This window comes from Vigna unguiculata, chromosome 10, assembly GCF_037176805.1.
Source record: "Vigna unguiculata cultivar grain cowpea cultivar isolate G323 ecotype 2 chromosome 10, ASM3717680v1, whole genome shotgun sequence".
Lineage (NCBI taxonomy): Eukaryota > Viridiplantae > Streptophyta > Magnoliopsida > Fabales > Fabaceae > Vigna > Vigna unguiculata.
In genome coordinates, this window is record NC_140801.1 from 14,404,843 (window position 1) to 14,476,931 (window position 72,089).

The 72,089-nt window shown below is 37.7% G+C and overlaps 4 protein-coding genes, 1 long non-coding RNA gene and 1 pseudogene across 5 annotated transcripts; 5 read left to right on the forward strand and 1 right to left on the reverse strand.

Moving 5' to 3' along the window:
* The first annotated feature begins 13,185 nt into the window (after positions 1-13,185).
* On the forward strand, positions 13,186-14,444 carry LOC146882190 (uncharacterized). Its single transcript, XM_085667316.1, has 2 exons — positions 13,186-14,324; positions 14,423-14,444. The coding sequence occupies exons 1-2, from the start codon at positions 13,186-13,188 to the stop codon at positions 14,442-14,444; spliced, it is 1,161 nt and encodes a 386-aa protein (XP_085523442.1).
* Position 14,445: 1 nt separating this feature from the next.
* LOC146882191 (uncharacterized) lies at positions 14,446-42,042 on the forward strand (annotated as a pseudogene).
* On the reverse strand, positions 21,368-22,888 carry LOC146882192 (uncharacterized). The gene is made up of 2 exons (XR_014985018.1): positions 22,442-22,888; positions 21,368-22,225 (listed from the first exon to the last, which is right to left on the reverse strand). It is a non-coding gene; the product is annotated as an uncharacterized LOC146882192 (long non-coding RNA).
* Positions 25,036-27,173, forward strand: LOC146882193 (uncharacterized). The gene has a single exon (XM_085668105.1). The coding sequence runs from the start codon at positions 25,036-25,038 to the stop codon at positions 26,779-26,781; it is 1,746 nt and encodes a 581-aa protein (XP_085524231.1). The 3' UTR covers positions 26,782-27,173.
* Positions 27,245-28,326, forward strand: LOC146882194 (uncharacterized). The gene has a single exon (XM_085668106.1). The coding sequence runs from the start codon at positions 27,245-27,247 to the stop codon at positions 28,241-28,243; it is 999 nt and encodes a 332-aa protein (XP_085524232.1). The 3' UTR covers positions 28,244-28,326.
* On the forward strand, positions 28,436-29,530 carry LOC146882195 (uncharacterized; the record flags this gene model as incomplete). Its single annotated transcript, XM_085668107.1, has 1 exon — positions 28,436-29,530. A coding segment is annotated over exon 1 (1,095 nt), but the record flags the coding sequence as incomplete, so codon positions are not given.
* Positions 42,043-72,089: the final 30,047 nt, after the last annotated feature.

The window sequence follows — 72,089 nt, forward strand, 5'->3', positions numbered from 1 at the left end:
CATCTCCTTCCATCTCCAAAACAGAAACCCTAATTTCTCCTCAAACCCTAGCCGTCACCATGCCGGCAGCCACCATAGATCTGCCACCGTCAACCACCTGCATCCTTCTCGCTGGCAGCCTTGCACCTTACGGCTACCACCACCATCCTTTATGCATGAAACTCGCCGGAGAAAGCAAACAAATGCTGCCACGTCGCGAAGCTTCATCCCTGCAGCAGCGTCCACGAGAGCTTCCACCGTCCTACCAACTGCATCACACCTGAATCACCACCGCTCTAGAACCAGCGTTCCGCAACCACGAACCTACAACAGATGCACAAGCAACGAAAGAGCCACCGCAACACCATCGTACCTGCGAGCCTTATTCGAATCTACAGCCACTGAAACCTTCTGCACCACCGCGAGCTTCACGCATCAGCAGCTCAACCTTGCACCCCCTCCACGGCAACCATCCTCTTCACGCTGCCACCACCACCATTAACAACGCAGCTACAGCAACGCATACAACTTACAACTTAGAACTCTCTAGTTTTGGCAGATACCGTCTCCACCACATCTCTCATTCTTTCTTTTCTTTTATTTTCTTTCCTTCATCATATTACCATGTATTCCATCAAAGCCATGGAGGGCTAGGCTTTAAGGGTTGATTCCATTATAATTTCTTAACTGGATTCTGAGGTTAGATGAATTTATGTGTTTGTTATTTTGATTATTGTTGTGGTTTTTGTTTATCTATGTCCTTTGCTTCTTCATCGAATAGAAAATAATGATTTTAAATCTACATGCATGCTAATCATATGAGTTAAAAGGTTTTTAAATTAAATTGAGACTTTACTTTGATTTTATTTAGAAACTTTCATTTGATTAAATAAGTTTTTGCCAATAGTTGAGACTGTACTTTGATTAGAGGTAATTACTTTAACTAAAATTAGTCAAGACATAACTTTGATTAATTAAGTTTTCTATTTGGTGAAGAAACAAAGGAATAGACATGATTAGGCATAGTAAAATTTAATTGAGACTATACTTTGATTAAATTTACTATGGATAATCTAAAAATTCTCACTTTTAATTGAGACTGTACTTTAATTAAAAGTGAGAATGCCAACAAATGAATTGAGTCTTTACATTGATTGATTTGTAAATTAACAACAATAATTAATTTAACAATAATCTCTAGATAACCAATGAAGAATATTATTTAGAAAAAGTAGTGGAATTGACCTATTTATTATTACTGTGTTTACAATCTTTCGTGTCATTTTCTTTGCATATCAAAACCCCCTATTTTTATAGTTGTTAGTTTTAATTGCATTTTTATAAGAATCAAATATTTGAGATCAATTCTGTATTCGTTGTGAGACGACTCAGGGTTATCTTAACCCTAACTATTCTGTTCACTAATAATTTGGCAATACTGAAGTTGCTAAAGTTAAGTAGTGGTAATTTGATCGCTTAACGATAGCGATATCAAGCACACCAAGATGCTAAGACTAAACAAAATAAAAGAACTTGACAGTAGTTATTATGGTATTAAAGGACAAAAATAGTACATGGGTGTTCCTATCAGAAAGCCCAAAATAGTAGAATCTATCATAGGTGGGCTACACAACGGAACCATCACCTCCCTATTGACCATGGGTGTTCCTCGCATCTGCTCACATCAATAAATTGATAATCATCGCAAAAAGAGAAAACCACACATACCGAACATAAAACAAACAACAGAAGGGTAAGCTAGGGCCGAAAAATAGTTTATCATGTAGTTACATACAATTTCATAGTTCAAGATACATATGTTAACCCATCATGTTATGACTTGCAAACAATACACTAAGACTCAGACACGAATCATCTGGACACATAATTTAGTCAGATTCAGTGGATGCTTGCACTTGTGGTGGATTTCCCTGCTCTACCGAGCTGCTCACCCCCGAGCTGGCACTACCATGAACTCCCACTAAAAGGGGCCATGGAATTACGTCCCGACTAACTGAGGCACCACCATGAAGTCTCACCTAGAGGCTCATGGAATTATGTCCTAACCACATACGATTCATATTCCACCAACCAATTAATACTTGTCATGCATATAAGTCTCATGCCAACCTTTATAACCAACCCTCACTCATATTCCATGTCAAATCCATACCAGTTCATCATTCTCAAACCATGGAACCAGCCATACATGTAGCATATCCAAATTATGTTAAACCCATTCATCACAAACTATAGATTTTCTCATTCATACCAAATTCATGACCACATATGTAACCAACCATTCATGTATATTCCATACCAAGATCATGCTAAACTCATCATTCACAACCCATAAACTATCTTTGCTCATGCATATTCACTCATCTCATGCTTTAACATAGCAATCCAACTTAACATCACATTATGCAAATGATTTTGGGATTTTAGAAATAAAACGGCAGCTTGTGTAAAGCTCAGAAAAATTTGTATTTATATTCAAATTAAATATGATTGAATCAAGAACCAAATGAAATAAGAACCAACTTAATTGAATAACTATAAAGAATGTTGTACACCAAACAAGCATTAAAGGTCAATGTTGTCAACAACCAAACTATAGTGATCTTGCGATAAAAAATGCTCTCACTTCAAGATCGACCCGGTCAAAGTCAAACACTATGTGTTAAGAATCAGTTGTTAAAGTATTAGCTCGATCCAACGGTTAACGAAGTAGTAATGTTCATTTTAAGAAAGGTGTGCAGTGTTGTCAACAACCAAACTATAGTGACCTTGCGATAAAAACTGCTCTCACTACAGAGCTCCGATTAAAGATCCGACCAGTCAAAGTGAAGAATATTGTGTTAAGAATCAGCTGTTAACATTTCAGCTCGATCCAACGGTTAACACTATAGGAATCTTCATTTTATGAAAAGTGTGCAATGTAGAAAAAGAGTAGCGCCACATCAATCACCATACTCACACACCATACATTTTTATTCACCAACAACCTCATTCAAGCATCACAGCCATACAAACAAACCAAAAATCGGCAAAATAAATTTAAATACATAAACCCTAGCTTCCCTAACTTAGAAAAAAGCTAGCATAATATCCCGACACCCAAGCAAGTGAGTACTACCAACCACAGACGAGATTCACGATCTGTAAAACAGTGAAATAGATTCAAATTGGGTTACCATGGTGAACCCTAATTGAATCATAATGATAGAGCTAGGAATGAAAAAGGTACGGTGGAGAATCAACTTACATGGATTGAAGAATGGGGTTCAGTTAACACAAAGAAGGGTAAGACTCAAACCCTAGCACAGCTTCTGTGGAGAGAAAACGGAAGAGCGAGAACACTGATTTTGACAAGTAAGTGCAGAATGAGGGACCTTGGCTGCTTGAGGGGCCTTGGCACCCTATGGGCCAGCATTTAGGCCTAACTGATTAGGGGCAACCCAACATTAAAATTATCTGATTAGACAAATCGCATTGAAGATGATCATTTTTTTTTGTTATTACTTTAAATTTCTTAAAATCATCTTGTTTCTTTTTCTAATATCTTGGATGTGTTTTACTTTCTTTCTTTATTAAGGTTATCAAAATATTTTTGGTAGTAGGATTTAGTAGATAATAGAAATTTTTAATAGGATTCAAGATCGTCTTGTGTGTCATTGTAAGAGATCTTCTAAGATTTAAGATTTTTGTGAATGGGTGTGATCTTTCTTTCTTTTTTTTTTCTCTTGTATGAATCTTATAAAATAAATTGAATTAAAATAGATTTAAACAAGTATAGCTATTAGAAACAAGTATAGTACAACAAAAAAGTTTATACTTAACAGAGGTTATTTCCCAAGTTTTACAAACCTCTGTTAACTTCCAAAGGTTTAATAACTTTTCTTTTATTTTTTCCTCTCATTCTTTTAATTTTTTACATCCTTCTATTCTTATTTATTCATTCTAAACTATCGTCTTATTGTGATGAACCCTAACGATGTGTTCGTTTACGGGAATGATATTGTTTAATTATATTTGAAGAAATGGATCATCACATTAAATTGTGTTTACTTAAACATATTTGTGAAAAAAACACAGACGAATTTACAAAATAATGACAATTATATCTAGTCTTTGATAAAAAAATTTGCATGGATATAATGCTTTATTACAATTTTCTACTCATTGCAATCATATTAACATAGATTATATATATATATATATATATATATATATATATAATTATTATTGTTCCTGCAAAAGCAATACAAGGTTATTAGGGAGCCAAATAGTATCTTACTATAGTCCTGTGACTTTTTCTCGAATGGATTCCCAACTCGGGTTTCGTTTATTTTCTTAAGAGCTCGCCATCAGCTCTCTATGAGGGCCTCACAATGGGATTGTATATGCAAAAAGGAACTCCGATGATCAAGTTACCAATGTTCTCAAAAGTCAAATCTCTGATTAGGAAATTAATGAATTGTGTACCTTTATTTACCTAGGTCCAGTTATATTTATAAAATTTTAGTTGACTTTTTATTAATTTATTTACTTTTATGGGCTCAGGCTTTGGGCCTTTGGTTAAGTCTAATTGGACTTACGCTATAGGCCCAACTCTTTTTAAACACTTTGTAATTAATTCAATTTTGTCTAAGATAAGTTCTTAGGAGAGATTTGAACACATGTCTGCCTACTGTTATGTCCATCATATTCGCTTACTTGTCATATGCCAACGTTTTTTATATGTTCTAAGTGTGATATCCATGTGTCCACTTATATTTTAGTTGGCGGTTTGTGTCATGACGTGGACAGCCTTGTTTTACAAGAGATATGCCATGGGTTTCTTGTCTTTCTATTAGTCTGGAAAGTTCTGAATTTTCTTGGTTCTCCAAGTATATAAGTCCAAAGGTTTCTGTACCCAATTTTGTTATATTACCATGTATTCGGTGAATTTCATATTATGAAAGTTAAGTTCATGACCTATTTGACCCCTACAATACAATTATAAAAATAATAAATAATAATAATAAATTATAATATATATATATATATATACATATATATTTATTTATATGATTTAATAATATATACACTACAAGAAATTTGCTAATTTGCGAGGGAAATTAGCGAGGGAAATTTTTGCTCGCTAATTTGTCGCTAATTAGCGAAGGATTAGCGAGAAAGTAAAATTGTAGCTAAATTATAGCTAATTAGTTAGGGATTATACAAAACATAGTATGATAGCTAAGTTGTAGCTAATTAGTTAGGGATTAAGCACAACACAATATATGGTAGTTAAGTTGTAGTTAATTAGTTAGAGATTAGACACAACCTATTATGGTAGCTAAATTATAGCTAATTAGTTAAGGATTAAACACAACATAAATATTGTAGCTAAGTTGTAGCTAATTAGTTAGGAATTATACACAATATAATATGGTAGCTAAGTTGTAGCTAATTAGTTAGGGATTATACAAATCATAATATGGTAGCTAAGTTGTAGCTATTTAGTTAGGGATTAAGCACAACACAATATATGGTAGCTAAGTTGTAGTTAATTAGTTAGGTATTAGACACAACCTAATATGGTAGCTAAATTATAGCTAATTAGTTAGGGATTAAACACAACATAAATATTGGAGCTAAGTTGTAGCTAATTAGTTATGAATTATACACAATATAATAGGGTAGCTAAGTTGTAGCTAATTAGTTTGGAATTAAACACAACATAAATATTGTAGCTAAGTTGTAGCTAATTAGTTAGGAATTAAACACAACATAATATGGTAGCTAAGTTGTAACTAATTAATTATGATTAATGATTTTGTTACTAATTCAAAGTTAATAAATAGAATTTCTAATTAAAATAAATAATATGAAAAATGTTTTTTAAAAAATAAATTTGTTAAATAAATTTTTAAAAACTATCAATGTATTAACAAATTATAAAAATATATTTTATTATTATATAAATTAATCTTTTATTTGTTAATTATTATATATATATATATATATATATATATATATATATATATTAACATAATAACTAATACAATATATTTTGATAAATTATATATATATTCTTATTAATTATATTTAAAATGAAATGATTAATTATTATTTTGATAATTATTTACTATCTTTTACGCTTCTTTTCTTTATTTTATATGTTAATTTATTCAAATAAAAGGATTATTAATTAATTTATATCGTTATATATTATTATATTTATGGTATAATTGTTTTATATTTTTATTTTTTTAAACATTTTAAATTTGAAATAAATTATTTCTGATACATTATATATAAAAATAAATTGTATGTTTGTATTTTATTTATAAAATATGAATATTTAATTTAATTTAATTATACACTTGAAATTCATTTAAAATTTAAATATTTATATTAAAAGAATTAATTTTTTTAAAAATAATTATTAATATTAATATATACCGTAAATGAAAGAGAATGATATTAAATGTAATATAAAAATTAATAAATGAAAAACATAAAACGTAAAATTTAATCTTTTGAAACCTTAAAATAATCAAACTATTTAAAACATTACTGTTTTTCAAAAACTTTCTAAGCTCCAACAAAGTCATGTTACTGTTTTTCAAAAAAATTTTAAGTTCGAACAAAACCTTCCAAGATCACCTCAGTACTAAACCTTACAGACACTGAAGCTCATAAGACTCACAAGCACTGAAGCTCGCTCCGAAGATCACTTCACAGTACTAAAGCTCATAGGCACTGAAGCTCGCAACACTCACAAACATTGAAGCTCTACGGAGGTTGTCGGAGTTCGTACAGTGACGAAGTGTGACCATTAGGGTTTTGATCAGCGCGAAAACAGTACTGAGAAGCTCACAAGCACTGAAGCTCGCTCTACGAAGGTTGTCGGAGTGTGTACAGTGGCAAAGTGCGACCGTTAGGGTTTTGATCAGCGCAGAAACGGTACTAAGAAGCTCACAGGCACTGAAGCTCGCTCTACAAAGGTTGTCGGAGTGTGTATAGTGACGCAGTGCGACCGTTAGGGTTTTGATCAGCACGGAAACAGTACTGAGAAGCGGGGAAGGCAGCATCGTCGAGTTCGTCGATTCCTAAAACCAGGTTAATTAGCTTGACCTCTATCATTATTTCTTGTTCACCTTCTTTAAAGTTTGTTTGGAGAATAAGGTTTCCTAATGTATTAACTATTTTGAAGAGATCCATGTTTAGGAGGTTACAACAACGTCATCGAGCTCAAAACGATTATTTGGAGTGATAGATTGATCGATTGGTTCTCTACCAGCTTGCCATTTCTTCACCTCTTAGAGGTTAGAGCACTAACTGTTATTTGCTGCACTACAGACACAACAAAATACTACTTATTTTATCAAAATGCAAATATAGAATTAGCCTAAAATGTGACTTGGTCTTCTTATTTGCGTTTTTAATTTTTGATGTTGTCAAATTACTTTTTACCATACTTTGATTTATATATCACATTGAGAGTAAAATGATTGAAAAGTAGAGATTGGTTCCTATACTCACGTATTGAATGATATTGTTATACTTCTGCTAAGTATTGATTATAATTTGTTAATAAGACCATAGGGATTACTCACGTGTAAAAGAAGAGTTTCATCATGTTCTGACACATAGAATCCAATATTTTTTCTTCCACGAATGGTTTCAAGAACTAGAACTCCAAAGCTGAAAACATCAGATTTCACTAAAAAGAATCCTTGCATAGCGTACTCAGGAGCCATGTATCCATTGATGCAAGTCAATAAAGCTTTGTTAATTTCTCTTATTTCAAGTTTATAACAAGGAATTTCATCTTTTTTTCAATAATTAAACTCTGAAATAAGCATTCAAAAGTCCTACTTTTAAGTTATGTTTGGTATAAGTAGAACTCACTAGTGCCCATTATTCGCTTTGTATTTGCTTGGTTCTGTCCAATTTCAAATGCCTTTGCCAATCCAAAGTCTACTGCTGTTGTTGGTGTTGTCGTTGTTGCTGCTGTTGCAATGACAAACGGGACCTAAATTCAGATGTTGGCTCACAAGTTAAAAAGGTTGTGGAAGGTGTTTGATTGGAGTCATGAAAATTCTTAAGTGGGAGAGGCAGATATGAAGGTTTGGTTGTTGATATAGCAGATATGAAGGTGTGGTTTGAGATTTATAGGAAGTAACTGAACCCCAAAAGAAAAGATGGAAAAGAAAAAGGTTATATTTTCTGAAAATTCAATCTAGAGTAACCATGAATCATAATATTCAATCACTGATTTATCTGCCAAATCCTCGCTCTACTAGTCTACCCTCCTTAATTTGTTCCAGGACCGACTCTCACGTTGTCTCAATATAACACAGAGTTGTACTTGAATTGTAGTCATACATAGATGTTGTTTCTCTCTCCAAATAATGTTTTTGAGTTCTAAAAGTAGCTAAGAGACAGTTGTTGTAGAAACTGTCATCTTAGCTTTTTCGTTTGTTCTATTTCATTTCAAGCACTGGACCCCTCAACCTTTTTCTTCATTTTTATCTCTCTTATGAAATCAATTCCTATCATCACTGCTTACATGATGATGATTATAGTTTTCTTTTCCTACTGATATTAATTATATTGACTAAATAACTTTGAGAGAATCTCCTATGATACCTTTTTTCTATGATACCTTTGTGGGCCTATTAATTATTCTTAGCTATTTGAGTGGTGCTGTTCTTTATGATTTTACAAAATTCTTATGCTAAAAGGTTAAAGAAATGATGATGTATAAAACAAAAATTGCAAGCATTGAATTACACTTTGCTGCATATACGTTTAAAAGGCATAAGAAATAATTCGTATCACAGTCCTACAAATATATACGCTGAGTTATGGGAATCAAGTGTCCTAAAATGAAGACATAATGTCGTAGAACAAAGAATACACGACATTTGCCACAAGAATTGATCATTAAAATCTTGTTAAGGTTGCCGGTGAAGTCTCTTGTTCGATTCAAGTGTGTGTGTGTGTAAGTCATGGCTCTCCCTGATCTCTGATTCACACTTTTCTCTCACATTTTGAACAAATTGCCACACGCACAGAGAGACTTGTGTTCTTCGAGCCTTCAGCTCCCGAAGTCCGATCCATAGACTTCAATGCACCCCTTTACGATGACTCTGCTTCTGCTGTATTAAACCTCAACTTTTTGCCCCCAAAACCTTATGATGTTCCTGCAGGGGTTTCGTAATTTTAGAGTGTTGTCAAAGTCTCTGGTTGTGGAATCCATCCACTGGGGTCCACAAACAACTATCTTCCTCACCTATTATAGATAGATTCATCATGTGCTCTATAGAATTGCACAGTGCTTCACCATTTTGTGCTTCTAGCTTTATAATTCCCAACTTCCTTAACTTGGTTAGTTTTTGCAATGCATTTATTATGCTACCACCAGTTACATCTAAATATGATAGATTCTGCAGTGATTCTAGATTTTGAACTCCTTCACTTATCCTTAGTCCTTCTAAACAGTACAATTCTGAACTTTGATCACTGACATAGTAAGCTAGGAGATGGCGTAACTTGACAAGCTTATTGATCTTCACTTCATGCACTTTAGTTTGTTTTAGGTCTAGAGTTTGCAGATTCTCTAGGTTTCCAATGGACTTCGGAAGTGACTTTATGTTGGTGTTCCTTAGGCTCAAGTATTTCAAGTTGAATAGATTTCCAACTTGTTCAGGAAGAACATCAACAGATAGACATGCATCAGACAAGTCTAATCGAATCAAAAACTCAAAACTAGAGAAAAAATGGTTGTTCACCTGAAACTTCTTAGCATCATCGAAAACAAAACAAGACCTCACTTTTCCACACTTATGGTCTCTTTCCATGGTAGCAGAATCATTCTTCCTTATAACTGATAAACGCCTATGAATGAAATCCGTGTTGGAGTTCACTGGTGTGCTTGCATCTTCCATCACATGACAAAACATCTAATCTTCACAAATCCTAGCTATGGTCTCGTGCATGAGGTTATACACGTGACAACTTCTAGGTCTTCCATCAAAATCAAGTCTTGAACCATGAACCAAGCCTCTGCAGATTAGTTCAGCCAGGTATTCATCTCCAAATAATAGATTGAGTAATGGATTAGGGGCATTGCCTCCTCAGGTTTTGCATCATGGAGCTGGTTTAGGTAATGTAAAACCTGATGCCAATTCGCCATCTGAATTTCTATAGTTCATGCCATTTTTTAAATTTATATAATTGAAAGCAATTCAATCACATTACATGTCCTTTACAATTGTATCATATTAAGTAGGGGAACTAGTTGAGCATGTTTGACGTGCTTCTTCCTAAGATTTAAGAATACTGGTGGATTGGATCTTTTGCTTGCAAAGAAGATGTGAAGAGTAACTCTTTTTTACTACATGTAATTTGAATAGAAAAGTAATTGTTCTAAGTTTCATTGATTTAGTTAACTGTTTCAGCTGATGAATGTGTTTGTTATGGGAATGGATATCTGTGTTTGAATTGCACTAAAATGCTAATTTTTTGACAGTGCACTGGTTGCATTACGATCATATTTTGGGTGGGTGGGTGAGGGGTCTTTAGGGTCAATAAATCCTTCTAAGCTCCATGAAGGATTCTAGGATTTTTTTTTCTTCAGTAGCTGATTCTTGTTTTTCTTATTTTTGGTTAGATATTTGCATTCACTGATAAGTTTTGTGAGAATTATCATCATATTTGATCCTTCCTCATCAGAAGTGGCCTTAAATTTTAGGTTCTATTAAATTGTTGAATCGGTTTGGAATGGAGTGTTTATTTCTTATGTTTGTACTAGACTGTTTTCCATTATAAATTTGTTGAAACATTTTAGCCAGTTTTCTCATTATTTTACTAGAAGTTTACTATGTACTTCGATGCATAATGTTATATATTTATCGAATTGTTGAGTTAGTGGTTAAAGATTAGTTTTGCATCATTTCTTCTTGTTGATTATCGTCAATCTTAGATGTCTCTATTCTTTGTGTTTTGATTTGTCTAAGTTTAGTTGTTTATCTTTGTCTAACTATTGTGTCTGTCTCTTTTTGCATCTCTTATTTTTCGTAGTTATGAAATCTGTTTTGTTCCTCTATAATACTAGTAATCTAAAATTGTTGGGGCATGTTTCTTTATGTGATACTCTTACGTGTACATGTGTCTGTTTGAATATAATTGTGTATTTTTTGTGACAATTGCATTAATAGGCTTTATTCAACATCCATAAATTCAACACTTGTATATGTATTTATTTATAAAAGTTGTCACTATAACATAGAATTCGCATGTGCTTAACTATGAACCAAGTGGCTAAAGCGTTTTCGGTAATAAACAATAGAACGGAACATTTGTTGCCAGAAAAAATATGACGTTGATCATGCAAGAGATGAGATTGTATTTGTTGTTGAGTTTTATTGAATGTTTTGGGTAAATATTATTATATATTTGAAGTGTTACGTACACACTCAAAAAGAGATAGTTTAATTCGATGATAAATTTGAATGTTTTTAATTAAAATTTTATTAATTTTTAATTTATTGAGTATTCAAATTTTTTATATTTTTAATTAAGTTTTTATTATTTAATTTTTATATTGTCTCGTCTTGTTTACTTCTCTCTTTTCACGTAATAATTATGTATCGGTTAATATAAAAAAAAGATATTATGATGAATATAAAATTGACGAGTAGCTTTTATGATTATTCTTTAGATAATAATAGAAACAATCATATCACTTAATTAATGAAAACATTAAAATTTAATTGAAAATATGAAAATTTAGGTAGTTAATATATATATATATATATATATATATATATATATATATATATATATATATATATATATATATTAAAATATTTAAAATGAAAATATTGAAATTTTTGTGAGGTATTCTAACACAATGAGGCATGTCTTACCTGTGAGGTATTCTCTCAATTTTTGTGCAAGATCCTCCATTGTTGCATTCCTCAATGAAGTTGATCCAGGAGGATCTGCCAAAAGTATGTTTTCTTTAATTTGCATTATTGGGTACAAAGAATCAGCTTGAGTTTGAGGCATGGTTATCCATACACAAAAGTCGAAATCCTTCTTGTGTTTCTTCTTTTGTTGGTTCAATTTCGTTTGCTTGTTATTGTTGTTGGTATAATTGTGATTGTTAACCTTATAATTGTTTATAAGATGTTTTTTCTTTTTCTTTTTCTTTCTCATCACCTTTTTCTTTTTATTGTGTGATACAAATCATATTTAAATTTTATAGTTTCTTATTCTCGATTTCCTTATTATATTGTTGCAACAGAGGTTTCGAAACTTGCGGTGTCTATTGGTTGTTGATATGAGGCCACATATACTTGTTCATCTAGGGGAAGATGGAAGTACAAGGTTAGCAAATTTATTCTACTCATTGGTGATATAGGAATAATAAAATTATTAACAAAGTTGATTATGGTATACATGATAACAAATTTAAGTTATATATTTTGCTGTGATAAATAATTATTGTTTTTTTATTGATTATGCTTCACTTATTTTTTATGCTCTGTTTTATCTATGTTGTTTTGGTAATATATATATATATATATATATATATATATATATATATATATATATATATTATTTTCATTCTCTACAAACAATAATTTGAATTTATTGCCTGTAAATATTTTATATTGTTGACTAGTTATTCTGATAAAATATACCGTACTTATTTTAATTGTCTACAAACTCTAATTTTAAGATATCTCAAATGCTCTATTATAAATATATAAAATATTTCTATATAAAAAAAATAATAACGAGTTGTCTATTTTTCTTAAATTTAATATTTTTAAAATTTATATATTAATAACAAATTGATTTAATCAATAAACAACGAGAACATAATTATTGATATTTTTATAATTAAAATATACACAGCAGAATAAGATCTTTTTTTGTCACGGTTAACACATTTATAATCATATTTGTACATCATAGGAATTGTTAATCATAATAAGTTGTTTTTAGTACCAAAATCTGCATACTCTACATTTATATATTTCTGATTTGGTTGATGGTATTCCATCCATAGTTAGTTTCACTTCTTCTTTATCTTTTCTAGAATGTGGTACCATTTTGGTTAGGTATTCAATTTGTTTTAATTGCTAGCTTAATTGAAATAATTATTGTTTTAATGTATCACACCAGTGACAAGTCATGAGACCTAATAGAACATGGATGTTACAAAGAAAGGATCAATCTGGCATGATAAGTGGAGAATTTAGAGATGGAGTTGATGATTTCATTCGAATAGCTACTAGAGACCCAACAATTCCAGATGTAATAGGACGCATTCCTTGTCCTTGTACAAGGTGTAGAAATCGTTATTGGGAGACATCATTTAATGTGGAGAAACATTTGTATCATCATGGATTTGTTGATGGTTATGTAAATTGGACTCTTCATGGTGAGAAGAAATGGGAAGATAAGTCATCAACATTTGTCATCCAAGATTCTATTGATGAGAGCAAAAGGCCATATGTAGATATGATTATTGATGCTTCTTTGGGTAGAATCAATTCTGAAGTGGAAGAAGATCCAAATCCTTCAGCTAAAAAGTTTTACAACTTATTAAGGGATGTTGATGAACCTTTATGGGATGGTTGCAAAAAACATTCAAAATTGTCAGCTACAACACAACTCTTAAACTTGAAGTCAGAGTTTAGCATGAGTGTAAATTGTTATGATCGAATGATTTCCATAATTAAAAGCATGCTTCCAGAGTCAGAAAGGTTGCCTGAAAATTTGTATAGATCAAAGAAAATGGTTAGTGAGTTGGGATTAGGATATGAGAAGATAGATGCATGTCCTAATCATTGCATGTTGTATTACAAGGAAAATAGTGACAAGAAGGTTTGTTCGATTTGTAAAGAACCACGATTTAAGATGAAGACATTTACAAAAAAGAAGGATGTTCCTTGCTCGATATTGAGATATTTTCCCCTTGTTCCAAGACATCAACGCCTATACATGTCTAAGAATACTTCCAAATACATGCGTTGGCATGCAGATGGAGTACGTCAAGATGAATCAGTGATGACACATCCATCTGATGTAGAGGCTTGGAAGCAATTTAATCATACACATCCTACATTCTCACAAGATTCTCGGAATGTTAGGCTTGGGCTTTGCACAGATGGTTTTAATCCATTTAGCAATACAGGTACCCCATATTCATGTTGGCCTGTTTTTGTCACACCGTATAATCTTCCACCAAGTATGTGTATGAAAAAGGAATACATATTTCTTACACTTGTGATTCCTGGACCAAAGTCACCTGGTAAAAGTTTAGATGTGTATCTCCGACCTTTAGTTCATGAATTAAAGATGTTATGGGATATTGGGGTAAACACTTTTGATACATGGAAAAAACAAAATTTCATTATGAAAGCAGCATTGTTGTGGACAATAAGTGATTTTCCAGCATATGCAATGTTGTCCGGGTGGAGCACTCATGGGAGACTTGCTTGTCCATATTGTATGGAGAATAGTAAATCATTTGGTTTGAAATATGGTAGAAAGCCTTGTTGGTTTGATTGTCATCGTCAACATTTGCCTATTGATCATCCTTTTCGTCATGATCGATACTCTTTTAAGAAGTCTGTAGTAGAAAACTCTTTACCTCCAGAACACTTGAGTGGTATAGATATCTTAAATAGAGTGAATCAACTTCAAGAAATTAACTTTGGCTTGAAATCAACCAAGATAAAGCAGTCCGACTTTGGTAGAACTCATAACTGGGTAAAGAAAAGCATATTTTGGGAATTGCCTTATTGGTCCACCAATCTAATTCGACATAATTTGGATGTTATGCATGTTGAAAAGAATGTGTTTGACAATGTGTTCAACACTGTTATGGACATAAAGGACAAGACAAAAGACAATGCAAATGCAAGACAAGATTTGAAGTTGATATGTAAACGTCCTAAGTTAGAGTTAATAGTTGAGAATGAAAAGTGTAAAAAACCAAAGGCAACATATGCCTTGAATTTGGATCAAAGAAAGAAGGTGTGTGAATGGATAAAACAACTGAAGTTTCCGGATGGGTACTCATCTAACCTATCACGTTGCATTAATCTAGATGAAGGAAAAATATACTTAATGAAGAGTCACGATTGCCATGTTTTTATGCAAAGACTTATTCCTTTGGCATTTCGTGACATGTTGCCAAGGCCAATATGGAAAGTTTTAACTGAACTGATTTTGTTCTTCAAAGAGATTTGTGCAATTGGAATACGTGCACCAGTACAGAAAGAGGATTTGGCCTCGGTTAATTTTGCGTTTCTACCCCGGTTTTGGAACCGAAGCATATTAAGGTGAGGCAAAAAGGGTCGGCTTATGGTCTCGGATGTGGACCGAAGTCGTATAGTCGTTTTTCTGCCTCGGGTTGTGTAGTAACCGAGGTCATATGTAACCCAAAACCTCGTGAGTTCACTTCCGGTGTTCACTTCCTCGTCCATGCAAGAAAGATAATCAAATCTTCATACTTTGTTATGTTTTTGAGTTTTGGCATTAAAAAGGAAATGTTAAATATTTGTATCACTGCACATGGCAAGGCGTAGCATGGCAGTAGCCGTGGCTACTTGCTATTTGGTGACTTTCAAAAATTGGAACAGAGGGGAAACGAAGAACACATAACCACGTACACCCACATCTTCTTCCTTGGCGGGATCTGTTTCGGCGTTTTGCACGGTGAGTTTCGTGTGTGGTGGTCGATGGTGGAGCTACTGGTTCGTTGTTGGCTGCTGGTTGTTTAATTGCATTTCAAATCTGACGCAGGGGTTTGTGCAACTCTGATGATAGCTTACTAGGTGGAATGACGAAGTGTTGAACTCGCGATTTAGGGTTTGATCTGCGTTGTGGTTGTTTTTTTTTTTTCTGAATGTGCGTGGGTTGGTTTGTGGTGAACCAGTTCACTGTTGTGTTCCCCCTCTAAGACATCACTTCTTCTTCTTCTTCTTCTGTTCACCGGGACCAGGAGCCAACTCTGCTGCCTCTCGTCCAAGGGTCGCGACAACACCGCCCTCCTCCGTGTCGGAGTCCGCCGCGTTGATCTCCAACAGACCACTCACAGATCTCTATCGTTGAACCAGGCTGGACGGTGCAGCGTGGATGGAGGAAAAGAGAGAGACGCGAAGAGGTACTCAACATAGAAGAGAAAGAACTGTGCAATCGCGTTTTTGAAATCCCTAATTTGCCATATGGCCTCGGTTCAATAAGCACCCGAGGCCAAATTACATTCTCCATGTGGCATTATTGCTTCGGGCCTATAAAACTGAAGCCTATAAGGCCTTTTGGCACCGGGTTTTCATTAACTGAAGCAAAAACCCATATTCTGCTTCGGGTTTGGGGTGAACCGGGATAGAAAAGTTGACAATAATTACAAAGATACCATCACACCATTTTATGCTTCGGTTTTATAATAACCGAGGCATATAACGCGAGTTAAAATCCCAAAACTGCACTAGTGGTGTTTCTGTCATGGACAATGTCATACTTTCCATCATTGAAACAATTTGCAAGCTTGAGAAGATTTTTCCACCAGCATATTTTGACTCAATGGAACATTTGGTAATACATCTCCAATATGAAGTTAAGGTTGGAGGACCTGTGCAATATAGATGGATGTATCCATTTGAGAGATGTATGTTGTACTTGAAAAGGAAGGTTCGAAATAAGGCAAAAGTTGAAGGATCTATTTGTGAAGCATATATTTTGGAAAAAATTTCTAACTTTGCTTCTTTATATTTTGATCCAAGCATTCAAACAAGGTACACTAATGTTCCTCGTCATGATGATGGTGGTGAACAAAAACTGGATGATAAATTGTCTATTTTTAAACATCCATGTCGCCCTATTGGCAAAGGTCAACATAGATTCTTAACAGATGAAGAACTTCATATTGCTGAGACATATATCTTGGTGAATTGTAAAGAATCAGAATCTTATCTTCAGTAAGTTTTCTTTTTAATTTATAGGTTTATGCATTTTATAATTATATTAGTTATGTTATTAATTATCATATTGTTAGATAATTCGAGGATTCACTAAAGGAAAGAAATCCTAATATATCTGAGGATGAAATACTCATAGTTCGAGATAGAGATTTTAGTAGATGGTTGAAACAACAAGTAAGTAGTCTCTCCCATACTCTTTATAATGTACAATTTAATATTTATTAATTATAATAATAATAATATAATTATGTGTTTTCACTTTTCCAATAATTCATAGGTTAGTACAGGTCATGTCCAAGATCAAAAGATTCGAGAGATTAGTTATGGCCCATTGAAGGTTGTGACTTCTTATAATGGTTTGATTGTTAATGGATATAGATTCCATACAAAGGATTATGGACATAATAAGTCCACCATGAACAGTGGGATATGTGTTCGAGAAAACATATATGGTGAAAATGATTTGGACTTTATGGTATTGTTGAGGAGATACTAGAATTATCATATGTTGGATTTGAAAACAAAGTGGTTATTCTACATTGTCACTGGTTTGACCCTGTCAATGGTGTTAAAGTTGATAATGTCTATGGGTTGGTTGATATCAATCATAAATCAAAGCTTCAAACAAATGAGCCATTTGTATTAGCTGGACAAGCTCAACAAGTCTATTATACAAAATATCCTCAAAGTGGGACTAAAAATACTAGTGATTGGTGGGCAGCTTGCAAGGTTAGAGCAAAATTGTTTATAGTTGAGACACTGAATAATGAAGAAGATTTTTCAAATGATCACATTGCTATTGATTATTTTCAAGATGAAGAGTCCACGAGAATGAGTACTATTCTTATTGACAATGAGATCATACAACTATTTGACGCACATGCTCCAATGGAAGAAGTAAATATGGATAATATACAAAGTTCAATTGAAAATGTAAATCATGATGAGGTCAACAATGAACACAATGAGGATGATGGGTTCATGGATGAAGATGAGAAGTTAGATGATTTAAATGATTCAAATATGGAGTTAGATGAATCTGATGAAGAATGGTTATGATTGATTCTTTTCCATTTCATTACCTTAATATTCTTCCTAGTAATTTAGATTCTGGAACCTGCTCTATTTCTTTTATATTTTTCAAGCCTTGTAAGAAGATTATGGAATTATACTCTTTCATTAGTCATTGTTAATTTTGACAGTTATTTTGTTACGTTACACTTGACTTTGATTATTGATTGCTTTTATCCTCTCTTTTTTTCCATTCACAATTTTAACCCGAATTTGAAACATTTGTTAGTTACCTAAATTTAAAGCTTCATCTTGAGTAGTGAGAAAAGTGAAATAGATAAACTAAGACATGTTTGGGATAAACTAAGACATTTCGTACACCATTGGATTTTATCTCATTATCGACATCGTCTTGTGCTTCCTCCACCGTAACCAACTTGTTCACATCTCCGTGGTCTTCCTCTCAACATCGGGGAATCAAAGTATCTGGTTCTGATGTATGCGTCTTTTAAGTTTGACTATTTTATTGGACTTTTGGTCAAGTTTTTTATAGCTGCTTCTTCACTGTCTTTTGCGGTGCAGATTAGAGTGGGAAATATCATTGGAAAACAAGGTTCCTATGCTCTTGGGTTATTGAATTTTATTGTGGTTTCAATTCAACATGTATGCTTTCTAACAGATTCATTTTGCATTCTTATTGTGTTGGTCGTGCTTGCTTCCAGGGCGCATTTACGAGGTACATACTATTACTACTCAATCAATTTATTGCCAAATAGGATCCATTCAATCTTGTTATCCCACACTTTCTTTTGTGATGCAAACTTCATCAGGTTCTTAAAGTCGATCACTCTCATGAAGGAAGAGGAAAAGCCACAATCAAGGTTTGTCCTAAGATTTCCTTTTTTTTTGTCATACTGACCCTCCCTAAATGCACACTTGTTCCATAATTTTATAAGTGAGCATGCTTATCTTTATTTACTTTTGGACGAACTTTTACATAAGCTAAAATGCATAAGCTAATTTGTAGAAGCTCTTTCTAGCTTCTTTTAATTATTATTTTTGACTTGTACATGAGCTAATTTTAGCTTATGGAAAACTTAATTTCATTTTTTTTCTTCTTATTTTTCTCTCCTGGGAGGACATATGGTGAAACTTGTTCAAATAGATCCTTGGAATGGAATAGTGTACTATATTGAAAATGCATTAAATTAGGAAAAGAGTATTGGTGTAGTGAATGCCATCATGTAATTTGTCTTTTGACAGAATTACTATTATATATATTTCTAAAGTAACTAATTGTAAGTCGTTTGGCCATTGTGTCCAGGAAACATGCTTTGCTCATTTTCTGCACTCTGTTTAAGATTTTTCTTGACACTCTAAATCAACTCCTTGGTGCACAAAATAGTATGCCTTAATTTTATACTGCACATCCTATTTGGTAGAGGAAATTTTTCATCAGTAATTTTGATAGAATCTCTGAGTGAAAATATGGAAACTTGACAAATTTGTAGGATAAAATGCCTGAGCGAAACTAAGATATGAAATAGATTATGACAACAATTGGAACACACTTGAATCAATACATCAATGTAATTAACGACTTCAGAATCAGAAATCTAAACTAAAACAACAAACTGAAACCAGTAAACAAAGTTAGACAGCAAACTAAAATGAAACTAGTGAGTAGTGTATGTGACTGAAAAATAGACATTGTGAAGATTGATATGCAAAACTGACTTAAGATGCAATAAAATGGTTTGAATCATGAACACAACATGCAATTTATTCAAAAATCATACTAATTGAAAACTAAAACCGAGAATTGATACTAAGAACAAGTACAAAATTAGATTTCTAAAATGGGGAAAAGTAACTAAACTAATAAACCTAACTTTCTAAAATGGGGTAAAAATTGAAATATGCAATCAAAACTGAATTAAAGTCATGAACAAGATTCAAATGATGAAACTAAACTTAAACAATGCATAGAACTGTAAAATGAATTCAGAAATTGAAATCTAATATGCAGAACTAGTGATAAAATCTGAAAATAAAAGATCAACTATATTAACTACCATAACTATATTACCCACCATGATGAACAAATGAGAACTCTGAATTGAAATGTGAATTATGCAATGGAAACACAAATTAAATCATGAAAACAGATTAGGGACCAAGTTAACTGGTTCAGCATTTTACAAGTTGTTCTTCAATGATTGCTTTTATGTGTATGAATGTGTATATAGACTTAAGAAGGCAAGTTGGTAATGAACTCATGGTGATTTTATTTAATCATTTAGTTGACAATAAAAATTTATTTTATATATTCAATAAGAAGTAGATAAGTTTTCAGGCTAGGTGGATCAATTCTTTAGCTATAAATAATGTCACAATTATATTTCCATGACAGGAACTGAAATGACTATTCGAGGAAGAGGTAGAGGTCAAGGTAGTCACACTCTAAGTCAACTTAGGCCTATTCAATGTCATGTTGGTCCTTCAGAACTAGATCCTATTTTGCAATCACCAGGTATAATTGTTGAAAGCACTCTAAATTTTTGTATGTATTTAACAACATTTATCTTCATGAAAAACAAATGACAATTCATTTTGTTTAGATTAAGAGGAAAAAAGAAGAAAAAAGGCAATAAATTAGCTTTGTCAACAATTTATAGTTTCAATGTTTTTTTTAGGTGCTACTTCAATTGATGGTAATCAATCACCACCTACCACCTCAGTGTTTGATGGTGGTCAATCAAATGTCAATTCAACATCTAATGACGTACCTACTCAAGATCCTTCAAGTGTATATTCTCATAATGAAGTTGATAGGAGACTTGTCATATCTGTACAGAAAGTTAGCAGACCGTAAGTACATCCAATCAAATATTCAATTCAATGTTGCTAATTTTTGGTTTGTAAAATGATTATTTGAACATGCAGAAGAAGGTTTGTTCCTGATTCTATGACTCGAGATATCATATCTGAAGTATTGATGAGAATGCCTAATCCAGCTGAGAAATGGAAAAGTTATTCTCCTGTGTCGACACCCAATTTCGTCCGGGTAAGAAATAAAAAATTTTCTTTCAAATAATTAGGAGAAGGGAAAAATAGGAAAAAGTGAGCATTGATTTGTATATAGATATTTTCCTACTTTTACTTTCATCCCTTTTTTTAATTTTTATTTAATCTTGTTTTATTTTATTTTATCTTATTTTATCCTTTTTATTTTATTTAATTTTATCTTTAAACTTTTAATTTAAATTTTAATATTTTCGTTTACTTTTATTATTTTATTTTGTTTTATTCTTTTGAAAAAAATATAAAAAAAGGGGGGTGAAAATAATAAAAATGAGAAAAAACTAAAATGAAAGTCAATGGTGCGCTTTCTCTGCACTTTTGAGACTTGGCATGAGAAAGGAAATGGTGGGGAGGTGTATCACTGCATGCCAGCGCCGGTGGAATGGCAGAAGCCAACCCGCATTTCACTTTTGGCCCTTTTCTAAAACCAACACAAAATATGAGCGAAAGAGGAAACTGGCATGGTAAGAAGAACGGTCAAACCATTCTAAAAAGAAGAGAGGATACAATATCACAAAGAGCAAGAGAGCAACGGGGGAGAGGATACACAGTTTCGCATTTCATAACAGATAACAAAAAAGAAGAGAGCACCCTTGGATCATCTGAAAGGAAGAACGAGAACAGGGGAGCCTCCATTGATCACACCCTACCAACACAGGGAGACTACAAGAGGTAAGCACCGATTGAACGTGAACCTTGGAATGAATATGATCTTGTGTTATGTTGGTTGCTTGAATGAATATGATCTTGTATTCTGCTGGATTTGTTATGTTTTATTGGTTTGAGATGTTGTCGTCCTCGTTTCGTTACTATTTGCTCATCACTATTCATCCCAACCTGCACGAAATAACTGAAAAGATAGAACTATCTCACCACTCATCAGCACATAGCCAGCCATAGCCAACGAACAAGCTCCTCAACCCATCATCTAACCCCCAATTCATCCTTCTCTTCTCGCAACCAATCGAACCAAAACGGCAACCCAAACTCTATCCCCCTCACCCATCATCAATACACCAAAAAGCTCGTGCTTCATTCATCCACCTGCAGGAGGTCCAAACCAGAACCCCAAACACACTTCACAAACGATTTTGTAGAGCGCGTCTTCACCCGCTTACTCACTTGCCATCATCTTTGTCTCCCACCTGCACAAAAATCAGAACCACGCTCATTCTTCACCATCAATATACACCACCCATTACCTTTGTTACAACCCCATTTCTGCGACTCAACATCACACCAGACCGAAATCCGTAATAGCACCAAAGACCCCCGTTTTAATCTTCCCCGATCACAGACTTCCAATCGAAACGCCGCCGGCGAGTCGGAGCTTTAACGACAGCAGCTCTAGTTTCGCTCACCAACATTATCGCCGTGGGCCTCTGTTCGACCTCGCAGATTAGAGGAGAGGACGCACCCCCTGTTCGCATCAGCGGCGCCGACGTTTCCCTCGACGGTGGTGGCGAGGCGGTGCGACGCGAAGCGATCGCGACGGGCTGGCAGCGGATGAACGCGCGGAGCTTCGACCGGGAAGAAATCCTCGCGCAGAAGGGGAAATGGGCGCCGTAGGCGACACGCGTCGGTCGCGGCGGTGGCGGCGTTCACGGCGGGTTGCAGGCGCTGCGTCGGCGTTGATCTCTTGGAGTTGCATTCCGGTGCATGAGTGAAAGCAAGGTGGTTGAGCCGCCGAGAGGGAGGACGACCCTCCGGCGTCGATTAGCGTCGCCGGCAACCAGTCGCGGGGCGGCGTGGCGGAGCAGAGGTGAGGGCGGTATGGTGGTAGGCAGCGGCACTCGCGAGAGAGAGGGTTTGGCGTTTGGTTCGTGAGCTGCTAGGGTTTAGATTAATCACATTCAAGTCTCAGCCCACTTCACTCCTTGCACCCCCATTTTTGACATTTTCACCCTCCTGTGTATTAAAATTGGGTCTGCGTGGCTTTTCTCGCGCACCCCCCAATATTAAGTTCTTCACACCCACGACTTTGCTATGCCTTGGGACAGTTTCTTCATACACCTCCATTTCTGATAATCCCGCACCCCCGCCTCGTTTTTGCCTGCTGGGCTTTTGCTGCATTTTTACTTCCCCGCGCACCTCCACAATTACTAATCTCGCACCCCTGCACACACTTTCTATTCTTATTCTGAATTTGTTTTATATTTTACTAGCCGCACCACCATCTTTAATAAATACACTTCATTTACTTCATGTATATCCCATTAATCACTCATACACCCTCATATTTTGTTTTTCACTTTCGCCCTTCTTAAATAAATTATTTCCTTTTATTTATTTATTTGTTTATTTGTTTATTTACTTTTATTATTACTATTTATTTATTTTCGTTATTTATTTATCATTAATATTTTTTTTTTCTAGAAAAATCAAATATTTGAAAATTATTAAAAATTACAAAAAAATAAAAAATCCAAAAAATGAAAAAATGTTTTTTTTGCTTTATTGTGTCTGTCCGGTCGCTCGCACCGTGTGACACTCATTTTCAAAAATACCAAAAATAATTTTCTTTCCCTTTTAGTGTCTGTCCGATCGCTCGCATCGTATGACGCTTGTTTTCAAATAATTCAAAAACACCAAAAAATATATAAAATTTTAAAAATACAAAATATCGACATTTTCCAACATTTTTTAAGAATTACGTGATCCTTGATTCTCGACTGTGAGATACGTAGGAGCAAGGTCAGTCCTTGTCAGGTTCACCTCTAAAAATCAAATTATTTTCTCATTTGTTTCTCATATCTTTTAAAAGAACTACGTAACCCTGATTTCTCACTTTAAATGAGAATACGTAGGACCAAGGTCAATCCTTGTCGGGCCCAAAAAAATTAAAAAATATTTTGTTTCTTTTAGCATTTTCGTCTTATTATTTTTGGGGAAAATTAACATTTTGAAAATCACATCAACTTTGCATTTTTAATTAATGGTACCGCCCTTTGGCGGGCGCTGTAGGGTGCTAACACCTTCCCTATGCGTAACCGACTCCCGGATCCAAAATCTGGTTTTACGCAGACTTGTCTTATTTTTATGGTTTTCCATAGTTTTCCAGAATAACTATGGTGGCGACTCCCAAATCTCTTTTAAACCCGTTTTCTTTTTTTTTCGGTTCGCCTTCCCGTCGCGATTCCGGTTGCGACAGCTGGCGACTCCACTGGGGACGCTAGAGAGTCAAGCCATTTAATCAGATACGCAAACTTGATGTGATTCTCCTAATGTTTCTTTCCCCTTTCTTTTATTTGTGTATTTTTGTCTTCATATGTGGTTGTATATATTTGCTTCTTGGATTAGTTGTGTGTGAATTACTTTGTTTATGTTGATATATATTTTGGAATTGCTCTATATCTGCCTGGGAAGTTTTCTGGCTGTTTTGCAGGTGGGGATTTGGGTATGCATCATTCTCCCTTCACACACACACATTGGGCATTACATGAGTGAGGCCCTACACCCGGGTCTGTTTAGCTTAGAATTAGAGGGGATTGTGTAGCAATGCCACAGTGGATGAACTTTCCAAGTGGTCATTGTGAGAACCCCAGCTAGAGTTTGTTTGCTTTGTTGGTACTCCCGCATCTTGTTGTCTACCAACTGTTATGGGAAATGCCAGGAAGTGGGCCATAGCTCTAGTGACCTTGAGCTTTAGGTATTAAGAAACAATCCTGGTGAGGCATGTATTTTAGCTTAGAACCCTTAGGCGCCGGACCTCTATTAAGGCACAAAGGGAGGCATGTGCATTACCTTAATTCCCATCTCGCCTTTCTCTTTTTATTTCGATTTGCGATAAAGTCACGCATTTGTACATTCTTTTATGGCATCATTGTACATGCATTTTGATTATTTGTTCATGCATAACATGTACCCTGTCATAACATGTCATAACATTTTTTGTGATTCTAGGTCAGAGATTTTAAGGTCGTGATTGAATTTGTGAGAAACAAGAGAAATTAACATGGAATTTCGAGTCGAGGGAATTTTAGAGTCAGATGCCTTGAAGAAGAAGTTACCTATCAGAGTTATAGACAGTAATTTGAGTGGTCTAAGGGAAATAGTGCAACAAATGAAGACTATACAGAAGAATGTTTTCAAGAAGCGGCATGGGAACTTATTGAGGTTGCTGAATGTGGAAGTCCAAGCATCGGCCGTCACTGCTCTAGCTCAATATTATGATCCGCCACTCAGATGTTTCACCTTCCAAGATTTTCAATTGGCACCAACAATAGAAGAGTTCGAACAAATTTTGGGCTTGTCAGTGGAAGATAAAGTCCCTTACAGACATTCAGAGCAACATGCATCTATCTCCACATTAGCTGGAATCTTGAAGGTACACCCTGCCGAATTAGAGGGTAAGATGGCCTCCAAGGGCAACTCGAAGGGGATCCCTCAAGGATATTTAGAAGGGCATCTACGTCATTTGGCGGAGAAAGAAGTGGGGGAGACATTCATGGATGTGTTGGCTCTTACACTTTATGGAGTCATACTCTTCCCTAACATGGAAAATTTTGTTGATCAAACCGCCCTCGATGTGTTTGTTGCCTATAAGATCCATTCAGAAAGTCCAGTCACTGCGATTCTAGCTGATGTGTATGGGAGTTTGAACCTATGCCACACACTTAAGAGGAAGAAGATGCTATGTTGTGTACCTATGTTGTACGTGTGGTTTATATCTCGAATCCGTCTAGGTACATTGAACGCTGAATGTCTTATTGGAGAGTTACCACCTAGCGGCATCGAAATTCGGGGGGCGAAGGAATGGGCCCAGTTTTGTGCGAGTTTGAATGGGGGAAGAATTAGATGGTGTGTCCCGGGATTGCCGAAGTCACGTGTCATTTCTTGTGGGACCTTCCCTAACGTCCCCCTAATAGGCACTAGAAGTTGCGTGAATTATAACCCTGTCTTGGCTCAGCGACAATTTGGGTGTCCGATCAAGAGCTCCCCAACTCCAGAATCCTTGGTTGCCGTTTGGACTTATTATGAAGAAGGAATTTCCCTTGATCTAATTCGTCGAATCAGGAGTGCTTGGGGTGAGGTCCTGCGTGTAGAAAAAGACCTAAGGCCAGGGGTGATCAACGAGAAGATATCCTACCGACGATGGATTTTGGAAAGGGTTAACACGATCAAGTTACCTTTCAAATCAGACTCTCCTGCTCCTGAGCGATCAGAACCTGCTGAGTCCGAGGAGATGAGGGGGTTGAAAGAGGAGATGGAGAAGATGAAACTCAAAAATGCCAAATTAATTACTGAGCTTCAGAGTCTCCGACACGAGTATGTGGATCTGAGGCGTGATAAGGAGGAAGTGACAAAAGCGTATGAAGGAATTCTTAGGAAACAAAGAGAAGAACGAGATCATGCTTTCAGAGTTAAACAGGATTTGGCTGCAGCCAACACCGCGTTAAAATCAAGGGACCGAGAGAGAGATGCAGTAGCAACATCTAAGCGCCAAAGAGATCAAATGTGTGAAGAATTTAAGAGAGAGAAGACTGAAGCACTAAAACGGTTGCACAACGCTCAAGTTAGGATCAGTGAGGTCGAACGACAGATGAGGGAAATGGTGTCGACCTATGAGGGGAAGATGGATGAAGAACGTTGGCATAGAGCTGAATTGGAAAAGCAACATGAAGAGGTGATAAGTCGAATGAATGAATACTCGGTCGAGCAGGACATGGCCATGGAACATTGGAGGAGATGTTTCTCATAGCTGGCTTCCCTTGCAAATGGAGCAATCGAAGATATTCCGCGATTATTGGCCGAAGCAGAGGTTGCACTACCGATATTCAATCCGCCTAGTGAAATTGAGGCGTTCTTCAGTCATTGTAAGGAATTGATAAGGGAGATGAAGAACATGATAGCCAGGGCTAGAGAATAGTTTTTCTTTCTTTTCTCATGTAATGAATGTAAAAGACTCGTGGATGATCGGGTTGTTTTGACAATATGTGATGGACTAAGTTTCATGTTAATTTCTATGATATGTTACCTCAAGGTTCTCACGGCTTTAGAATTTCTGGCTAAGATAAATGTTAGCATTCATTTTCATTTTTTTTTTCTTTTTTTTTTTTCATTTTTCATAATTCATTTCATTTAATAAAAATAATAGAGCAAAAGCAAATACAACGGCAAAATTTCCACGACACCCTTACCGCACACGAGCTAACCATAGAATCATGGAAGATTGGGAAGAAGCTCATGAAGCTGTGAAGGCCGATATTAACCAGTTGAAAGATCAAGTGAGCCAGATCCTAGAGGCCTTAAAGTCGCTGAAGACTTCGGAAGAAGCCTCCTCTACAAGGATCGAGGAAAACATTCACCCTCAAGTTCCTCGATATGAAGTCCAGAATACTCAGGGCATGTCAATCCCGTTCCCAATGTACGGTCTGCCTCCGGGATACACTCCACCCATTGGGGAATATTCAGAGGCAGAGCAGACTTCCTTTTCTTTTCCTGTGACTAACAACACACTACCAATCAATACTCAAGGGCCGATATTAGCCTCGATGCCCACGACCGGAGTGGGAATGAAAGAGGCGATCACATTCGCAGAACCAAGGGTGACTGTGGCACAAAATACTCCAAACATAACTGTTGACGAAGATGCTTTGGCTAAGGTCATGCCGCACGCTACAACCAAAGTAGTGTCCACTGGTATTGATAGGGCTAAAAGTAAGCTTGAGATTCTGGAAGAGAGGGTTCGAGCCATTGAAGGTGGTGGAAGCTATGGGTTCGGTGATGTTGCAAGGTTAAGCTTGGTTCCTGGTGTGATGATACCACATAAGTTCAAGGTCCCAGAATTTGAAAAGTATCAGGGTACCACGTGCCCTAAGAGCCATCTGACAATGTATGGTAGAAAGATGGCTGCTTATGCCTATGATGACAAGTTGTTGATACATTGCTTCCAAGATAGTTTGGCTGGTGTTGCGCTGAATTGGTATACACACTTGGAGCCATCTCGAATTCATTCGTGGATGGATTTGGCAGACGCCTTTGTGAAGCAGTATAAGTACAACACGGATAGCGCGCCAGATAGATTGCAGTTGCAAAATATGGCCAAGAAGGATACTGAGTCCTTCAAGGAATACGCACAACGGTGGAGAGAGTTGGCTGCTCAGGTTGAGCCACCACTACTTGATAAAGAGATGGTGGCAACGTTTGTAAACACACTATAATCACCATTTTATGAGCACGTGTTGGGGAATGTGTCTTCCAATTTCGCTGATATCATTATTATTGGTGAAAGGATAGAAATCGGGTTAAAGAGTGGAAAAATTGCATATGGCCCATTCGCGGCTGCAACTTCTAAGAAACCCGGTTTCCATCCAGGAAAGAAGAAAGAAGTAGAAGCACACACAGCCTCAGTAATGCCAGTGTGGGAAAGTCGGGCCCCTACTCACAATTATCGACAACACCCGAACCAACCTCCTTATGTGGCTAATGCAGTGTCTGTTCATCAAACACCACCTCAGCAGCAAGGGTTTTATCAAGCGTCAAATCTTTATCAACCACAACATGCCCCAAATAATGCTTGGAAAACCGAACCTAACTCAGGTTTCAACCGAAATATAGGTCAAAACACCAATATGAGGAGGAATCAAGATAGGAACTTTGTTCAGTTCACTCCCATTCCCATGACGTATACGGAATTGTTGCCACATCTTCTTCAGAAGCTCTTGGTGGCAATTTGTCCGATGAAGCCTATGCAACCCCCGTTCCCAAAGAATTATGATCCAAATGCTAAATGTGATTATCACGGAGGGGGAGTTGGACACTCTACTGAGAAGTGTGTAGCCCTCAAACACAAAGTGGAAGCTTTAATCAACTCAGGGTGGGTAAAGTTTCACGAAGACAAACCTAGCGTTGAAGCGAATCCTCTTTCTGGACATGGGAATCCTTCGACAAATGCCGTGGAAGATAGGGAACACAAGCTAGTAAGGAATGTGAGTGAAATCCGGAGCTCCAAGCGGTTTATTTTTGAGACCTTGTTGCAATTGGGTCTATTGACAGGGGGGTATAATTTGAGTGAAAAATGCGGATTCCATCCGGGTGCTAAACATTCGATCGACGAGTGCACCAAGTTCGAGGACGTTTTACAAAGTTTGCTTGACAAAAATTTTGTACAAGTATGTCGTGAGGGCATGGAGGAGGAAGTATTTGCACAAGATGGAGGGAAACCCGATGTGGCTTTGCCAGAGCCATTGGTGATTCATTTCACCAGATCCACCCCTACACTAGCAATGCAAGAAAGACAACCTATTACTATCCAAGCACCCTCCTCCTTTCCTTACAAAAGTGAGAAAGTTGTCCCGTGGAAATATGGTGCATGTGTGTCGGGTGGGGAACAACGAATAGAAGGCCAGCCTACCAGTGGTGAGCCGGTGGTTGAAAACATTTCGGGCATCGGTGGAATGACTAGGAGTGGTCGAGTATTCACGCCTCCGATCTTGATGAAAGATGGAACAGGCAGTAGTGAAACCGATGATGAACAAAAGTGCTAATGAATTCTTGAAGGGGAAGATGATACAAACCGATGAAGGACTGAGAAAAGACGACAAGAAAGAAATATCTAATGAAGAGGCTAGTGAGTTTTTGAAGTTCATACAACAGAGTGAGTATAAAGTGGTCGAGCAGCTGAATCGCATGCCTGCTCGGATCTCTCTCTTGGATTTACTCATGCTTTCAACCTCACATAGAAAGCTACTAATGAAGATACTCAGTGGGGCGCATGTGGAGAAGAATATCTCTCTGGACAGTTTTGAAGGAATTGTTAGCAACATCACTGCTAACAATTACCTCACTTTCACTGACGAGGAGATACCTACTGAAGGGAGAGGACACAACAAGGCCCTCCATGTCTCTGTAAAATGCTTGGATCATGTCATAGCACGAGTATTAATCGACAATGGTTCTTCCTTGAATGTAATGCCAAAAGCAACATTGGGAAAGCTTCCGTGTGAGGGTATCCATATGAAACCAAGTGCAATGATCGTGAGGGCTTTTGATGGGAGCAAGAGAGAAGTGATGGGAGAGGTAGAATTGCCAATCCAAATTGGGCCGTGCATCTTTCAAGTAACTTTCCAAGTGATGGATATCCTCCCAGCATATAGCTGCTTGTTGGGCCGCCCTTGGATTCATTCAGCAGGTGTGGTGCCTTCAACCTTGCACCAAAAGTTGAAGTATGTCATGGGTGATAAACTAGTGATAGTTTCAGGAGAGGAAGATATTTTGGTGAGTGGACCTTCGTCTTCTCGATATATTGAAGTAGCAGAAGAAGCCCTTGAGACAGCCTTCCAGTCTTTGGAAATTGTGGGCAGTACCTATGTGGAGCCATATCTGATGAACCCACAATTGTCTCGCGCCTCCCTTATGACCGCCAAGATCATGCTGAAAGAGGGATACGAATACGGAAAAGGGCTAGGCAAGGACAAGCAAGGACTGATATTTCCCCTGGAGGTCACTGAGAAAAGGAATAGATACGGCCTGGGATACAAGCCTACTCGAGAAGACAAGAGGAGGCTAATGGAAGAAAGGAGAGAACGTAATCTGGCTCGCGTGCAGGGAAAAGAGCAGGAGTTAAAAAGGATCTGCATCTGCGATATCAAAGAGAGCTTCCACAGTGCCGGATGGATCAACGCTAGCCAAATAGCAGCTGTCAACGATGAAGATGAACGGGAAAACTCAACTTTTGTGCAGCCATGCACTTCATATGCACCACTCAACAATTGGGAGACTTTGGATCTACCTGTGATGTTTAATTTGGTTAAAATGTAATATTTTTAATTAATCCTACTGCTTTACCCGGAGCTCTAGGATTCATGACTTAACGGGCTGACACCTTTTTCTTTATGCTCAGCGTGATAATCAATTTGTGTTTGCTACCTTTGTTATTTTTGTTGCACTATTGTTTGTTTATCGTTTTTATAAACTCGAATAATGCAGATATGACAATGAATGTTTTGAAAATAACAATGTCGATATCCCCAATTTTGAGCATCCTGTCGATAATATGGAAGATGATTATGAAGATGATTCGGAACCCTCCCCTGAACTAATGAGATTAGTGGAACAAGAATCTAAGGAAATAAGACCCCATCAAGAGGATGTTGAAACACTTAACTTAGGAGAGGGGGATGAGAAAAAAGAAGTGAAGATCGGCAATAGTATGAAGAGAGAAGTGAAACAAGAATTATGCGCTTTACTAAAGGAGTTTAGGGATGTGTTTGCTTGGTCGTACAATGACATGCCTGGTTTAGATACTGATATAGTGCAACATAAACTTCCACTCAAGCCGGAATGTCCTCCAGTTAGACAAAAGCTAAGGAGAATGAAACCAGAAATGTCATTAAAGATCAAAGAAGAAGTGCAAAAGCAATTTGACGCTGGATTTTTAGCCGTGGCAAAATACCCTCAATGGGTGGCAAATATTGTACCAGTACCTAAGAAAGATGGCAAAGTTCAGATGTGCGTTGATTATCGAGATTTGAACCGTGCAAGTCCAAAAGACAATTTTCCATTACCTCACATCGACACGTTAGTGGATAATACAGCCAGATTCTCACTATTTTCATTTATGGATGGCTTCTCAGGATATAATCAGATCAAGATGGCACCTGAAGATATGGAAAAGACCACATTTATCACATTATGGGGGACATTTTGCTATAAGGTGATGTCTTTCGGACTCAAGAATGCTGGAGCAACCTATCAAAGGGCCATGGTGGCACTTTTTCATGATATGATGCACAAAGAAATTGAGGTCTATGTAGATGATATGATCGCCAAGTCCGAGTCAGAAGCAGAGCACATCCTCAACCTGAAGAAATTGTTCGAGAGATTGAGGAAGTTCAAGCTTAAACTAAACCCGACTAAATGCACATTCGGTGTGAAATCTGGAAAGTTGCTGGGTTTCATTGTCAGTCAAAAAGGGATTGAGGTTGATCCTGACAAGATGCGCGCGATAATCGAAATGCCTACTCCTAACACGGAGAAGGAGGTGCGAGGTTTCTTGGGCAGACTGAACTACATTGCTAGGTTCATCTCCCAGTTGACTTCCACCTGTGAACCAATATTCAAGCTATTGCGTAAAAATCAGGCTGTCAAGTGGAATGAAGACTGTCAGGCTGCTTTCGACAAAATTAAACAATATCTACAAGATCCTCCAGTCTTACGGCCACCTGAACCAGGGAGACCACTAATTCTGTATTTGACTGTACTGGACGAGTCAATGGGTTGCGTGTTAGGTCAGCAGGATGAAACTGGAAAAAGAGAGCACGCCATATACTACTTGAGCAAGAAGTTCACAGAATGCGAACGACGATACTCGTTTTTAGAGCGAACTTGTTGCGCATTGGCATGGGCCGCCCATCGTCTAAGACAATATATGTTGAGTCATTCTACGTGGTTGATATCCAAGATGGACCCCATCAAGTATATTTTTGAAAAACCCGCTTTGACTGGAAGGATAGCCCGGTGGCAGATGCTATTGTCAGAGTACGACATTATATATGTCACACAGAAATCTATCAAGGGTAGTGCTCTGGCTGAATATCTGGCTCAACAACCCATTAACGATTACCAGTCAATGCAGCCTGAGTTCCCCGATGAAGACATCATGGCCTTGTTTGAAGGTGATCAGGAAGAGCAAAATGGAAAGACATGGACGTTATTATTCGATGGAGCTTCTAACGCCATGGGACATGGAATAGGGGCAATACTGATATCTCCAGAGAATCAGTACATTCCAATGACTGCAAGGTTGTGTTTTAATTGCACGAACAATATCGCTGAATATGAAGCTTGCGCTATGGGCATCCAAGCCGCAATTGAATCGAAGGCAAAAATTTTGAATGTGTATGGGGATTCGGCATTGGTTATCCATCAATTAAAAGGGGAATGGGAGACTAGGGATCCGAAGTTGATTCCCTACAGAGCTTATATCATGGAGTTGGTGGAGTATTTTGATTCCATTGAATTTCAACACATTCCGCGAGAAGATAACCAGTTGGCAGATGCCTTAGCTACTTTGTCATCGATGTTCGAGGTTAATCAAGATTAGGTATTGCCAATGATCCAAATGAAGAGCCACGAGGAACCAGCATATTGTCACTTCATTGAAGAAGAATCAGATGGCAAGCCTTGGTATTTTGATATCAAGCGCTACTTAAAAAACAGGGAATACCCCGAAAAAGCATCTGAGAATGATAAAAGGACACTAAGAAGGTTGACTGCAAGTTTTATCTTAAGTGGGGATGTGTTGTACAAGAGAAATCATGACATGGTTCTCCTTCGATGTGTGGATGCAAAAGAGGCCGAGTCAATACTAGAGGAAGTACATGGAGGTACCTTCGGCACACACATGAATGGGCACTCAATGGCCAGGAAGATCTTGAGGGCTGGTTACTTTTGGTTGACCATGGAGAGTGATTGTTGCATGCACGTGAGGAAGTGCGAGAAATGTCAAAAGTATGCAGATAATATCAATATGGCGCCCACCACTTTAAATGTAATGTCTGCACCATGGCCGTTTTCAATGTGGGGGATAGATGTTATTGGAGCCATAGAGCCAAAAGCCTCAAACGGACATCGCTTCATACTGGTTGCAATTGATTACTTCAATAAATGGGTGGAAGCTGCTTCTTACGCCAATGTGACAAGAAAAGTTGTGACCAAATTCATAAAAAGAGAGCTGATTTGCAGATACGGATTGCCCAACAAGATAATCACTGATAACGCCACCAACTTGAACAATCAAATGATGACTGAATTGTGTGAAGAATTTAAAATCCAACATCATAATTCTTCTCCCTATCGTCCAAAGATGAATGGGGCAGTCGAGGCTGCTAATAAGAACATCAAGAAAATTGTACAGAAAATGGTGGTTACGTATAAAGATTGGCATGAGATGCTTCCTTTCGCTTTACATGGGTATCGCACTTCAGTACGTACATCGACTGGGGCAACGCCTTTCTCTCTGGTATACGGAATGGAGGCAGTGCTACCTTTCGAAGTAGAAATTCCATCTCTACGAGTGTTAATGGAGACCCAATTGGAAGAGGCTGAATGGATTCAAGCTCGGTTTGACCAGCTCAACCTCATTGAGGAAAAGAGGCTAACAGCAGTGTGTCACGGACAGTTATACCAAAGAAAAATGAAAAAAGCGTTCGACAAGAGGGTACGCCCTAGAGAGCTCCATGAAGGCGAGCTAGTCTTGAAGAAGATCTTACCTATACAGAAGGATCACAGGGGCAAGTGGACTCCAAATTATGAAGGCCCATATGTGGTGAAGAAAGCATTTTCTGGTGGGGCACTAATTCTCGCAAGGATGGACGGGGAGGAGTTACCGTTACCGGTCAATTCTGATGCAGTCAAGAAATTTTATGCATGATGATTCCTTGATAGGATACGCTACTAGGGGATACCGACATTGTATCCAAAGTTTGTTGTACTCTGCTTTGTCTTTCGTTCAATAAATACAATTTGGTTTTCTCCATAAATTTGAAACAATTGATGTCACGTTGAGCTCGTGAAGAGAATAAGTAACAGATAACCAAAAAAAAAAAGAAGGAAAACAAAACAAAACAAAAAGAGAGGATAAAAGACGAATAAAGCCATATACACACCAATGAGGCATCACAGGTACGATCTCTAAGAACAGGCTCGCTTCTAAAGGGTGTCGTGGAAGTAAAATAATAGAAAAAAAAAAGGAAAAAAGAGAAAAAATGAAATCAATTTTGGAATTTGTTGTTAATAAAGTTGTCAAGTGTATGGCATTTTCAAAAAAAATGAGGAGAAAAAGAGAATGAAAATACAAAAGTGGGGAGAAGGGAAAGTTTTTCATTGGTTTGTCACTTTAAGCATAACTTGTGTTCATCTGTTGTTGAAACATCTGCATTCATATTGCTCGAACCCCCAATTCGTTCACTTCCCTCTGAAGTAAAGGATTGCCCTAGGAAGTAAAGAGCGTACTGTGGCAGTTTTTAGTCGACCTTGCCTAACAGTAGGCCAAAGCCACAAGTTGGGAAAAACAAAAAGGATTGTTTGTTAGAACGAAAAACCTACAAAGGCAATATGGGAAAAGAAAAGAAGATGAGAATGGGTTAGATGCTGCCGAATTTTGGCTTAGAGCTAAGTTCATGTGTAAATAAGGCGAACAAACTTTGGAATGACGTGTGGCCTCCTTCCCCTACCAGAATGTAAAGGAAAATCATATATCCATTTGCACCCCCTTTGAGCCAAAAAAAAAAAAAAAAAAAAACTTCTTTCAGTGTCCCTGGACAAGAATCATCAGCATGTCAAGTTACCCGAAACACGTAAGAGGTGTTCAAACAAATCAATGAAAAAGAAATCTAGAAATGCATGTCAAAAAATCACAATGATAACAATGCAAAGGACATGAAGGATGTGAAAAAGGGAAAGAGAAATGAAAATAAAGATGATAGAACACCACAAAATTTCAAGTGAAGGGTTTACAGGGTGTCACGCAAATGATTCTTGTTCCAAAATTAATACCTGCAAACTCATACTTGGGCCTTATTAACCATTTCTTTCATAAACCCCTTAACCCCTAGCCACACTACAAGCCAAGAAAAGTCCACATCGATTGAAGAATGTTTGTCTGGATCTTCTCATGAGCTTAACTCATGGACAAAAGTAAGCAGTTGATGACAAAAAAAAAAAAAAAAAAAAAAGAAGGAAAAATTTCCCATCACCCTATGAGTTAAGGAAAAGATTCAAATGGGGGCAATCCTTTCCGTCTCATCAAACTACGCTCTTGCCCAACGCAACAAAACTGGGACATTTTTAAACCTTGCATGTTTCTTCTCGAGTATTAACCTGACCACCGGTAATGTTGCCCTTGAACAATTGTTCAGCCTCTTACAAAATTGGTTCCTATCCCTCATTCATTCGCGAGTTCGAGCTAGTATGTTTTGCATGACGCGAAAAAAAAAAAAAAAAAAAAAAAAAAAAGAAGAGGAAGAAATTAAACTCATAGTTTTGCAAAGTGCACCAGGATCTTTCACCGCTCCCCACCATTTTTGCTTGAACATAATATCAGGGACGTGACTTGAGCATGCCTTGGATTTGACGACAACGTTGACAACTAATTCCAAAACGAGAGCATCTTTGTTAAAAAAAAAAAAAAAAAAAAAAAAACTTCACATGAATTTTATACATGCATTCATGCATCGCATCATGTTACAAGAATGGACTCAAAAGTTCAGTCAGGACAAATGTTTTGCACAAGTCTCACCAATGTTAAGCATTCATGTGATGTTTGCCAATACATCAAAATCAAACCTATGTGTTCTCCTTTCGGACCACGACCCTCTCCTTAGGAATGGTCAGGTCCAGGTTCTCCTTTCGGACAACAACCCTCTCCTTAGGAATGGTCAAGTCTAGGTTCTCCCTTTCGGACCACGACCTTCTCCTTAGGAATGGTCAGGTCCAGGTTCTCCTTTCAGACAACAACCCTCTCCGTGGGATTGGTCAAGTCCATGTTCTCCTTTCAGACAACGACCCTCTCCTTGTTAATGGTCAAATCCATTTTGTCGTGTCGAGACCCTCTCCATGAGAATGGTCATCGATTCCTATGCCTTCTCCTTAGGATTGGCTAAATCGTTGGACAGATCAAGACCCTCTACTTTGTAATGGTCACCGAATCCTGCCAGATATAGACCCTCTCCTTTGGAATGGTCAAATCAACACTGCATCGAGACCCTCTCCATGGGATTGGTCATCGATTCCTTTACATCGAGGCCCTCTGCGAGGCAATGGTTATCGATTTTTTTACATAGAGACCCTCTCCCTAGGAATGGTCGAATCCACACGTAAAATCTTAAAAAATAATTCAAAACATGAAAGCACATAACAAAAAATCTGAAAATGAGGCAAAATAAAAAAAAAGAAGAAAAGAAGAAAAAAGAAAAAGAAAAAGGGGAATTCTTTAAAAAAAAAAAGAAAAAAAAAAAAAAGAAAACTAAACTAAAAAAATAATATATAGAAAACGAAAGATAAAATTTAAACGTTTATTTTAGCGTCACGACCCTCTCTGTTAGAATGGTTAGTGATTTCTTTCTTCATTTCTGGATGAGATCTGGTTGAATCCATCTTCATCTTCCGGATCTTGACCCTCTTCTTAGAATTGGTCATCACTTTTCTTTAAATCAGTTTTATTCACCTTTTTCCTTGTCAAAACTCGAACGAAATTAGTGTTTCTATCTTTACTTATCTTTTACTATGATATTATGAAAAGTTAATTTTCATATTATCGGTAAAATATAAGTAAAGAGGGGCAGCTGTCGACACCCAATTTCGTCCGGATAAGAAATAAAAAATTTTCTTTCAAATAATTAGGAGAAGGGAAAAATAGGAAAAAGTGAGCATTGATTTGTATATAGATATTTTCCTACTTTTACTTTCATCCCTTTTTTTAATTTTTATTTAATCTTGTTTTATTTTATTTTATCTTATTTTATCCTTTTTATTTTATTTAATTTTATCTTTAAACTTTTAATTTAAATTTTAATATTTTCGTTTACTTTTATTATTTTATTTTGTTTTATTCTTTTGAAAAAAATATAAAAAAAGGGGGGTGAAAATAATAAAAATGAGAAAAAACTAAAATGAAAGTCAATGGTGCGCTTTCTCTGCACTTTTGAGACTTGGCATGAGAAAGGAAATGGTGGGGAGGTGTATCACTGCATGACAGCGCCGGTGGAATGGCAGAAGCCAACCCGCATTTCACTTTTGGCCCTTTTCTAAAACCAACACAAGGAAACTGGCATGGTAAGAAGAACGGTCAAACCATTCTGAAAAGAAGAGAGGATACAATATCACAAAGAGCAAGAGAGCAACGGGGGAGAGGATACACAGTTTCGCATTTCATAACAGATAACAAAAATGAAGAGAGCACCCTTGGATCATCTGAAAGGAAGAACGAGAACAGGGGAGCCTCCATTGATCACACCCTACCAACACAGGGAGACTACAAGAGGTAAGCACCGATTGAACGTGAACCTTGGAATGAATATGATCTTGTGTTATGTTGGTTGCTTGAATGAATATGATCTTGTATTCTGCTGGATTTGTTATGTTTTATTGGTTTGAGATGTTGTCGTCCTCGTTTCGTTACTATTTGCTCATCACTATTCATCCCAACCTGCACGAAATAACTGAAAAGATAGAACTATCTCACCACTCATCAGCACATAGCCAGCCATAGCCAACGAACAAGCTCCTCAACCCATCATCTAACCCCCAATTCATCCTTCTCTTCTCGCAACCAATCGAACCAAAACGGCAACCCAAACTCTATCCCCCTCACCCATCATCAATACACCAAAAAGCTCGTGCTTCATTCATCCACCTGCAGGAGGTCCAAACCAGAACCCCAAACACACTTCACAAACGATTTTGTAGAGCGCGTCTTCACCCGCTTACTCACTTGCCATCATCTTTGTCTCCCACCTGCACAAAAATCAGAACCACGCTCATTCTTCACCATCAATATACACCACCCATTACCTTTGTTACAACCCCATTTCTGCGACTCAACATCACACCAGACCGAAATCCGTAATAGCACCAAAGACCCCCGTTTTAATCTTCCCCGATCACAGACTTCCAATCGAAACGCCGCCGGCGAGTCGGAGCTTTAACGACAGCAGCTCTAGTTTCGCTCACCAACATTATCGCCGTGGGCCTCTGTTCGACCTCGCAGATTAGAGGAGAGGACGCACCCCCTGTTCGCATCAGCGGCGCCGACGTTTCCCTCGACGGTGGTGGCGAGGCGGTGCGACGCGAAGCGATCGCGACGGGCTGGCAGCGGATGAACGCGCGGAGCTTCGACCGGGAAGAAATCCTCGCGCAGAAGGGGAAATGGGCGCCGTAGGCGACACGCGTCGGTCGCGGCGGTGGCGGCGTTCACGGCGGGTTGCAGGCGCTGCGTCGGCGTTGATCTCTTGGAGTTGCATTCCGGTGCATGAGTGAAAGCAAGGTGGTTGAGCCGCCGAGAGGGAGGACGACCCTCCGGCGTTGATTAGCGTCGCCGGCAACCAGTCGCGGGGCGGCGTGGCGGAGCAGAGGTGAGGGCGGTATGGTGGTAGGCAGCGGCACTCGCGAGAGAGAGGGTTTGGCGTTTGGTTCGTGAGCTGCTAGGGTTTAGATTAATCACATTCAAGTCTCAGCCCACTTCACTCCTTGCACCCCCATTTTTGACATTTTCACCCTCCTGTGTATTAAAATTGGGTCTGCGTGGCTTTTCTCGCGCACCCCCCAATATTAAGTTCTTCACACCCACGACTTTGCTATGCCTTGGGACAGTTTCTTCATACACCTCCATTTCTGATAATCCCGCACCCCCGCCTCGTTTTTGCCTGCTGGGCTTTTGCTGCATTTTTACTTCCCCGCGCACCTCCACAATTACTAATCTCGCACCCCTGCACACACTTTCTATTCTTATTCTGAATTTGTTTTATATTTTACTAGCCGCACCACCATCTTTAATAAATACACTTCATTTACTTCATGTATATCCCATTAATCACTCATACACCCTCATATTTTGTTTTTCACTTTCGCCCTTCTTAAATAAATTATTTCCTTTTATTTATTTATTTGTTTATTTGTTTATTTACTTTTATTATTACTATTTATTTATTTTCGTTATTTATTTATCATTAATATTTTTTTTTTCTAGAAAAATCAAATATTTGAAAATTATTAAAAATTACAAAAAAATAAAAAATCCAAAAAATGAAAAAATGTTTTTTTTGCTTTATTGTGTCTGTCCGGTCGCTCGCACCGTGTGACACTCATTTTCAAAAATACCAAAAATAATTTTCTTTCCCTTTTAGTGTCTGTCCGATCGCTCGCATCGTATGACGCTTGTTTTCAAATAATTCAAAAACACCAAAAAATATATAAAATTTTAAAAATACAAAATATCGACATTTTCCAACATTTTTTAAGAATTACGTGATCCTTGATTCTCGACTGTGAGATACGTAGGAGCAAGGTCAGTCCTTGTCAGGTTCACCTCTAAAAATCAAATTATTTTCTCATTTGTTTCTCATATCTTTTAAAAGAACTACGTAACCCTGATTTCTCACTTTAAATGAGAATACGTAGGACCAAGGTCAATCCTTGTCGGGCCCAAAAAAATTAAAAAATATTTTGTTTCTTTTAGCATTTTCGTCTTATTATTTTTGGGGAAAATTAACATTTTGAAAATCACATCAACTTTGCATTTTTAATTAATGGTACCGCCCTTTGGCGGGCGCTGTAGGGTGCTAACACCTTCCCTATGCGTAACCGACTCCCGGATCCAAAATCTGGTTTTACGCAGACTTGTCTTATTTTTATGGTTTTCCATAGTTTTCCAGAATAACTATGGTGGCGACTCCCAAATCTCTTTTAAACCCGTTTTCTTTTTTTTTCGGTTCGCCTTCCCGTCGCGATTCCGGTTGCGACATCCTGATATGAAAGAAATATTATTTGATGATTTTAAGGCAAGTTACTATAATCTTTTATCTTTATATTACATTTACTTATCATTAATTTTGATAAATTTGTATTGGTGTAGAATAAGTACCGATTTGCATCAGATTATGATCGTAGCATGGCAAGAAAGGTTTGGAATTTAACATGCATGGATCGCTATTCTGACTCTTTAACTAAGGCAAGAAAAAAGGCAAGAGAAAGAGCAAACTCAGATAATATAGAAGACTTAAAAGGTTTTGGGCCAAGAGGAATAAGGACTGAGATGTGGGACGCTTTAATTGACATATGGATGACACAAGACTAGAAAAAGAAATCTATTGCTGGTAAAAACAATAGGGCTGCCAAGCCAAAGGCTATGGTGCACACTAGAGGGTCAATAAGCTTTGGACAACACTTGAAAAAGATGGTATTCATTTTCTAGTAATATCTATGACTTTATAATAATACTTATATATTTTATACATTTGGTGGATATCATTAATGCATCAATCATATATATATATATATATATATATATATATATATATATATATATATATATATATAAACATACTTATTATAAATTTTGATATACATTTGAATTTTGATAGTATTCATTATCTAGAATTACATATTATTTTACAGGAGGCGGAGCGTAATGGGTCTGTTTCTTATGGTGAACTATACAACAAAGTTCATAAAAAAAAAGACGGTCAATATGTTTCCAATAAAGCAAAAAATTTCAAGTATTATTACATGTGTAAGAATTTATTCACTTATTTAATCTTATATTACAAAATGATTGATTTACTATATAGGAATCATATGAAAGTGCTATGGTAGAAAAATATGGAGAAGATGTATCAAAGCATCCTAAAGTTGATTCTGAAGTATGGATGAAAATGGGAGGTGAAAATAAGAAAGGTAGAATTCACGGTATCGGTCGTAGCTTGGAACTTGCCATCATCAATGTGAATGGTTCATCTTCATCAGTTGTAGGTCCTTCCACAAATCCAAATCATGCATCTCCAACTGAAGAAATCACTGCAATAGCTACACAAATGTCTCAAATGCAACAACAGATGCAGACACAGTTAGATTTACAAATTGAATCTCAAAAGCAACTACAAATAGAGTTACAAGCACAAATAGAGGCACATGCACAACAGGTGCAAGCTCAGTTGAAAGCACAAGCAGATATGCATGCACAATTTCAAGCACAATTCCAAGCACAAATACAAGCACAAATGCAAGCACAAATGTAAGCACAAATGCAAGCACAAATGCAAGCACAAGTAGAAATGCAAAAACTTTTACAACAAATGCATACACAGATGCAAACACAGATGGAGTTTTTCAAGACACAAATATTTCCTGCTTTAAAGATATCATCACCACCGTCTATCAAGAAACATGGCGAGAACAAAATATGAAGATGATGATGATGTTTTGTTTTGTTTTGTTTTTAAACTTAATGATGTATGTTGACAATTGTAAAAACTACTTTTATTATGCTCATTACTTTTAGTATTTTGAATGTGATAACATTTGACATGTTTCATATAAAATGTTTGGCAAGATTTATTACTTTATTTTATATTTATGTTAAAATGCATTTCATAAGGTACAGGTAAAAAAGTATGGAATATTTTGGAATGATGCAATTTGCTATGATTTTGCTAGGGATTAGCTAGAGATAAATTATTCAATTCGCGAGGGATTAGCTAGGGATTAAGTACAACCTATTTGCTAGGGATTAGTTAGGGATTAGCTACAAGCAGTTTGCTACGGATTTGCTAAGGATTAGCTACAACCTATTTGCTAGGGATTAGCTAGGGATTAGCTACAACCTATTTGCTAGGGATTAGCTAGGGAATAGCTAAAAGCAGTTTGCTAGGGATTAGCTAAGGATTAGCTACAACTTTTTTGCTAGGGATTTGCTAGGGATTAGCTACAACCTATTTGCTAGGGATTTGTTAGGGATTAGCTACAACCTATTTGCTAGGGATTAGCTAGGGATTAGCTACAACCTATTTGCTAGGGATTAGATAGGGATTAGCTACAACCGATTTGCTAGGGATTAGCTAAGGATTAGCTACAACTTTTTTGCTAGGGATTAGCTAGATATTAGCTACACCTACTTTGCTAGGGATTAGCTAGGGATTAGCTACAACCACTTTGCTAGGGATTAGCTACAACTGATTTGCTAAGGATTTGCTAAGGATTAGCTACAATGATTTTGCTAGGGATTAGTTAGGGATTAGCTACAACTAGTTTTCTAGGGATTAGCTAAGGATTAGCTAGGGATTAGCGACAAAGTGGTTCTCTAGCTACTTAGTTACCTATATTTTAGCTACGCCATAATGTCTTCGCTAATTTCTCGCTAATCCTTCGCTAAATCGTTTTGCGAGGGATTAGCGAGGGATTTGCTAGGGATTATTCCCTCGCTAATACGTAACTTTCTTGTAATGATATAATAATAACTAAAAATATATAAACGTATATAATAATTAAAGTATTATTCAAAATATAATAATTAATATCATATATACAATAATTATTATTATTAATGATATATTTAATAATTAATAATAATTAACACTCTATTTTATTAATCCTCTTTTGTTAACAATTTTTTTATTTACATATCTTTCTAAATTATATAATTGCCCAAAATATATATATATATATATATATATATATATATATATATATATATATATATATATATATATATATATATATTTGTTCAAATATTTACTTAGACTATTACTTTTATACACTTACTTTTTTAGATAAATATTTTTTACAAATTATTTCTTTTAATTATTTTCTCAAAATTTTTCCTTCGTTCTTTATTTTTTAAACAAAAAAAAGTTAAAACCCATCTCAAAATTCAATTCTTAAAAATTGAAATTCTATTGGTTTTTCAGTTCATATGCCTATGTTCAGAATTTAACTCTGTAAAACTAATATTTTAGACGTAAACAATGTGCCACATGTTGTCTATGTGGAAATAATTGACACAATATACTATTGAAAAGAAAATATGAAATTATATTTGTTATTTAAGTGAAAGAGAAAATCTAGGAATCCAACACTACTGATGTGTAACTTTTCTTCTATCTTTGTTACACGCGATACAGTTCCATCTAGAAGACAACTTTTACATCCAAATTTGGGCAATATGAGTATGTGGTTATGCCATTTGGTGTGACCAATGCTCCCACTTTGTTCACGGACTACATGAACAAGATCTTTAGGTTGTTTTTAGATAAGTTTATCGTGGTCTACATAGACGACATACTCGTCTATTCCAGGACTCATGATGTGTACACCGAACATTGAAAGATAGTGCTTGGGATTCTGAGGGAGAAGTAGTTGTATGCCAAGTTGTCTAAGTGTGATTTTATGGATAAAGGACACAACAAACCCTCACTGCACATAACACCCTCACACCAGACTCTTCTCACTAACTTGCACTTAACACAAACTCAATGCACACCTCGCTTCACACAAAAACTCACTATATGCACACTCCTTCACAAATCACGCACCGCACCTCAGAAATTAAAACACTTTCTCACTCTAACACCCAACACTAAAACAATCTCCCACACTAACACCTCACTAAAAATCTCTCACCAACACCTCGAACCCTCACTCTCCCATGGCCCATAGCACCTACACCACACCACATACCACTCTCAACAGTCACTACTCAGTCACAATCACTCACACACGGCCCATCACCACACCACCACTACACCACATTCCCTCATACCACACTCTCCTAAACCCACTCATCCAAACATGCACGCTATTCTCTCTCACATCACCCACTTTTTTTTTCTCACCATGCATGGACACTCTCATTCACATGCATTACCCTCTGATCTCCCATGCATACACTTCTTTTTCTCTCGTCGCAGCACAACACTCTTCTCACGTGCACTTTATTTTCTCTCACATCACCCACACTTTCACCCACATGCACACACCAACATTGTACCCTCACACACCAACACCGTACCCTCACACACAACACACACCTGCACCCAACGCCCGTACCTTTTAACTCACCGTATCGTCACGCACCCATCTCACATTCACTGCACCTGGACCACGCACTCATCTCACATTCACAACTACTACTCGCACCTCACTTAACTACTTTAAAACAACTAACAAACCTTCGTTCACACACGTTTTAGAATTTACACTAACGATTCGCTTTACTCACCAAGACACTCACATTCATTGCACCGATCTAACTAACATAATTAACATTAACTAAATCGCTCAACCACCCTAACTTTAACCAAATCACTCACACACAGACCTCACACACAACACTACTCTTTAACCGTCACTCACTTAATGCTTCACTAACTCACGCACACTTCACTAACTTGGGAAGAAATTATAAAAGTTGAGAAAAAAGAGGGAGAAAGCGAGAAAAACAGAGAAAATAGGAGAGAGAAAAAAGGAGGAAAAAGGAAGGAGAAGGGTAGAAGGAAGGGATTGTGTCGTGTTTGACTCACCGAGACCATTGCTACCGACACCGACGAAGGTTTGGCTTCATTATATTCTCGTCCTTCTATGTTTCATTTTGCTTTTGGATTCATTGCTTAAATTTGGGGTTTCAAAAACTGATTGGGTTGGTTTGATTTGGGGTTTGGAAGGTTGAAAGAATGTGTTGATGTTGTGAGCCTTGAGTCGTCACAGCTTTGTTAATTAAGTGCTGAAATTCAAAATTATGGTTTAATTGTAGAAGAGATTACGTAATTGTATGTTTGAGTGTTATTGATTAATAGTTAATTGTTGATTAGCCGCTTGTACCTTTTAAATTCAACCCATTTCTATTCTTTGTCTTTGTTTTACCCATTACTGAATCTATTGCTGGAATTTTAGTTTCGATCATTGATATTAGGACTTTTATCCATTGAAAACACATTGGCACTGTTCATTGATTCATTGGTTTGTCATACACAAATCTCACATTTCCTTGATAGTTGAGGTTTTCTGGAATACGGTTTGGGAATTTTGGTGAGACCATGTGCTAATCCATTTGTATGTGTGTATATGGAGATTTTGCACTTTGATTACATTTATCAATTCATTTTACACCCCCTGATTTTTATTGTTGTTTTCTTACAAACTTTGTTTTTATTATTTTTACACTTATGGCATATGTTTATTCATCTCATAATTTCATCTAAGTTTTTAAATCCTTTTGTATAATTAAATAAACAAAAATAAAGTTTGATTATTATGTCTAGTTTCAGACTTGTTTGATAATTAAATGTTTTTTTTCTTAAATAAGTTTGATTATCATGTCTAGTCTCAGACTTGTTTGATAATTAAATGTTTTTCTTAAATAAAGTTTGACATGTCATGTCTAGTCTCGGACTTGCTTGATAATTAAAAGTTTTTCTTAAATAAAGTTTGATTATCATGTCTAGTATCGGAGTTGCTTGATAATTAAATATTTTTCTTAAATAAATTTTAATCATCATGTCTAGTCTCGGACTTGCTTGATGGTAAATCTTTATCATGTTGAGTGTCGGTCTAAAAATTCCTAATCTAATAAAGATAATCCATTGTGTCCTAAAAGAAAAGAGTTGTCCCTATGCTATCGTCTAGCGTTGCCTAAGCGTCGCTAGGAAATATTGTGTTGCAGACCACCTAGCGGTCCTAGCTTACCGCAAGGCACCATGCACTACAAGGCCTCCCTTGTCCTTCCTATCACCTGACAGTACTCACTGTGCCGCCAAGCGCTATACCAATAATGTGACAACTTTATGGTTTAGCACTCCACAGGGGATTTGACACACCAATCAGGTAATTGAACAAATCCAAAATACAAAATGTAATGTGTATAATTCAACATGACTCAAAACTTACCGAGTTACATATCATAAACATTCATCTCATATACATCAATCATACAATAATATCAGACAACACCTACTCTAATTCTTTTATTCCAATAACCCAAACTAATTTGTGTCTAATATTATTACATTTTCATAATTTGCACATTTCAAATTTAATAGTTTTATCTATAGAAACCAGATATAACCACTGCACATACCATAATCTCCTTTACACAACAAATAAAATTCAAGTAGCCACAACCAATAATTAATATATGAAATAGTCAATATATGTGACTATATAACAACACTTTCCACATTTATAAAATATACTATTTTGTTCGATACATACTTTCCATCAATTTATATTACATATTGTGGAGCTATTTAATATTTTCAGGTCCTTCAAAAATCCACTCTTTTAACTTTTATATGCAATACACATTACCATCACTCCATTATTCCAAATGTCTAATAATAATAAAAAATTTAATGTTATTACAATCATTTCACATTTAAAAAAAAAACCACATATACTCCTTAATATTTCTAAAATCTTATTCCAGATACTTTAACTTTTATAACTACATATTGTATCAATTCAATAAACAAACTTTTATCCTAATAAAATAACAAACCCCAAGATGGGATACAAAAAATTCTACAACATTCATAAAGCCATGTCAAACTAAAAATTCAATCCTACAATTATAACCCGAAAGATAAAAAGAAATATCAACACATTTTAACTATATTAAAATAATATAAAGAGAAAAGATGTTGAACTAAAATAGAGTTCTACTACACCTTTTATCGTTATATCACCATCTTTTTCCTTATATTAAAGTTTTACTGTCAATACCTATTATTAAGAATTAAACCCTTAAATTCTCCTTTATATATATATATATATATATATATATATATATATATATATATGTTGCTGCATTGTTCCAAGTATATAATTAAATAAACTATACCCTTTAACTTTCAGTTAACATATTATATCAATAAAAAAAAGTATTTTGATACCTATATCTAAACGAAACTTGGTGTACAAAAACTCTATTTTATTCTACACAATCTGTATTCAAACACTAACAACACACAACCCACGAACCTACTACGTCTGCTCTAATCAAAATAATACAATTAACACATTAAAGGTATACACACTTGATTTAAGAACCCTTCCGATATCTGTGGTTGGAATAACCCAGAGGTATACATGGTTTCCTTCATCAAACTCAAGTGGCCATCTCCTCTTATCAGCATAAGACTTTTGCCTACTCTGAGTTGCTCGCATACGATCTTGGATTAACTTGACCTTACTAGTCGTCTGTTGCAGAAACTTAGGACCAAGAACAAAAGCTTCACCATCCTGATACCAACACAATGGAGTTCTACACCTTCTTCCATACAATGCTTCATAGGGCACCATGCCAATACTAGAGTGGTAACTATTATTGTAGGTGAACTCCACCAAAGGTAACACCTCATTCTAGTTTCCCATGTGATCCAGCACACAAGACCTCAATAAGTCTTCTAGAGATTGTATGGTCGTCTGAGGATGATAAGCTGTGCTCAACCTCAACTGTATGCCCAAAGCCACCTGCAATGATTGCCAAAACAGTGATGTGAATCTAGGATCACGGTCTGACACTATGCTCTCGGGTACTCCATGCAATCTCACCACATCTCGCACATACAACTCGGCTAACCTGTCCATCGACCACTTTTGATTCATAGGCAAGAAATGTGCATATTTTGTCAATCTGTCCACTATCACCCAGATTGAATCATGGCCCTTTGTTGACCTCGGAAGATGCGTCACAAAATCCATAGAGATACTATCCCACTTCCACTGAGGTACGTCTAGTGGTTGTAGTGTACCCCCTGGCCTTTGGTGTTCAATTTTGGCCTTTTCACATACCAAACATTGAGCTACAAAGTCTACAACATCTGACTTCATTCCATTCCACCAGAAGGACTCCTTCAAATCCTTATACATCTTAGTCATACCTGGATGTATGCTAAGACAACTTTGACGACCCTCCTTCAGAATCTGCCTCCTGAAATTAGGTCCTCCTGGTACGCACATTCTACCTTTAAAACGTAGAATGACATCCTCTCCCATCTGATAATCCTTCCCTTTCTCTATGCCTAACCACCCCACAAACTGTTGCAATTCCAAATCGTGTCCCTGAGCCACATGAATTTCATTCAAAAATTCATCAGTGACTTTTAGCAAGCTACACTGTATAGAGTCTTGCCCAAACTGCATCCCCAGATTCATATCTCGGAGTTTCTCAATCAACTCTAACTCCTTTATCATCATGCAAGACACATGCATCTTCTTCTGACTCAAAGCATCGGCTACAACATTTGCCTTGCCCGGATGATAGAGCAATTCAAAGTCATAGTCCTTCAGATACTTCATCCACCTGCGCTGCCTCATATTCAGCTCCTTTTGGTCAAACAAGTATTTCAAACTTTTGTGATCCCTGAATACTTGGAATTGAGAGTCGTACAGATAATGCCTCCAAGACTTAAGGCGAACACAATGGTTGTTAGCTCTAAATCATGAGTCGGGTAATTTTTCTCGTGTACCCTCAACTGCTGTGAGTCATACGCCACTAACCTCCCTTCTTGCATCAATACACCCCCCAACCTAGATAAGAGGCGTCACAATACACTTCAAACATATTCTTAGTATCAGGAATTACTAACACTGGAGCGGTAGTCAAACATCTTTTCATCTCCTCAAAACATTCTTCACACTTCTTCGTCCAAGAGAATGACTGATCCTTCCTCGTGAGTTGTGTTAGAGGATTTACCTTCTTTGAGAATCCCTCCACAAACCTTTTGTAATAACCTGCCAAGTCCAAGAAACTCCTCACCTCTGTCATTGTCTTAGGCCTTTCCCACTTCAACACCATTTCTATTTTGGATGGATCCACCGTAATACCTTTAGCAGATATTACATGCCCAAGAAATTGCACTTCCTCAAGCCAAAACTCGCACTTGGATAACTTGCCGTACAACTGATGTTCTCTGAGCACATCCAAAACCACCCTCAAATGATCAACATGATCTTCCCGATTCCTCGAGTAGATAAGAATGTCATCAATGAAGACGACAACAAACTTATTTAACCAGGGTCGGAAAATCGTATTCATGTAATCCATGAATACCGCCGGTGCATTCGTCACTCCAAATGGCATCACTACATATTCATAGTGACCATATCTGGACCTGAACGCCATCTTTTGCACATCTTCTGGTTTAACCAAAATCTGGTGATACCCTGACCTCAATTCTATTTTGGAAAACACCCTTGCTCCCTTCAACTGGTCCAATAAATCATCGATCCTTGGCAGTACTTGTTTTTAATAGTCAGGTTATTCAGCTGCCTATAATCCACACAGAGTCGCGAACTCCAGTCCTTCTTCTTCATTAACAAAACTAGAGCACCCCAAGGTGATGCGCTCGGTCGAATAAACTACTTCTCCAACAGTTCCTCAATTTGCTTCTTGAGTTCTGCGAGCTCAACCGGTTCCATTTTGTATGGAGCCATAGCCACTAGACCTGCACCAGGAATTAAATCAATGGTGACACTTCATTTGGAAAGACATCTACATATTCGTTGGCCACCAGTACAGATTGGATCACCTCCGCAGCAGTTTTCTTCTCTGGCTTGGCCACCACCATAAAACACATGGCCCCATAAGTAAACAACATTGTAATATTAGGTTACCTGATTGAGTAGCCTTAATGGATGTCATGGCAAAAACCCTCCCAGCCGCTTGAGGTTCTACTGGCGATGCTGCTGGCTTCTTCACACCCCAATTCTTCTTTTCCAGACAGTTATTGGCAAAGTGTCCCGGTTTGTCGCATATAAAACATTTGCGACGGTCGCCTGACCCTCCTACTCTACCTATCAGCTGAGGACAATTCCTCTTTAGATGGGGTCCGCCACACTGGTAGCAAGTGGGACCTTGAGATGCCTGTGGTCGGTTGTAAGGCTTCTTCATTAGTCTCACCTCTGCAACATTCCTCTGATGTCAGACCACTGTACTAGGACCTTTCGCCAGATGTTCAGCACTCTTGGCCTGTTCCACTAAGACTGGGAACCTCCTCTCCCGCAATGGTGTCACCACCTTGTTAAGTTCATGTTTGAGTCCTCGCTCAAACTTCAAACATCTCCATTCTTCTGTTATATTCTACGAGTAGTACCTCGCCAGATGTTCAAATGTATTCACGTACTCTTGCACTGTCATATCTCTCTACTGCAGTGCGAGGAACTCTGCCTCCCTGTCCTGCCTGGTTGTGTCAGGGAAACATTTCTCCAGGAACCGTGTCCTGAAGCTAGTCCACTCCACCTATTCATCTCGGGTTTGCATCTACTGTTGCATTCCTGCCTACCAATACCCTGCATCATCATTCAGCAAATAGGAGGCAAAGAGTAGCTTTTGCTCATCAGTGCAGTTCATCACCTTAAAAATCTTCTCACACTTGCAGAGCCATGCATCCGCTTCATCGGGGGAGACTTTGCCAGTGAACTCCGCTTGCTTGTGGCATAAGAAGTCCTCCACAGTCAGCACCCTAACTGGTGCAATGGTCGTTCTAGGTTGCGCTGCTATAGTCGTCTGCATCGCATCCACCATCCGGTGAATAGCCTCCGGTTAGCAGCCATAACCTGGATACACCATATTCAACTGTTAAAAATCAGTCACTTAGTCAAACAAAACCACTCACACCTCTTCAACATTCAACACAAACACACAACAAACAACCACATCGATAAGCTCATTCCCCACTAGCCCCAAAATATTTAAAAATATTTTCAAAACTTTTGCTCTGATACCAATTGTAACATCCCTAAGGAATATTACTGATTTAAATAAATAAAAAAACATAAATAAGACACATTTATGAATAAAGCTCATTTCCCAGAATGCGGGAAATTTAAATCTTGTATTAACACGTAATAAAAACAAGAGTCCATAATTTATAAAACTGAAATAATATTCAAATGGCTCCCAAAAGGTTACATAATTATCTCAAAACCAAAATAGTAAATATAGATATAAAATCCCATGCTATCCCTCGCTCCGAGTCTAAGCATCTCCTGGCCTATTTGTCAAATCATCTGCTCCTGGATAACAAGTTATCCGATCATCGCCACACACACACAGAAAGGGTGAGCTATGCATAATAATTAAAAATACACATGAAATAAATATTCCACCCATCCCAAAATAACATAATTAAATATCTCATTGTTTTCAAATTACCCATCCATGAACTCATAGTCCTTCATGAGTCAATTACATGAACTAGATCTTGGGACTTCACTGTGCTTCCACGAAACTAACTCACTCGTGGTCCAACCCTATGAGCCTATCTCGTTCATAGTCCTGCCCTACAGACTCCTCGTTTGTAGTAAATCATCCAAGCCTTCTCGACTTGGACCCTGACACGCACGCAATCAGCATACTATGGACTTCTCGCCAAATAGCAGCCGACAAGAACACCATTGTTCCTTGACCATCGTGCGCCCGACGCATGTAATCACCATACTAAGGACTCCTCGCCACTTAGTAGCCGATGGGAACTACACAGTTCCATGCCCAAACTCATAAGGGTCTTACAGTGAACCCTAGTTAGAATCATGATGACAGAGCTGGGAATGAAAAAGGTACGGTGGAGAATCAACTTATATGGATTGAAGAATGGGGTTGAGTTAACGCAAAGAAGGGTAAGACCCAAATCCTAGTAGAGCTTCTGTGGAGAGAAAAGGGAAGAGTGAAGGCACTGATTTTGGTAAGTGAGTGCAAAATGAGGGACCTTGGCTGCTTTAGGGGCCTTGACACCCTATGGGCCAGCCTTTAGGCCCAACTAATTAGGGACAGCCCTTAAAAATAAGAGCATAAAATAATTGAGCCTTACATTCTCCCCAACAAAAAAAAAATTCGTCCTCGAAAATTCACCGATGGAATAGGAAGAAAACTATGTTTTCCTCATTTTTTCAACAACCGCCACTTCGACAGGACTGATAAAACGACTCCAACACCTATAGTCACTGGATACTTTGCCTTTGTGCTAAGCGATATGTGTTCAGCTGTGTAGATTGCCTTAGTCACTACACTCGAAGTAACTTCCAACTTGCAATCTTAAAACTGGAATGCTTCTTCATACTTGCCAAACTAACTTGTATCTGATATACTAACTCACCTACCATATGCTTTCCACTACATCTTATAGGTTTTTATCAAAGTCTCAGATGACCTTAAGTCTCAAACTAAAACATGTTTGTTATCACTTCACATCACCTTGTTCACTCATTTATGCATCACTCCACTAACTTGATCACTCTTGAGTGTTGGCCTACTGTCACACCATTAACACTTTTGACCACTTTTATGTATAACAAGACTCCTACATTTTGCTTCCTTTGTTGGCTTCAACCAAGGAACAAAGTTCACTACCGAGTTGTTCCGTTTCCCATTTAAACCTTCAACTGCTTCCTTCATCATATGATCTTGGCATCCTATCTTCATCTTTAATCCCCTAACTTATAGGCAACATTCCACAAAACCTCAGAACCATAACTTCCATTGACTTCAAATTTCTAGTCTGGTTCGTACCACGCAACTCCACGATATACCTCAAACTAAGATTTTCTGATTTGCCTTTTCTCAACCTTCTTGAGAGACTCACTAATGCTAGTCAGATGACTAGACTAATGAAATCTCCTCACACATTCTCTTCTCAACCCAAACACTTATGTTTCTCAACCAACTCTAACTCTTACCTCGTCAAATCAAGGATCTTCAATTCCCTTCTCACTTCCAAGTTGGCACCCTAACTTGAAATCATAACTCAAACCATATCCTACTTCTCTTGCACAACTTTCTTTGAGCAACTCCATAATTCCAACTCTAACTGCTCACTAAACATCCATTAACTGATACTTATAAGAATGACACATTTGTTGTTTATAAAGAACTGGTTGTCGTAGCAACCCCCTAGGTCATAAATAAGATAGTTCTTTTCACGCACCTTTTACCCTTCATAAGTATCAATTGCCATCATCTCGTTGCGCTACTATGATCACCATACAAGGTCACTTATTTGTTTACTCAAAATGATGCTCCTTTCATGTCTGTCGTTACAAGAAAGCAATCATCATTGAGAAACCTTTCTCCAAAACTTCTATAGAACTTGCAAAACCCTTTGGACTCCCCTTTTAATAGTCTTAACATCGTATTTTCTCAACACTGTATCCACCCTTTTTAAACCATATGTCCGACTAGTCACTCCAACCTTTGTTAATACTCATCTTGATCATTCTAAAGACTCTCTTCAAACTTGGAAAACTTGCTACTAAACCTTGATGATACCGCTAACTTATTTGAAATTCGTTACCTTCATCATGTTTCCACCCTTTAAAACCATAGGCTCGAAAATTCTATCCTCCTTATTCAACGTTTACCCTTGAACAATATATCCTCCCACTACCTCTCCTTTAAGATTCACCAAACTTGCAGTCATCCTTGTGGTTATACTTAGTTTGAGCCACTAGTTCGCCAACGTCTACCCTACTTCCGTATTTACTTCAAATTCTTAGTAGGAACCATCCAATTAGGAACTATTGGCACATGTCGTCCTTCAGACACCAATGCAAAAATGAACTCCACCACACCAAAGGTTAAAATTCTAGTACTTGCTTCAGAACACGTCTATAAACTCTTCCACTACTAAGATCCTTTGCATCTATTATGCACTTTCCTTTGTCAGGTGACTTTGATTCACGTGACACTCTGCCCCACTATTTAGCTTGATCCGTACTTCATACACAATCACTGACTTATTCCTTTTTAATCAAAGTACACCACCTCGTTGGTTGTCCCAACTCATCGGAATGAGATTGAGAAAACAACCAATTCACCCTTGAGACTATGTCCCAACCTTGCAAAGGAAACAATTCAAATCGGGTTTGAATTTAAATACTTTGATCATCACGAAGGCACCACACACCTGAGTGAATCTTCACTTAGCCGCTACTGTAGCAAAAACCACAATCTCAAACTCAACTCCTTCTTACAGACAACCATGACTCCTTTACCATACTGGCAACATCAAAGAGTGCACGACCCTAAGCGAAGCCAAAAGCCATAATCCAATCACCACCTTTGTAACATGTATCTTTTAAATTAGATCAGCTATGTTGACCACTTTAGTACCAATCATCACAAACACTCTCATAGCTACTCAAAACTTTTGTTTTCCTTTCCTCTTTCCCTGTGTTGTGACATTACTAATTGTCCTCCTCTACAAGAACAAACTTAACTATGTGCTTCTCCTTATGATACTTGAAATTGTATATCTCATATCCAATGTCAAACCTTCCTCTTTTGTGGGCCATTTTACTTAGAACATCCCTTCTACTCTTAACTTGGGTAACTACTATTGCTGAGAAGACCCAACTACTCCTTATTGAATTGATCTGATATGTAATTCCAAATATACTTCCTTTTCCTATAACATCTTCATACTTGGTTGATCTTCAAAGCTCCGCCTCCTATAAGCTTCCAACTACACGTCTGCTTTTCTATACACTTCATGGCCTCCACCTTTAACCTCAAACCTTCCACATTGTTCCACTTCAAACCTTAGACATTGTCACAACGTAAAGCCAAGTTGATTCCTCAAACCTTGCTTCACGAGCACGCACCAATTTCTTTTTATACTAATCTCTGAACTCAACACTTCATTTAAAACTTGTGGTATACGATCTTAGAACTCAATCTTGTAGCTCCTTCGGCCCAAAGCGTTGCTTCTTAACTTCCAACATCATTTCTCAGCCTTCTAAACCAAGACTCAACTTTCATCATCCATTGATATATAACCCTCTACATCTTCACATCTTGGAGATAAGAGATTGTCTCATAGGCCCTACCAATCCTTGTAATGGTGAGTAGGTCAAGTTGACCTTGAATCTGCATTCCCTCATCGCTACAAACACCAGACACAAAACATTGGGGCGTAATAGGACAAACTACAACATACAAGGCAACAATCCATCATCTACAAACAACCAAACCTTTTGTCTGTCACCCTTCCTTTCCCAAACCATTAGAATTAAGAAAGGAAAAACAACCTTTGATATAGTCATGAGTGTGCAACCACATCACTTTATCAAGACGTTTTCTGTTCTTAAAACTTTTGGATTCACTGACAAACTCGACTAGACTTGACAACTTACGCCTGCAAGGCATGACAAACCCACAACCTCAGGTCATCCAAAGGACGAACTCCTCTGATACCATAAATGTAACACCCCATTTAAATAATTACTTTAATTAAATGACATGTCACATATATAATATAAGAGATGGGTCCTGGAGTATAACCACGGCTCCTTACAATATCCAAAAATACTTAGAGGGATCCAAGGCACACCAAGAGGCCAAGACTAAACAAAATACAAGAACTTGACAGTAATTATTAGCGTTTTAAAGGACAAAAATAGTACATGGGCCATAGCTCTATCAGAAAGCCCAAAATAGTAGAATCTAGCCCAGGTGGGCTACGCAGCGGAACCATCACCTCCCTGTTGACCACGGGTGTTCCTCGCATCTGCTCACATCAATAAATTGATCATTATCGCAAAAAGAGAAAACCACACATACTAAACATACAAAAAACAATAGAAGGGTAAGCTAGAGCCGAAAAATAGTTTATCATGCAGTTACATACAATTTCTTAGTTCAACATACATATGTCAACCCATCATGTTATGACTTGCAAAAAATACACTAAGACTCAGACACCACTCATCCGGATACGTATAATTTAGTCCCTTATCTTTAGAAATTCATGGATTTAGTCCTTTAAACTAAATTTTGTTAAGTTTATTTGATGTTTCAAACGCGTTTCTCAGACAACACTAAACCGAACATGTGTCAAATGGTATAACCAAACTAATATACTATAATGAAATGTGTTTGAAATGTCAAATAAACTTTATAAAATTGGGTTAAAATGACTAAATCCACACATTTACATAGTTAAGGGACTAAATTAGTTCAAAGTTTCCAAGAGGAACTAATTCCAATTTTCACTAAAAGGTTAAGGACCAAACACATATTTAACCTATCTTTTTATTATATTCAATTTGAGTTATGATTAATTTGAGTGTTTATAGAGTGTTTATAGATTGTTTAAAGTGATTATTTTAGGTTTGATATGACTTTAGTACAAAGGGTGTTTTTTCGAAGTTTTGAGTCTTCCGTTAAGTTTCATTCTAATAGATTGAATTATTTTTTTAAATTTGTTAAAATATTGTTATAAACTTGTTGGACTACAAAGAAGAATACGTTAACTGATTACAAACTGTAACATTAGATTGAATTGTTTTTTGAATTTGTTAAAATAATGTTATATATAAACTTTTGGACTTACAAAGAAGAATATGTTAATTTATTACAAACTGTAACATCAGAAAGTATTTAGACATTTCATACATTAATGTCACTGTTTAATTAAATAAATATAGTTTTAATCTATTAACACTACTTAAAATTGATACTTTAGTCTTTTAATCCTTAAAAGGGACTAAACTTTTATGAATTAAAATTATGAAATAAAGGGACTAACTTTTGTTTTAATGAATTAAATTTATTATAACTGACACTCTTATATAACAATTATTTCAATCTTCAGGCATTTAATTTCGAAAAAAATTCTCATTCCTTTATATATAAAGCTTGAGATTTTATAAGTGGAAAAAACACTTCTTAAAATTTTATTATTAAATTAATGACATTTGTAACACCCCATTTACATAATTTCTTTAATTAAATGACATGTCACACAGATAATATAAGAGATGTGTCTTGGAGTATCACCACGACTCCTTACAATATCCAAAAATACTTAGAGGGATCCAAGGCACTGATGAGTGCGTATTTTTACCCTCATTCAGTGTTTAATTTTGGGTATTTAATTGAATTTATGTGCTTAAAGAGTGATTTAATTGATAATTCTGATAATTAGGCTATTTGAACTTGTGTGATAAAAATGTCTTAAAAGGTTGTTAAAGTCAAACATTATGTGTTAGGAATCAGTTGTTAAAGTATTAGCTCGATCCAACGGTTAACGAAGTAGTAATGTTCATTTTAAGAAAGGTGTGTAGTGTTGTCAACAACCAAACTATAGTGACCTTGCGATAAAAACTGCTCTCACTACAGATCTCCGATTAAAGATACGACCAGTCAAAGTGAAGAATATTGTGTTAAGAATCAGCTGTTAACATTTCAGCTCGATCCAACGGTTAACACTGTAGGAATCTTCATTTTATGAAAAGTGTGCAATGTAGAAAAAGAGTAGCGCCACATCAATCACCATACTCACACACCATACATTTTTATTCACCAACAACCTCATTCAAGCATCACAGCCATACAAACAAACCAAAAATCGGCAAAATAAATTTAAATACATAAACCCTAGCTTCCCTAACTTAGAAAAAAGCTAGCACAATATCCCGACACCCAAGCAAGTGAGTACTACCGACCATAAACGAGATTCACGATCTGTAAAACAGTGAAATAGATTCATGTTGGGTTACCATGGTGAACCCTAATTGAATCATAATGATAGAGCTAGGAATGAAAAAGGTACGGTGGAGAATCAACTTACATGGATTGAAGAATGGGGTTCAGTTAACGCAAAGAAGGGTAAGACTCAAACCCTAGCACAGCTTCTGTGGAGAGAAAACGGAAGAGCGAGAGCACTGATTTTGACAAGTAAGTGCAAAATGAGGGACCTTGGCTGCTTGAGGGGCCTTGGCACCCTATGTGCCAGCATTTAGGCCCAACTGATTAGGGACAACCCAACATTAAAATTATCTGATTAGACAAATCACATTGAAGATGATCATTTATTTTCTTTTTTATTACTTTAATTTTCTTAAAATCATCTTGTTTCTTTTTCTAATATCTTGGATGTGTTTTACTTTCTTTCTTTATTAAGGTTATCAAAATATTTTTGGTAGTAGGATTTAGTAGATAGTAGAAATTTTTAATAGGATTCAAGATCGTCTTGTGTGTCATTGTAAGAAATCTTCTAAGATTTAAGATTTTTGTGAATGGGTGTGATCTTTCTTTTTTTTTCTCTTGTATGAATCTTATAAAATAAATTGAATTAAAATAGATTTAAACAAGTATAACTATTAGAAACAAGTATAGTACAACAAAAAAATTTATACTTAACAGAGGTTATTTCCCAAGTTTTACAAACCTCTGTTAACTTCCAAAGGTTTAATAACTTTTCTTTTATTTTTTCCTCTCATTGTTTTAATTTTTTACATCCTTCTATTCTTATTTCTTCATTCTAAACTATCATCTTATTGTGATGAACCCTAACGATGTGTTCGTTTACGGGAATGATATTGTTTAATTATATTTGAAGAAATGGATCATCACATTAAATTGTGTTTACTTAAACATATTTGTGAAAAAAACACAGACGAATTTACAAAATAATGACATAATTCTATCTAGTCTTTGATAAAAAAATTTGCATGGATACAATGCTTTATTACAATTTTCTACTCATTGCAATCATATTAACATAGATTTATATATATATATATATATATATATATATATATATATATATATATATATATATAATTATTATTGTTCCTGCAAAAGCAATACAAGGTTATTAGGGAGCCAAATAGTATCTTACTATAGTCCTGTGACTTTTTCTCGAATGGATTCCCAACTCGGGTTTCGTTTATTTGCTTAAGAGCTCGCCATCAGCTCTCTATGAGGGCCTCACAATGGGATTGTATATGCAAAAAGGAACTCGGACGATCAAGTTACCAATGTTCTCAAAAGTCAAATCTCTGATTAGGAAATTAATGAATTGTGTACCTTTATTTACCTAGGTCCAGTTATATTTATAAAATTTTAGTTGACTTTTTATTAATTTATTTACTTTTATGGGCTCAGGCTTTGGGCCTTTGGTTAAGTCTAATTGGACTTACGCTACAGGCCCAACTCTTTTTAAACACTTTGTAATTAATTCAATTTTGTCTAAGATAAGTTCTTAGGAGAGATTTGCACACATGTCTGCCTACTGTTATGTCCATCATATTCGCTTACTTGTCATATGCTAACGTTTTTTATATGTTCTAAGTGTGATATCCGTGTGTCCACTTATATTTTAGTTGGCGGTTTGTGTCATGACGTGGACAACCTTGTTTTACAAGAGATATGCCATGGGTTTCTTGTCTTTCTATTAGTCTGGAAAGTTCTGAATTTTCTTGGTTCTCCAAGTATATAAGTCCAAAGGTTTTTGTACCCAATTTTGTTATATTACCATGTATTCGGTGAATTTCATATTATGAAAGTTAAGTTCATGACCTATTTGACCCCTACAATACAATTATAAAAATAATAAGTAATAATAATAAATTATAATATATATATATATATATATATATATATATATTTATATAATGTAATAATATATATAATAATAACTAAAAATATATAAACGTACATAATAATTAAAGTATTATTCAAAATATAATAATTAATATCATATATACAATAATTATTATTATTAATGATATATTTAATAATTAATAATAATTAACACTCTATTTTATTAATCCTCTTTTGTTAACAATTTTTTTATTTACATATCTTTATAAATTATATAATTGCCCAATATATATATATATATATAATTATTTGTTCAAATATTTACTTAGACTATTACTTTTATACACTTATTTTTTTAGATAAATATTTTTTACAAATTATTTCTTTTAATTATTTTCTCAAAAATTTTCCTTCGTTCTTTATTTTTGAAACAAAAAAAAGTTAAAATCCATCTCAAAATTCAATTCTTAAAAAGTGAAATTCTATTGGTTTTTCAGTTCATATGCCTCTATCGATGTTCAGAATTTAACTCTGTAAAACTAATATTTTAGACGTAAACAATGTGCCACATGTTGTCTATGTGGAAATAATTGACATAATATACTATTGAAAAGAAAATATGAAAATATATTTGTTATTTAAGTGAAAGAGAAAATCTAGGAATCCAACACTACTGATGTGTAACTTTTCTTCTGTCTTTGTTACACGCGATACAGCTCCATCTAGAAGACAACTTTTACATCCAAACTTGGGCAATATGAGTATGTGGTTATGCCATTTGGTGTGACCAATGCTCCCACTTTGTTCACGGACTACATGAACAAGATCTTTAGGTTGTTTTTAGATAAGTTTATCGTGGTCTACATAGACGACATACTCATCTATTCCAGGACTCATGATGTGTACACCGAACATCTAAAGATAGTGCTTGGGATTCTGAGAGAGAAGTAGTTGTATGCCAAGTTGTCTAAGTGTGATTTTATGGATAAAGGACACAACAAACCCTCACTGCACATAACACCCTCACACCAGACTCTTCTCACTAACTTGCACTTAACACAAACTCAATGCACACCTCGCTTCACACAAAAACTCACTATATGCACACTCCTTCACAAATCACGCACCGCACCTCAGAAATTAAAACACTTTCTCACTCTAACACCCAACACTAAAACAATCTCCCACACTAACACCTCACTAAAAATCTCTCACCAACACCTCGAACCCTCACTCTCCCATGGCCCATAGCACCTACACCACACCACATACCACTCTCAACACTCACTACTCAGTCACAATCACTCACACACGGCCCATCACCACACCACCACTACACCACATTCCCTCATACCACATTCTCCTAAACCCACTCATCCAAACATGCACGCTATTCTCTCTCACATCACCCACTTTCTTTTTCTCACCATGCATGGACACTCTCATTCACATGCATTACCCTCTGATCTCCCATGCATACACTTCTTTTTCTCTCGTCGCAGCACAACACTCTTCTCACGTGCACTTTATTTTCTCTCACATCACCCACACTTTCACCCACATGCACACACCAACATTGGACCCTCACACACCAACACCGTACCCTCACACACAACACACACCTGCACCCAACGTCCGTACCTTTTAACTCACCGTACCGTCATGCACCCGTCTCACATTCACTGCACCTGGACCACGCACTCATCTCACATTCATAACTACTACTCGCACCTCACTTAACTACTTTAAACCAACTAACAAACCTTCGTTCACACACGTTTTATAATTTACACTGACGATTCGCTTCACTCACCAAGACACTCACATTCATTGCACCGATCTAACTAACCTAATTAACATTAACTAAATCGCTCAACAACCCTAACTTTAACCAAATCACTCACACACAGACCTCACACACAACACTACTCTCTAACCGTCACTCACTTAATGCTTCACTAACTCACGCACACTTCACTAACTTGGGAAGACATTATAAAAGTTGAGAAAAAAGAGGGAGAAAGCGAGAAAAACAGAGAAAACAGGAGAGAGAAAAAAGGAGGAAAAAGGAAGGAGAAGGGTAGAAGGAAGGGATTGTGTCGTGTTTGACTCACCGAGACCATTGCTACCGACATCGACGAAAGTTTGGCTTCATTATATTCTCGTCCTTCTATGTTTCGTTTTGCTTTTGGATTCATTGCTTAAATTTGGGGTTTCGAAAACTGATTGGGTTGTGTACCACACCTAGCCAAACTAGACCAAATTGGTAAACAATGTGCATATCAAGACAGCCAAGTATCCAGCCTAGGCCGGCTTAGCCTAACTTGTACCAATCTTGACCTAAATTTCTAAAAGGACAACCTACACCAACGTAAGCCATCAAGACAAATAGTCGGCCTAGACCGATTACTCCAGCATATCCGCTAAGTTTAGAACCTAGGCTGACCACTCTAATGAACTCAACATAATGGAAGTGTCCACGTCCAATAAACCTTAAGGGCCTGGGTTTGGGCCCTGGCCCACTCGCAATCCCCACCTAGAGCCCAAGTCAAGGTCGAGCCCATGAAATGGTCAAACGTCATTAATGCTCTATAAATACACGTGGACCCCATCATTTAAAGGTACACATTCATTAATCACTGATTTGACTCTCGGAGAACATTGACTTACTTGAGCTTCAGAGATTCTTCTGCAGGTAACCCCTCCTGGGTTCAAGCTGACGTGTATCGACTAGAAAGAGGCTAACCGAAGAGATAGCGGACTACATGGTAAGGTGACGCTTGTGCCTAACTTATCTTATTTGTTCTCTGCAGGAACAATTGGCGCCCACCGTGGGGCACGAGACGAACACCTTTAGTACCCGCTTTTCTCTGAAGATGGTTTCAACCCGCAGTAGAGCTGGAGCGAACAAGCAAGTTGATGCTGGTCCCTCTGAACCTCCCAACATCACCCCTGATTTGGCCGCCATCCTAAACGGCCAAGCAAAGATGCAAGAGGAACTCGCAGACCTGAAGAAGCGTAGTGCTGAAGAAATGGAGGCGTTGAGACAAGAAACTCTCGCCTCAGGCGAAGGATCGAGGCGGATCCCAACCTGAAGGGAAAAGCCAAAGAAACCTCTGAAGTTGTGAAGTCTCCGACTTTCCAGCCTACAGAGGAAGAAAGCGAATATAATCCCACCCCACACACCTTTACCACCACCCAATAGACACCTGTTACCTCTACCCATCCTCATCACTTTCCATCCGGTCAACCGGGGCTCACCGCACCCCTAACAACTGCCCCCACCCTCCATACCACCCATATCCCCTACAACATACCCACCGCCCTCCATACCACACATATCCCACCCTACAACCCACAATATCTTCCCACAACCCACATTCCTCCTCACAACATCACCTCCACCTTTCCTGCTATGGTCAACCACTCATCCCCACCTCACATGCCCCCTCCTCACCAGCCCAGACGCCGCCACCCATTCACGGATTTTATCGCCAACACCCCTCTCCCGGCCCAGTGGGAACCATTCACCCTAGATCGCTATACCGACGAAACCGACCCTGACGAGCACCTGAAAGTCTACATCACCCATGTCGCCCTGTACACATCCCAAGACGTAGTCTTTTGCAAAGCTTTCCCCACCACCCTCAAAGGCCCTACCCTAGAATGGTTCACCACTCTCCCGCCCTACTCAATCGACAGTTTCGACATCCTCCTCCTTTCGATCCCGCCACCCCTTGCGACCTGACCATAGACGTCAACCAAATGACTCCCATCGCAATAGCCACCCCACCCAACCCAACAATCAACAACCAGAGCCTACCCGCACCGACATCACCCCCGCCGACCCCCCTTTACGAGGCACCATTAACACCATCTCTGGTGGCTTCGCAAGTGGAGGCTCCACCTCGTCTGCCAGAAAGAGACACCTCCGCCATATACAATCCATCAACCATATCACCCATTCCCACCACAGACGCCGTATGCCCCCCATCGTATTCACAGATGACGACTTCCACGGCCTCGACCACCAACAGGATGACCCCATGGTCATCACCGTCGAAATCAAAAATTATGCTGTTAAGAAAGTCCTTGTGGATCAAGGCAGCTCAGTTGACATCCTCTACTGGGCCACCTACCAAAAATTACAACTTCCTGACACTGCCATGATCCTATATAATGAGACCATATATAGCTTTTCCGGCGAACAAGTATCCACCCGGGGCTACATAGACCTCCACATCGTCTTTCAGGACGGAACCCAAACCAAAACCATCCCAATCTGCTTCCTTATTGTCGATGTGCCAACATCTTACAAAGTACTCCTGGGTCGTCCTTCCCTCAATACACTTGGCGCAGTCGTCTCCACCCCTCACTTGGCCATGAAGTTCCCTGCCCCATCCGGCGACATCCTGACCATACACTATGACCAGCGCTTGGCACGCGAGTGCTACATGGCAAGCTTACGACCACAACTCCCAATCCAACAAACCAACTATATCGAACAACCCCCTGGTTCCAGCATAGCCCGAGAATAGGCCGAGATGTCCGCCTCGAACCAGTCGAGGACACCACTCCTCTAGAACTCCCCAATGGCCACTCCATTAACTTAGACACCGGTTTAAACTCTGACGAGCGTGCCATAATCACACCCATCCTCATCAACAACACAGATCTCTTTGCCTGGTCGGCCGCCGACCTCCCTGGAGTAGACCCCCAAGTGGCATCCCACAAGTTGTCCATATATAAAGAAGCCCGCTACGTATCCCAAAAAAAGCGCAAGCTTGGGGAAGAACGCCGACAAGCAGCCAAGGTGGAGGCCGACAAATTATTGAGCGCAGGATTTATAGAAGAAGCTCAATACACCACTTGGCTTTCTAACGTTGTCTTGGTGAAGAAAGCCAATGGCAAATGGCGGATGTGCGTAGACTACACGGACTTGAATAAGGCTTGCCCTCGCGACGCCTACCCCTTAGCCAACATCGATCGACTCGTAGACGACGCGGCAAGAAATAAGGTGCTTAGCTTTTTGGATGCATATTCAAGTTATAACCAAATCCCCATGGCCACAGCAGATATGCATAAGACCGCCTTCATCACGGACGATGCCAACTACTTCTATAGGGTCATGCCCTTTGGACTCAAAAACGTCGGGGCAACTTACCAACGACTAATGGACAAAGTCTTCAGCCACCTAACAAGACATTGTGTCGAAGTATACATCGATGACATGGTGGTCAAGTCCCCAAGCCATCATCAACACGCTGAAGACCTGGCGGCAGTGTTCTCCGCACTGCGCCAATATAACCTCCGCCTAAATCCTGATAAATGCGTATTCGGTGTCGACCGGGGTAAGTTCCTTGGTTTCATGTTAACCCAACGCGGCATAGAGGCTAACCATGAAAAATGCAAGGCTATCATCGGAATGCGCAGCCCCACTACCGTCAAAGAAGTCCAACGTCTCATTGGCCTCCTCACAGCCATCTCTCGCTTCCTACCCAAACTAGCTGAACAAACTCAACCCATAATGCAACTCCTAAAGAAATCCACCCGGTTCACGTGGACTGATGATTGTGAACAGATCTTCCAAAAACTCAAAACAACTCTAACCTCATCGACTATCCTCCACAAACCAGACACCAGCCAACCCTTGCTGGTATACATCACGGCCACTGACTATACCGTCAGCGTAGCGCTTGTTCAAGAAGTAGAAGGCACACAACATCCTGTGTATTTGGTGAGCAAAACACTGCAAGATCCTGAAACCAGGTATCAGATTGTAGAAAAACTAGCCCTCTCCCTGGTCCACGCAGCACGCCGCCTTCGCCCATATTTCCAAAACCATACCATAACCATCAAGACCGACTACCCAATCCAAAAAATATTACAAAAGCCGGATCTAGCCGGACGCATGTCATCATGGGCCGTGGAACTGCCAGAATTCAACATCCGCTATGAACCCCACGGCCCCATCAAAGCCCAGTGTCTTTTAGACTTCGTCAACGACCTACAACAAACACCCATTGAGGACCAGTGGACGCTTCATGTAGATGGCTCCTCAAACCCAAGGAGTGTCGGCGCCAGCATCGTCTTAGAAGGCCCCAACGACATCCTCATCGAGAAATCCCTTCACTTTGCTTTCAAAATGTCAAATAACCAAGTCGAGTATGAAGCCATCCTCGTCGGCCTTTCCCTAGCCCGTGAAGTCGGCGTCAAGAAGCTAACATGCAAAACTGACTCCAAACTCACCGTAGGTTATCTAAATGATGAATTCCAAATCAAAGACCCCATCCTCCTACAGTATTACCATCTTGTTCGTGAATATTCAATCCGCTTTCGAACAAGTCCGTGTCGAACACATCCCGAGAACCGAGAACGTCAGAGCCGACATCCTTTCTAAATTGGCCAGCACCAAACTCAAAAACCGTAATCGATCCCTACTACAGCAAACACTCTCCACACCTTCCATCATACACACTTGCCAAATATTAACCCACACCCCAGCAAACAACGTCACCCCCTCCCAAAGCCAAAACTGGACCACCCCCTACATTCAATAACTCAAAACCGACAACCCCCCCTCGACGCGGACAAAACTTGGCTGGCTAAGGCCGCCAGGTACACTATGATAGGCGATGACCTCTATAAACGCAGTTACGGCCAACCCTTACTTAAATGTGTCACGGCAGAGCAAGCCCAATATATCATCAAAGAGCTACACGAAGGAATTTGTGGTTATCATTCAGGTGCACGCACCATGGCTATAAGAGTTCTTAGAGCCATATACTTCTGGCCCACTATAGAAGCAGACTGCCAGGATCATGTCAGGAAGTGCAAGCCATGTCAGAAGCACGACAACCTTATTCATCAGAAACAGGAACCACTACACCACATACTATCCCCAACATACTATCCCCATGGCCATTCGCTAAGTGGGTAATGGATCGACATCCTCGACCCCTTCTCACCTATCCCCATGCCGTGCTTTTGACATGGCTTGCACTTCTTGAGATGATCCTGGCAGTCTGCCTCTATAGTGGGCCAGAAGTATCCAGCTCTGAGAACTCTTGTAGCCATGTTGCGTGCACCTGAATGATAACCACAAATTCCTTCGTGTAGCTCTTTGATGATTGATAGAGGTCGTACCCCACCAAATTAAAACATATTAAATGTAGTACATGAAAGTGAACCAAGTCGTCTCCCAACGACCAATATTTTCATTCAAAGCGAATTTTTCCAGATGAACACAACAATAAAACATAGGGGGGGTGGCAGACAGATTCAGAATGCTAATCAATAGATTAATTTAAATGCTACAGTGACTAAAACCGTATTGACATCCCTGATTCAAACGCAATTTCACTTATCATAGGCCACCAAATTAACACCAACCCTGCCTTGTCTCAATCCACTAGATAATAATTCACTAAGCGAAAATTACAATCTGGCTTCATTATGCAATTAAGCAATGCACACATCCTTAAATTCGTGATAGCCAAGCTACATACATTAAGCATGAACGTATCTTAAACAAAACACATGCAATTACTCTGTAAATTAAGCATTGACAGATTCACCACATGCATTCCACGAATTTAGAACAAAACATGGCAGATTTCACAAAACAAGCACAACCTCAAAGCTTCATTGCATTTTTCATCAAGGAGTCAATACACGAATTTAGCTAGACATGGAAATGAGTAATTAAACACTTCAAAACTGAAATCACAAAAATCATAACCAAGAACCCTAACTTATCAAATCTGAAAACGCAATTTAAGAGCAAAAATTGAGATTTCAAAGCTTCAATGGAATGCAAAACGGTGTTATCATATATAAATGCGAAAACCCCATGAATGGGTATTGTTCCAAGTCAATAAAACCCACAAAACGAACTGCCCAAGCAAGAAAACGAATTCCAAATGTAAAACCCTCAATGGGTGCTGTCAAATATGCATAAAAAGGGTAAAAATGAGCCAAAAACGTGAAAAACCGCAAGGGGGACGTCCATGGAAGCTTGGAGAACGAAAATGGAGGTTTTGAAGAGAGGTTGAAGATGATGGAGCGGCTGCCTCCTCCTCATACAGACCTAATTCGTGGTCATATCACCCATGCCACTCAGAATTACAAAACTGCCATTATGAGCCGCAGAATTACAAAAATGCCACTCTGGGCCTCAAATGTTGACCCATTGACTTTGCTGACGTGGAAATGACATGGAAATGATGTGGCAATGATGTGGAAAGTTTCTTCAACTAAATATTAATGTCCAAGCTCCAAAATTGCTTCACCCAAATACCTAAAAAATAATTAAAAACAAAAATTAGGCCAAATAATGTGAAATTAGTCCAAATTCGGAACAGTGGCCCAATAAAGTCCAATAGATGAAAAACACTCTAATGATGAACAATTAAGCACTAATCAACTGTCTAATGGGTACACAAAGGCTAGTGAAATGGAAGAAAATAATGACTCATCAAAATCGACCACACTTACCCTTTTGCACTCCTGGGCAAAATTAAAGAGTAAAGCAAAGCAAGGACATCACAAACATAACAAGAGAGACAAAAAGACACAAGACAAACAAACACATGACAAACGGACTCGACATAGACAAATGGAAACACATCTAACACAGAAGGATTCAAAGTTGCAAGGTATCCGTGAACATCATCCAAGCAGTTCAAAACATGTCAAGTACTCAGTTCAGCTTAAGGAGAGAATTGAAAGCAACATAACCTCACGAAATATGCACTGTATCACTCAAATCTCTAGGCTACTGTTTACTCTCAAAGCACCCAAAGCACCCTTGAAAAACAAACATCAAACAGACTTGGCAAGCCTCTAGAACGAATAACCAAACCAGAAACACATGCAGATCAAGATCAGAAGGACTTTTCAAGGTTGTAATGGGGCTGAGGACAAGGTATGGAACATATGGATAAGTAGCTAAGCAACCAAGGAAATAGAGGAGCAATGGGGAATAAGTCTCAATCAATCATGAAAGCAATCCCAAACACCAACACTTCCAACTTCGGTTCTCACACAATGCTCAAATCCAAACTACTTTTTATTTCTTTTCTTTATTCTCTTTTCTTTTCTTTTTGTTTTCTCTCTCTTTTTTTTTATACAAAGAACATGCAGAGAAATAACAATTTTGAAATCCCACTTTGGTGTACAAATGAGCAATTCCAAGAACCAACTAACAACAAGTGCGCCCACAACCACACTTGTTGTGCGCGACCACACTTAATTGAGCACCCATTCCTAAAACAATTCCAAAGCTCCAACATTTCCTAAGGTAGGAATAATCATGGTTTTTTAGGCTAAGGGCTTGTAATGAGCTGTAGAACAATGAAAGGGTATGCAGGCTCAAAAAGGGGTATCAACAGAAATAGTTCAAGGTAGGCTCATCTGGCTATAGGCTCACAAAACAAAATTGCCTAAATCATATCCCAACATGCATGTGTATCAGGAAAGTATCAGAAAGAGTCAAGCCAAGGCCACTGTGCAAGCATTCAAGAGGCGGTATCACACAACAAAGAACAGAGAGTGGCTCAAATTCTCACACAGGATAAAACAATTCCAAAAGCAACTTGACATGCAAAGACAAAGCAAGGATATCAGTTCACAGAATAACCAACAACTCATCCTCCAAAAGTGAAGTGAGTGTTCCAAACAGAAAGCAAAAACATAACACTAACTAACACAAATTAACAAAAAGGAATAAACAAACGGAAACAACAACAGACAGACAGACCTGAACAAGTACAATAAAAGTAAAGAAGAAGGGGAAAGAAAACTCCCTGAATCATGGTGAAACAGTAGTGGGGTCAAGCAGGGAAGTTTTCTCCACAACAGTATCCACCAAGGCAAGATTGCTGAGGAATGGCTTAAGACGATGCCCATTCACTTTGAAGCTCTTATCTGTGGACTGGCTTTTGATTTCAACTGTACCATAAGGATAAACATTAGTGACAACAAAAGGACCAATCCACTTTGATCTCAACTTACCCCCCATGAGTCCAAGTCTGGAGTTATACAGTAAAACTTGCTGACCAACAACAAATACCTTTCTAGCAATGGAGCTATCATGGAATCTCTTGGTCTTCTCCTTGTAGAACATAGAGTTCTGATATGCCTCCAAACGGATCTCATCCAACTCGTTCAACTGCAGCTTCCTTTCCTCCCCAGCTTGATCAAGAGAGAAGTTGCATGACTTGACAGCCCAGTAGGCTCGATGCTCTATCTCCACTAGAAGGTGGCATGGCTTACCAAAGACAACCCGATAAGGAGACATCCCTATAGGTGCCTTGTAAGCAGTCCTGTGAGCCCATAGAACGTCCTCAAGTCTATTGCTCCAATCCTTCCGGTTGGGCTACACAATCTTCTCCAAGATCCTCTTGATTTCTCTGTTTGAGATCTCAGCTTGCCCATTAGTTTGGGGGTGATATGGTGTAGAAAGTTTGTGCACAACCCCATACTTTTGAAGCAAAACCCCCAAGGATCTGTTGTAAAAATGGGTGCCTTGGTCACTAACAATAGCTCGAGAAACTCCAAACCTGCAAAATATGTGAGACCTAACAAAATCCACAACAACTCGAGCATCATTAATTCTAGTGGCTTTGGCTTCCACCCATTTTGAAACATAATCAATAGCAAGCAAGATGTAAGTGAAACCAAAAGAGACAGGGAAAGGGCCCATGAAATTTATACCCTAGACGTCAAACACCTCACAAAATAGCATGGGTTGTTGAGGCATCTGTTGTCTCCAAGAAATGGCTCCTCTTGCTGGTTGGCATTCCTTACATGTGCTACAAATCCTCCACGCATCTTTGAAGATGGTGGGCCAATAAAATCCGCAATCTAGCACCTTACGAGCTGTCCTTTGTGTGCCAAGGTGACCACCAGGTGCAGATGAATGACAAAATTTGAGGACCGAGTCAATCTCATGGTCCGGAATGCATCTCCTGGTAACCTGATCACTGCACATTTTCCACAGATAGGGGTCATCCCAAATGTAATACCTAGCATCGCTCTTGAGTTTATCACATTGAGCTCTAGATGCTAGGGGAGGAAAAACAAAAGCAGCAAGATAATTAACAATGTTAGCAAACCAAGGTGAGGAAGAAGTAGAGAGTGTCAACAAACTTTCATCGGGAAGTCATCCCGGATCGGTGAAGCATCATCAGTAGACCTCTCAATCCTGCTTAGGTGGTCTGCAACCAGGTTTTGTGCTCCGCTCCTATCACGGATCTCCAAATCAAATTCTTGGAGCCAGAGCATCCATCTTATCAGCCGAGGTTTTGATTCTGCCTTCTTCAACAGGTATTTAAGAGCTGCATGGTCAGTAAACACAACAACAGGAGAACTAAGCAGATAAGATCGAAACTTTTCAAGTGCAACAAATGAGCTCCTTTTCTGTTGTGGTGTAATTTGATTGGGCAACATCTAATGTCCTGGAGGCGTAGTAGATTACCCTCGGCTGCTTATCAATCGTTTGAGCTAGAACAGCTGTTATGACTTTGGCAAGTGTACCAAGTCGCGCAAGTAGTAACCGGTAAGACCGGGATATCGTTTCCCAAGAGACTCATGTATACTAATTAATTGCGTAATTAGTGACTAATTTAAACTAATGAATAAATCCATATTTTGAGTTTCAACGTATGAAGTTAAACTTTGCATAAATAATTAAAATTGAACTTTGGAAGTTAAAGGCACTTAGTGAATGGAAAAGATTAGAAATGATATGACTTGATATTGCCGGGGTTAGAATTCACCAGCTATGCTCTCATGCAACTACAATTTAACATCCTCTTCATTAATATGCTAATGCCAACCCACAATATTACTCAAACCCTAATTCCTTAATGAATTGAGCCTAAATTTCCTTATTAAAAGTCAATTCCTTGAACTCTTAATAAGCAAATTTGCTTTATGCACGAAGGTTTTAATGCAACCAATGGGTCAAGCCCCATTCCTAGGTACAAGCTCCATTGAGTTTTCTTATTTCAAATCTAGGTTTCAAAAGATATTTCCACACCCAATGAACCAAAAATCATGCAAGAGATGGCTAAATCAATGCAAGCTTTAAGTGAAGAAATAAGAAGACTAGCAATTAATGAAAGAGTCATATATAAAATCAAAACATTTGCATTTACACAAGAGTTTCGTGGCTACATCTAACCCCAACA

Coding starts and splice junctions, on each gene's coding strand:
- LOC146882190 (XM_085667316.1), top strand. CDS start 13,186: ATGAGACCTAATAGAACATGGATGTTACAAAGAAAGGATCAATCTGGC. Junction 14,325..14,422: donor CCTGGTAAAAGTTTAGATGT/GTATCTCCGACC, acceptor TTATGAAAGCAG/CATTGTTGTGGACAATAAGT.
- LOC146882193 (XM_085668105.1), top strand. CDS start 25,036: ATGGAATTTCGAGTCGAGGGAATTTTAGAGTCAGATGCCTTGAAGAAG.
- LOC146882194 (XM_085668106.1), top strand. CDS start 27,245: ATGGAAGATTGGGAAGAAGCTCATGAAGCTGTGAAGGCCGATATTAAC.